Source organism: Sceloporus occidentalis, unplaced genomic scaffold (genome assembly GCF_023333645.1).
Source record: "Sceloporus occidentalis isolate IW3139 unplaced genomic scaffold, rSceOcc1.0.p SCAF_87, whole genome shotgun sequence".
Taxonomy (NCBI): Eukaryota; Metazoa; Chordata; class Lepidosauria; order Squamata; family Phrynosomatidae; genus Sceloporus; species Sceloporus occidentalis.
Genome location: NW_028317067.1, coordinates 192,993 through 263,012, shown reverse-complemented (window position 1 = coordinate 263,012; position 70,020 = coordinate 192,993). Strand labels below are relative to the sequence as shown.

Genomic DNA, 70,020 nt, shown 5'->3' with positions numbered 1-70,020 from the left:
CATTGCAACTTCTAACTCCCTTTTTTTCTGGCGTTTTATCCCTCCCTGTGACGTTATCTCCTTCCTATTGTCGGTTCATCGGTTCATGCAGCCTTTGTAGCCAGTGTTCCCTCTAAGCTGTGCGCTTGTGCTAGCATTTTTACAGAGCGCACATGTCCAAAAATTGTGCGCACAACAGTTTTTCCCAATAAAAAAAATATTTATTATTTTTTTGGATACTTTATGTGGCGCGGATATTGTGCGCACAAAATTTTGGCTCTGGGAAAATTTTTGCACAAGAGAAATTTTCTGCGCACGCCACCTAAGAAAAATTAGATGGAACATTGTTTGTAGCTCCCTACTGCTTTTTGTTGTGCTGTATGTTGGGAACCGGACCATGTTTTTTGTGATAAGTTTATAGGGGAACCGCATGGTAAACATTTTATAGCTCTGGAGGCTCATATGTGCCCGTCTTATGTGCTAAATGTGAATAGAGCCCAGGCATCTCGATCTTACAGCTCTGTATTTTTGGTCTTAGGAGGAAACTGGCCCAGTTGCAGGCGGCATACAACCAGATTTTCCAAGAATATGATAACCACATGAAGAACAGCCTACAGCTGGAGAAACGCAACAAGGTGACGGTCACGTTTAACCCTGGCAGGGGAATGGGTGCGACATTAAACAGGTCCCCATAAATTAAAAATAAAAAAAAATAAAAACGTAGAAAACCCGGTGCAACTATCGGACCGATATCACTCAGCGGTGGGAGTACTGAAGCAAATTTATAAACTTGGTAATCCGATAGACAAAGTGTCCAAAAAAAGTCTATAAAAACATCCTTGTGCAGCCAGTGTGAGGAAAATCCCCAAACGTTTCCTGGCGTTCCGTTCCAGACTGGCTGACGGCTCTCATCCATCACAAACACGCTCTGCGGATCCTCTCTCCAAGATTTCAATATTGTTTTATACACCTGATGCTTCCTGTAAGTAGCCCATTAAGGCACAGGGGCTACATTACTTATATTAAATACCGTATTTGCTCGATTATAAGACAAGTTTTTTTCCAGAGCAAATGCTCTGAAAAATACCCCTTGTCTTATAATCGGGGTCGTCTTATAATCAGACCTCAAATAGGTCTGACTATGAGACTAAGATCCAGATCCCCTGCAGCGATGGGGGACCTGGATCCTCCTGTGTATGCCGCCCCAACTTACCGGTGCTTCTGAGTCCCCGGTGATTAGTCCGGGCAGCGTGTAGAGCTCTACGCGATTCGTTTAGAGCGGAAGTTGTCGACGCTAATCGCTTAGAGCTCTACACGCTGCCCGGACTAAGCACCGGGGCACTCAGAAGCAACGGTAAGTTTGGAGAAGGGAGGGGGAGGGAGTGTTACATGGGGGGCATAAGGCATTTCTGGAAACAGAGTGCTCTGTGAAATGCCTTTTAACCCCCTTAATGCCACTCTGCCTCCAGAAATGCCTTTTAACCCTCTATACGCCACTCTGCCTCCTGAAATGCCCCATACCTCCCTATATGCCACTCTGCCCCATAATATGCTTTTTAACCCCCTAAATGCCAGTGACATATAGGGGTATAAGGCATTTCTTGAGGCAGAGTGGCACATAGGGGGTCAAAAGGCATATCATGGGGCACAGTGGCATTTAGAGGGTTAAAAGGCATATCATGGGGCACAGTGGCATTTATGGGGTATAAGGTATTTCTGGGGCAGATGTGCATAACTGGGGGGGGCAGGTTGAAAAAAAAGGAAATAAAAACAAAATATTTTTCTCAATCGTAGCTTTTATTAACCCCTTAATGACAAAGCCCGTACATGTACAGGCTCAAAATGCATTGTTTTCAATGGGTTTAGGGACCGCCCATTGTCCTTAAGGGGTTAACAAACAATTGTTCACATAGTTTACATGAATTAACATTAACTGGTAAAACTTTTTTCCCATAGGGTCGTCTTATATTCAGGCTTTTCCCTTTTTTTCATAAATTAATATTCAGATTGGGGGGGGGGGGGGGGGGTCGTCTTATAATCGAGCAAATCCGGTACTATAATATATAAGATATGAATGCAGGGAGTAGACACGGAGCGCCCTACTGGGTGTTGGTTGGAGTCTGTGGTCCCAGAGCGATGGCGTTTGAATATCAGCCGCATCTCATCTGTGCCATGATCTAAAAGGATCCAGGCAGCTTTTAATTTATTTGTTTGAACAGTGAGAATGGTTTTGGGGTTAAAAATACAGTTTAAAAACAATTTTTTTAAATCCAGGCAGTAAACGCTGCTTTAGCCCACATTCTTGGCGAAGTTGCAAAAAAAATCCAATAATCCAAAACATGTAGAGCGCTCATACGTACAGATTCTGCTTTCCATGTGAGCTACAGCGTTATTTTTACGGTTTTGTCCGGCACAGGACCTGGAGCACCAGGTGCCAGATCTGAAGCAGCAGCTCCAAGAAGCAGAGGAAGCTTTGGTAGCAAAGCAAGAACTGATTGACAAACTGAAACACGACGCGGAGGGGCTGAGAGGTCTGATTGACACTGTACAGGTGCTAAAAGCACAGGTGAGTTTAGCCAAGTACAGACACTAGCCTTTTTTCAGAATAGATCAGCAATGTGTTAGGATTTCACTACCGACCATCCTTCTAGGTGGCGATCTACCGGGACGACTTCTTAGCGGAGCGTGAGGCCCGAGAGAAGTCGCATGAAGAGAGAGAGAGACTACAACAACAACTTGAGGAACTCCAACGAGAGAGGTGGAGGAATTAGACTCAGGCCTCCGGCCGCTCTTGTTTAATCCTGGTCACCCGGACATCTGTGGTATCTAACTATGTTTGTCTTACAGGGCAATGATCGATGACATGAGGAACAGACACTCTACTAGCTGGGTTCCCAACATGCACAGTAAGTGACAGAAAAATCCTCCTCCTTCCCCAAATATCTTTTCATGCCCTACAACTATCAGAGGACTGACTCGTGCATTTCTATTTCCAGATCCGTTTCCCAGGTCCTATGCAAATCCAGCTCCTCTGGTGGCAGAACCTCATGAGTTCTGCTGCCCCAAATGTCAGTATAAAGCTCCTGATATAGACACGTTGCAAATACACGTGATGGATTGTATACAATAACTCGTTCAGATGCAGTGTACTGGCCCTCAGCTTACCCTGTTGGACAAGGACAGAATACCCCAGACATTGGTATAGAGTGATAAGCAGACAAGTCTGCCAAGCTGTGTGCTGCTTCTGTAACTGAACTACCTGCTTTCAGCACCTGGATTGAGAGCCAGACTTGCATTCCAGGCACCCCAGGACTACTAGCAACCCGTCCGCTCAACAGCAATTTAAAAGGCTTTGTAAGTACCCCTAATGGGTGCACACCTGCCCGCTATTTAAAATGTTAAGGTCCCTTCTGTGAACCAAATCTAATGTCTTCAGTAGTTTGTTTTTATCACATGTACATAGCTTTTTTAATTCTACATCTCTGAAGATAACTGTTCCCACAAAATCTATATCTAATATTGAAAATGACAATTTTGTTCCTTTTACAACACTGTAATCTATAGTCTGTCACAGAAGGGTATATATTATATATATATATATTGTACAGAGGCTTTATGGATTCTTTTGGGGATGGCTCAGTGCCTTGCCTGTTCAAAGGCGTCCAACTTTCTTGCAGATTACCCCAAGTTAACATGTGCCTTTCTGTCTAAAATAAAGTATAATGTTAATGCTACAAAGAAAAGTGGTGTTTTACTTGGTACAGGGGCATCCAACATGCGGCCCGCATAAGATCGGCAGCCAGGGCAACCGATCTTACGCGGGCCGCACCTCGAGCCCTGCTACTTACCTGTGGGAGGGTCTTTTGTACTGCACAGAGGAAGCGGAACCCAGCAGAGATCACGTGACTCTGCTCCAGTCCTGCTTCCTCTGCAGCACCAGAATACGCAGAGGGAGTCCGCGCCCCTTGCTGAAGTCTGTGCAGGTCTGTCTGAGCGGCATCGAGGAGCTGCAGTGCAGGTAAGGGGGTGGGGAGGGTGTTTGAATGAGTATATGCGTGATTGAGGGAATCTGAATGAATGAGTATATGAATGAATTAGTGTGTGATAGCATGGATGGGTAAGTGCTGGAACCTAGGCATGATGGGACTGTGATTGCTGTTAGCAATCACACTCCTATCATGCTGAAATCTGGCTAGCTGCCCCCCTTGTGATTGATGCTGCCAGCAGTATGGGGTCTGCACATCACTTACAGCCACCCTGTACCAGCATGTACTGGCTGACTTGGCATGATAGGAGTGTGATTGCCAACAGCAAGCACAGTCCCATCATGCCTAGGTACCAGCATTTACTGGTTGCCGGGGTATGATAGGAGTGTGATTGGTGTTAGCAATCACACTCCTATCATGCCAAGTCATATTGCAAAATTTTTTTTTTGGTCCAATTGTGGTGTTACCTAATTTTATTAAAAATGTGAGATTTTATTATTTTTAAAGGTGGGGGGTCATTTTCGGTTTTGGTGAACCGTGAATGTTTTGGTCCAAAATTTTCATTTTGGTGCATCCCTAGAATAAATAGAACTATTTCATTTTTACTTATCCTGAATTTGTAGTCACAGAACTTTCTAGGCCCAGAAATCAGTGAGAGGAAAAGTAAAGGTTTTGTGTCATTTACTTTATATTAATCTGCATATTTTATTAAAGGCCATATTTTCTCACAGTGAAAAATGTATATGTGCACGGGCCGCACTCAATTCTGATGAAGTGGCCCACTGCAGAAAAAACTTGGACACCCCTGACTTATCACCTGCCATTATGCCCCATGGTACTAAGAAGAAGAAAAAACACAGGTGAACAACATTTTGTTCTACACAGTATTAAGTTTATTGAAAAGGACAGGAAAGTCTGCATGGAAGGGATGGGCTGTATGTACTCTCTTCTGGAATAGCATCAGCTGCTTCTTGCCCAGTCATGGGTTTAAAAGAACACAGCTTCATCGGCAGAAGGATGGTCCATAGCAGCTCACATCCCCTCTTCCCCACCCGGACACCTCCAACTCCTGGCCCCAGCTGCTCAGGCCTGGGACTGGAGATCAGACAGGTATGAGAAACATTTACAAGTTTCCCGGGCGAGTAATAGTCTTCCTGGTGAAAATATTAATCATCGTAATTAATAAAAAGTAAAGCCTCTTTGCAGCCAGTCCCTGGAGGCTGTGGGCTCAGATTGAAGATTTACTGTATTTTCTCCCTCTTTTGTAAATGGTCACTGTTCAGACTCCCCAAAATCTTAGCCTGATCCCTCAAGGGGAATATTGCTACTGTTGTCACTGGTCCCTGCTCCCCGAGGCGACACCTCGATAATCCTCGGCTTTTCAATGATGCGTGCAGAGCGATTACCCTTCTCCACAATACCAATAATCCAGGCTTGGTGGCCTTCTCCATGCTTTGGTGACTTTATCTCGGCACAAAAGCGAGCTGCCTGCTCCCGCGGAAGACAAATCAGGAGACCACCTGTGAATCGAAACAATTCCAACATTTTATGTAAAGCCTACAGACAGCCAAATGTATCTTAAAGCATTTTACACCCCAATATTTATGGAGTTCAGAAATCATCCCTAGGTGGTAAAATATTCTGTATTTCACAGTTTCAAGCCTGCAGTTCAGAGAAAGCAGGTAATGAGGATGTCAAAGAAACAGAAAGGAATATTTCAAAAATAAACTGAATTCTGGCACATTTTTGTGTCCTCAGAAGACAACTTTAACATATAAGACGGTGACCAGAAGTACACTTATAAAATTGGTGCAATACAAGTAAAAATAAAAGGTTTGATGAGAATTTAATATATATAATATATTTGAACTTCTATGTGAAAATAAACTTGTCTCTTAAGTTGTCAGACCAGTGGCGGTTTTCACAAGATTTACCAGATGTCTCAGCGGATGTCCCTTGCAGTAGTCCAAAACGATTTCCACAGGCTTTGCTTATGGCTGCCATCTTTGCGATGATGGGCAAGTTGTGGATGACAAAGTTGACCTCGCTGTGCTGCTCCTGTGCCAGGTTCTGGGCATGGCCTAAGATGCCAAAACCAGTGATATCCGTGGCAGCATGGGCATTAAACATGTGCATCAGAGCCGCGGCTGGAGAACAGAACACAGATTGCATTCAGAAATTAAACAACCGCTGAAAAATTATATATATATCTACATACCCACCCACACTGGGGGGTTGCATTTAAAAAGATAATCAAGTCCTACTCCCACAGTAGATATGTCACTTCTTACACACCTTTGATTTATTTTATAGGAGGTATCTTTTCTTACTGCACTGTATGAAAATAAACGTTGTAATAGATTGAGCACGGCATTTAAACTTCTTTTTAACTCATAGATGAACATAAGTTGAGGTTTTTGCTCTTAGACCGACAGCTCTAGAAGAATTCCACACGTGATCATTTCCCCACAGACATTAATGTGGGAAATAAGTCTTAAAAAGAAATTTTTATATATATATATATATATATATATATATATATATATATATATATATATATAATGTAATACTATCACTGTCTAACAGTGTGTGCGTATGCGCCTCTGGGTGTATTTCACATTGCTCACCAGTGCGATTGAGAGTTGCCATATTAAACATCGCTTCCTGATAGGCCAGCTCCACATCTTCTCTGGTCACCACCAGACGGATTTTATTCCAGCGTTCAGTCTGAAAAGGGGGGGGGGGGGGGGGGGACAAAAAACCCCCCAAAACATTTGAATCATTACAGGTGACTAATTGGCTCTATGTTATGCTCTTATAACAAAAGAGATTTCAAGCTACATTTTAAAACAACTCAAGTTAACGCTTTCTTAATAATATAACTTTTTAAAAAAATGTAAAATGAGCAGCCAATCAGAAAGAGGAAGGCAGTTGCATGGTAGGATACGATAAGATGGAGACGAGGAAAGGACGGAAGCCGGTGCTACGTAACCCATTAACAGATACTTACATTGTCCAGCCACTGGTGGGCATTTACTGCGACCTGTGTCCCCAAAGGCTTGGTAAGAACAAGGACATCTCCTGGCACAGCGTTGTGTGGCCTGAGAAATAAGAGACTGTTAAAAGTACGCTGATAACGTTGGACTTCTGCACCGAAAGCAAAGTCTCCATACCTCAATATGGAACCGCTTTGGCACAGTTTACACGGGATCTTGGAACAGCCCTTATTTTGGGATTATATATCTACAGCAGACTTGCGACACGTTTTCACGTAGCTAATGTGTTTTTGGGTGAAACCGATTTCTCCCTTGACAATTCAATAGTCCTGTATATTCCCTGTTTATGCTGGAGAAGAGATATAACCCGACTAACATGATGAATTCGTTTGCCTGGCACACAACCGTGGCTACTCCTCCAATGATGATCCAGGGATTAACCACCGTTTGTCCTCCGGTCACAGAGGTGCCTCCTTCTTCAGCAGCATCTTTAAAGCCTTTGATCATTAGCGGGGTCACTTTTTCTCGTTCCTGGCGGGCATATATCAGTTATAAATTAGATACATATAAGATATAGTGTATGGTGCCGTAGAATATGACAAAGCTATATTAATAAATACCCCATTTATTGCATATGGTTAAAAATACAATCCCAGAGTCTACACACTTACAACGGAGATCCTTCACACTAAATCGGCACAAGAATAGTGAATAAATACACTAGAGAACTCTGACCTCTTCTGTCATCTTCTGGCTGACGCTTAGTAACATCAGCATGTTGTCACACTCTGTGATCCCCATGGCGTACAGGTCACTAAGCACGTTGGCACAGGCAATGCGGCCCTACGGAACGGGGACAAGCATAATGTATAAATAGAACTTTGACACGGTACCAAATACAGCTCGTATAAAAAGGAAGAGTATTCTTAAATGCGTATCCTAAACAGGTTACTTTGTAACAGGTAGATTGTCTGAACGCCGGCAACACCCGAAAAACTGCCCGCACCCGCAAGTTTTTTTGATGGGTCCCGTGGGACCCGCATCCTAATGCAGTCCTCTACACCAAAGTCACCAACTACTTTGATCTGTGAATTTATATCAATTTACCGAACACTGTTTGGCGCGCATTTTTCTCATAGTTAGTGTTAGGAAGCCTGTACACTTCAACAGTGATAACTCCGCTACAAAACCAATAGAACAGGCTCTGAGATTAAAGAAAACTCACTAAAAGGGACATTAAAGGTTTAAAACCATTGTTAGAACTTGAAGAGCCGGATCACTGAGACTGTTCATTTCAAATGCTGCTGAATCGTTAGTACAGACAACAATTCTGATTGTATCAAAGAAATGAGGATACATTTGGATTCCACAGACACTCGTTAACTCAAGTAATCAGCACAGCCCCCAATAGTTATTTCCAAGATAGAATTACAGTGCCGCTACTCTTTTGTAATTCTGCATTTGAATTGTGTCAAAACTCACAATATTGCAAGAGAGGAAATAAGTAAACAAAAAAAGAGAAAGAGGGAAGCAAAAAAAAAAAAAGAAGGAAAGAAGCCGTTTCACTGCTAGGCACCACATAGCTCATGCGTCAACTAAATTACAAACTAACTGCAAAGGTGACCCATTTAAGCCGCTTTAAATGCTGCAATTTTTTTAAACCGCAAAAAGGATTTATAAACCAATCCGTCCAGTTTTAGACGTAGCAGATATATTGCCGAAAATGGACAATCATTTATCTACGTGTTATCGGGGAAGATGCTGTAACCGCAAAATGCATTCAGCCCGTTAACAATATAAACGTATCCGAAGAGCCTTTTACACTCGACTAAAGATGTCAGGGTTTCTCCGAGTCAATACCTTTTACAGAGCCAACGTAATAAAGCTGTACAGAGGTCCTGGAGACTTACGTAAAGTTACACCTTTATTACGCTGCCCAATAAAAGGTATCCAGCTAAAGATACATTATCTCTGGAGCGAATAGGACTATATTCATTTTTCCTTATTGGAACCCTGAAATCAGATCATATTGAGGGTCCAACGAATCCAACACACCGCACAGCAATACTGTGCCGGTTCATCAAGCTGTGATACTTTACCTCTAAACCAGCCATGTTAGGTTAATCATTGATCTGTTCCTTACCAAAGAAACGCAGAGAGAGAGATTGCTTATTATATTAAAAAAAAAGTCATGTTTACAGAATTATGTTCACCACCGATTTGTTACACAGTGACATTTTTTCACACGCAGAACTGAGAGCTTACGGGAAGAAAAGCATCAGATTCTCCTTAGAAGCTAATATTGGTTGGGTTTGTGTCAAAGCATCACCTGCATGTACGGATCTTCAACCGATGGATAAAAGAAGTCCGTGGTTTGAACCAGAGACAGCCCTCTGTGCCTCAGCGGAATCACGCAGGAGTCCATCCCAATACCTGCAGAGAGACGCGGGAAACGTTTACAGTAACAGCAGCAAAAAGGACAAAGACAGGCAGGGAAACAGGTGACGTTAAGCAAAGACTCCCACCGGCCACGATGAAGGCGACGTGTGATTTCTTTAGGCAGCTGATGGGAGTTTCGCATCAACACGCTGTTTAATGCGGCCCCAGATCTCAACAAGCCTCATACACCCACCGCGCATGCAAGTCTTAAGACAAAGGTGCAGGAGGGAGGTTTTATTTCAAATGATCTATTAGAGAACTATCAGAACAAGAGCCCATGATCTAAAACCAGAGGGTCGGAGGCTTACATGTAATGCAAGGATATTTGAATTTACTGGGAGGGTGGTAGAGAAGTGGAAAGGACTTCCATCAGAAGAGGTAGAGAATACAATGAGGGGGGTTTAAACATGCATGGGACAGGCATATGGCTCCCGAATCTAAGACAAGACCAACGACTGACTAAGGTTTGAGTCTTTACAGCAAGAAAAATGGGCGACTAGACGGGCTTAAGGGGTCTGATCTGCTGTCAGATTCTGATTCTATACTGCTGTGGGCCAAGGCTCTGGCTGGCTCAGCATGCTGGGAGTTGGAATACAGTCCATAGCTTTGCTCGGTATGCCGCAGGGTGCTTGTTCTCACCTAATTTAGGGCCTCCGGTCTCCAGGTCCCCACTGCCTCCCTCCGCCTGCGCCCCTTCCTCTTCCTCCAGTCCCGTCAGGAGCCTGAGCAGCGTCTCCCGCGGGACTTTGCACCCTCAGCCCTTCATGTCCGAGAACGAAGTGAGTCGGAACCCAGCGTCCAGACCGAGAGATTCCGGGTCAAACGGACGGTACCCGGGGAAGTAGGGGGCCATTGCCGCGGGGAGCGTTCCAGCCGCCATGACTAAAGTGTGACAGCGAGACTTCCGGGGTCAAAGTCTAGCAAGTTGTCAGAAACTCTCGCGAGACAACCCGCGAGAACACTGCGGAGGCGCGGACTCGCTTCAGCCACCGTAGAAGTCAGCGATGCAGGATAGACCGCCCGTTGTCATAGAAATGCACAAAGTTGCGGCACTTTTGGGAAACCTAAGGAGTTTATAACGGACGTGCTGGTGCCATAGAGACTTAGCGGGCATTGGGCCCTGTTTGCACAGAGACCCCGGTGCTGTACTTTCAATACACACCGCAGTGATGAGCTGCCTGCCACAAGGCTCATCATTAGCCTCCCCTGTCCATGCAGCAGCAATAACAGGGGACAAGGCAGCATTGTTACGTCTGATTGGCTCAAACACAGATTTGATTGACCAGGAAGACCAATTAGGCAGGACCCCGTTGATGTACAGCGTGCTGGGCGACCGCAGAAGTTGCGCTGAAGTCCTGTTGCGTCACGGCACCCAGGTTAATCGTTCGGATAAGAGCGGGCGCACAGCGTTACACCTAGCAGCCCAAACGGGTAACCATCGCCTGCTGAAACTTCTCCTGTCTCGTAAGGCCGACTGCACGCACCGTGATTTACGCGACATCACAGCGCTCCATCTCTCCACCCGCCACCACGACACCCGCTGCCTGGCTCTGCTCCTCAAGCACACCCCGCCAGGTCAGGTAGATGCTCAGGATCAGAGAAAGCAAACAGCTCTTCACTGGAGTGCCTTCTACAACCGGCCACGGCACGTCCGGCTGTTGGTGCGACACGGGTCCAATATCGGCATTCCGGACTTGGAAGGGAAGATACCCCTGCATTGGGCAGCAGGTCACAAAGATCCAGAAGCTGCTCTGACCGTCCGATGCTTGCTGGAGGCAGCTCCCACAGAATCCCTACTCAACTGGCAGGATTACGAAGGTCGCACCCCTCTCCATCTCGCCGTAGGAGACGGTAACGAAGAAGTTGTGCGTCTTTTGACTTCGTATCGAGGTTGCAACGTGGCACCTTATGATAATTTGTTCCGTACGCCTCTCCACTGGGCAGCGCTCCTGGGTCATACTCCCATCGCACATCTTCTTCTAGAAAGAAACAATTCTCCAAATATCCCTTCCGACAGCCAAGGAGCAACCCCATTGCATTACGCTGCCCAAGGAAATTGCCCAGACACCGTACGGGTATTGCTGGCTCACCCTTCCGTAAGGGATGAGGCGGATTTGGAAGGCAGGACTGCGTTCATGTGGGCAGCGGGTAAAGGAAGCGATGAAGCGATAAAGGCGATGCTGGAGTCAGACCCTGAACTAGAGATCAATAGAACCGATAAATATGGTGGAACAGCACTCCACGCGGCCTCTCTCTCCGGCCAGATCACCACTGTGCGGATCCTGTTAGAAAATGGCGCGCAGGTGGACGCGGCTGATGTAACGAAGCACACGCCGCTGTTCAGAGCTTGCGAGATGGGACACAGAGAAGTTATTCATACACTCATCAAAGGTGGGGCAAAAGTGCAGCTTGTGGACAAAGATGGCCGTTCCCCGCTGCACTGGGCAGCATTAGGTGGCAATGCAAACGTTTGTCAGATCCTTATAGAAAACAACATCAACCCTAATGCCCAGGACTATGAAGGAAGGACTCCTCTGCAGTGTGCAGCCTACGGGGGTTACATTGGATGCATGGAAGTGCTCATTGAGAACAAGGCAGATCCTAATATCCAAGATAAGAATGGACGAACCGCCCTGCATTGGTCATGTAATAACGGTTACCTGGATGCGGTGAAACTTCTACTAAAATACAACGCGTTTCCAAACCAAATGGAAAACATTGAAGAGAGATACACACCCTTGGACTATGCTTTGCTTGGCGGACATCAAGAGGTAACACAGTTTATGTTGGAACATGGTGCCCTCTCCATTGCAGCAATCCAGGATATCGCCGCTTCAAAAATCCAAGCGGTATACAAAGGTCATAAAGTAAGGAAGGCGTTCCGCGAGAGGAAGAACCTGCTGATGAAACATGAGCAGCTGAGAAAAGGTGCTGCTGCTAAGAAGAGGGAGGGTGAGAACAAGAGAAGGACAAGAGTGGAGCAAGTAGAACATGAGAATAAGAGAGAGGACAACCAGGTAGATTCTCAAGACATTGTAAACAAGCAAGACCCGGGTCAACAGCTTCAAGCCGACTGCAAGATCATGTGCAACGAAGCAGAACAAAGAGACGAGCCAGAGAAGGAGAGAGAGAATGAGCACTGGGTTCATAATAGTACCATGCAGCAAACATCACCAAAACATAAGGATGCTAGCAAGTTACCAACAGCAACCTGCCCAAGAAATTGTCTCCATGCTCAACCTTCTCCTGCAAGCGATCATCCTAACACGCAGTACGAAGATGCTGACAACAAGCATGTGAAGAAGAAGAAAAGCCCTAGACATAAAAGGGATTCCTCGGATGTAATGATCTATACGTCCGGGGATTCCAACCATGATCAAGGTAGTAGGTCTCAAAGAGATAAGAGCATGCATAAAGGTGCTGGGTGTGATAAAACGATGTCCGGAGGGATGGATGCGGTAGACGTTGCGGGTCAGATAGAACCAGTGGATGTCCAGCTTGTTGCAGAAAGTACTAGAGCTAATCAACCTAAGAAGCAAGTAGCAGATATTGTCCAAAGGATGGAGGCTTGCACCATTTTTGAATCTGGGTGTGAAATGTCACACAGGAGAGAGAAAGCAGCTTATGATTTAGTTATCGAAAGAATGTTGGATTGTAGGAACGGAGTCATGTGTAGGGACAACGCGGACAAGCATTCCTTCCGCGTTAGGAGAAGTAACTCTTCCCAAAGCAAACAGCGGCCGGTCACCAGCAAGTATAGCCAGAACGAGGAAAGGAAGACGTCGGGAAAGGCTCGTCGGAGCGCATCTTCTTTAAAATCTTCAGCGCCTGGTCACAGTAAACAGTCGGTTGAGTGTAAAATAATTGCCGGGCACCCTCCATCTCATCATGGATTCAAAAGAACATTAACTGTCCCACAACTCAAAGAAAGTGTCCGAGGAGGGCATCTCACATTAAATTGGCAGAACTTGGATATTGAGATGATTCCACTAGAGGGACGGCTGCTGCTGGTGGAAAGGGAGAAGGCCAGAAAGCAGTTGTTCCAGCGCAAAAATCAAGCTGCTACCGTAATCCAGAAGGCTTGGAGGACATACAGGGACAGGAAAAGATGTACCAGAAAAAGGCATAATCACATCACTCACTGACATTCTGATTATTGATAATTAGAGACAGACAATCACTTTGTGTTTTGAGAAGGTGAAACATTTTGCCTTTGTAACGCTGGGAGGAAAAGGTTTTTGGGGGTGTTACAGCTCCTTTAAAGGGATCTCACACCAAAAACATAAAATAAGGAATCAGAATGGTTTGCCAAAGAGAAGTAACCAATCAGTGTTGTGCTCACATTTTCGATATACCACAACTATCCTATGCACTTTAATGCATATGATAGCCGAGGGTCACCTTATATTTACCTTTTTTTTTAGCAGATAAAAATGCTAAGTTCTTTTAATATGTATTTATTGTTGGCGAGGATGTTTGGGACTGCAGACGGTCATGTAGCCAAAATAAAAGCGGAACCATCGCAAATCCAAATGACCTATTGATGTAACTATCCCCTGCTTCTGGTGACTGTCACTAAATATATATAATATATATATATATAATATATCTAAACATTAACACAGCATAAGAGGTTTGTGTTTTATATTGCACTTACCAGCTACTTATCGCTTTCTCGGCTTCCGTTATGAGTGGTCACCTGAGCCAAGGCTCTCCTGCGTAAGGCTCTAGCGGCCCTTCGTTTAGACGTAGTTAATCCGATGTGATTTCAGCACCCACTTTAGTTAATGACCATTTTTAAATTTGGGAAAGATTTAGGTCTTTCAATAAGGCCACAGTGTTGTAATTGTTGGCTTTAGGGATTACAAACTGACTTTTCCAAAAATGTTCTGCCAAAAATATACGTTTTCCACAACGTTATCTAGTGAAGCCAAAGCGTTCAGATGCCTTTATTTCAGAACCAGCGGGACCCAGTTCTGTTGAGTCTTCCCAGTTGCCTCATGAACAATGGACTGGTCACTATGAAGCGTACTCGGAGCTCAAGTGCCTTAATGTATATTATGCATACAATCATATGTGTTGTGTTTACATGTATATAGCACTACATAAGTTATGAGCTAAACTTTTTATGGGGGAAAAAAAAATGTTTTTTATTCGTTTGCCAAGTTTAAAGAAGTGTACTTAATTTATCACAGTATTAATGTATAGCAAAATCAGCATTGAATGTAGAAGCTAGGTTTTCACATCACAGCGTTTGGAAACCCATCTGTAAATTAGACACACAGTACGTGAGGTCAGCCATTTCTCTTTTAAGGATCATATAGTATATCAGCTGTATAGCTACTACCTGGCGGACCCTGCAGTATACAGTGAATACCCCAAAATGGATTTATAGGTACATGTTCGGAAATCATGGTACGATATACAGGCTCAGTGCCTCTTGTTTGGGAAGCAATGAATCCAGTATTGTGAAACGTGCATCTAAAATAAAAGAATTAAAATCCTTTTTTTTACCCCTATTTTTGTATTTTATTACTGTTGTGACTACAGTGTAGTGTCTGTACATTGGGGGTAAGCATGTGCATCGCCGGAGACATGAATGGATTGCAGGGTTTCAGTCCAAAAAGCCAAGATCTATGGTTTCCGGCAGCTGCGGATGTAAGATTCGCGTGGCCAGCCGTTCTATGTCATCTAGACTGAGCAACGTCAAGCTCCGCTCGTAGTCCTGTGTCGGAGAGGGAGAGACAGAGAAGGGGGGTAAACTAAATCGGGGTCAATCTCTGTGCCTAATATGTTATGGGACTATTTTTACTGTAAGCTTTACATTCAGTCATCACAATATGAAAATGTGAATTAGCATGAAACAAGTTCCTTTTCAGATTTCCAAAGTAAAACCTGCCTGCCTCAGCTTGTTATGGGACAGTCATTTAAAACACCCATCAAAAGATTCTCAACATTTCTGCCTCAGTAAAAAAAAAAAAAAAAAATTATATATTTTTTCAAAATATACAAAAAGTGAAGTTCAGCACATCGATAGATTTACTATGTTCTAACTGAACTGCATTAAAAGTGCAGACACTGGCCATTCCTGATTGTTCCACAACACCAGCTATCTGACATGGCGTCAAACTGCTGTACTTCTATTTTACCTCTGGTGTTCAGGACAGGACAAAAAGATTTGAATGTCGGTAGAGCCACGGGTTAGGTGCGTAAGATATAATGCCGCAAGATATAAAAAACATGGCTGCTTGGAAGAACAGCCTCATTTCAAAGAGTGGTTCCTCCTAGCCTAATCTTTATCTTAACAGCTCCAGAAGGGTCGATGTAAGGACGGGAGCAGCAGATAAACTTTGCCCCGAATACATAAACTAATGGTGGGAACTATAAGATTGGGCAACACAGAATCAAGATGTTGAACCTGCTTTAAGTTGATATCAGATGATACCGTGTTTGCTTTACCTTCTGTACGCACTCCAGAACCCTCTCGGCGTCAGCTGGGCTGAAATGTTTCTCCAAGATGGCACGGAGGGCTTTCCAGACTGTGCTGCCACCAACCTCCTGAGTTACCCGCTCCTTCACCATTAGGTTCAGCCTTGAACCCGGTCCGATTGAGTAATAAGACAGACTATGCTCATCTGAAAATAAAAAAAAAGTGTGGTCAAGTTATTCTATATGTGCAACTGGTATGTGGTCCATGCAAATTACTTAAAAACGACACTATAGATGAGAAAACATGATCTTTTCACAGACTGAGCACCAGAGGCTGGGAGCTGCAGCTTCTGTCTAAGGTAATTTGTTAAAGGTTTGAAGAACGACCATTTGATAAATACACACAATTTTCCACGGGAATACCCGCTGTGTCTGTATGAGGCCTGACTTTTTTTTTTTAACCTAACTGTATGTTGCCGATATGTTACCATCTTCATATTATAGATGAACATCAAGAGAGCTTTACACCTAGTGCCCTATTCACTAAATGCTAAACTAGGGAGCTCATTTTCAGAAAACCCAATACATTTTGCATTAGCTACTGCAGGGCACATGGCGCCAGACAACCCTCAAACAGGGCAATCCAGGTGTCGTGGACCCAGTTGTTTACCTGACAGCGCTTTGCCTCTGTATAGTAACCGCTGCTGCGATGCCGGCACCTGCAGCTTTTCTTCTACCAGCCTTTTCACTGCGAGAATAGTGTCGCTCTCCGAGACCTGAAAAACCACGATGAAAGAAGTACAGTGAATGCTCCAGCTCTCATCACCCGCTATATAATATAGAATATATAATATAAAGGATTACTGAAGACCCCAGTTATTATAATAAAGATCAATTCCCCGGATACGGCATTAAACTTCAATGGGTCGCTTAGCCCAAGTACAAGAAGAACAGCCTCCAACAGATGGAACGCTCCTGCTCTTTGGGCCATACCATTGTCTGCTATGCCGGACTGAACCATACAGGTGACGCAGAGATGTATGAAAATTAACCTCTTATCTGCCATCAAGGTAGTAAGAGTGACCTACTGGCACAAGGCAGACAAAAGGGACATGTAGAAAATGCAGGGCTCTAAAATACCCCCCCCCCCCCATTCCATGAATGCAGACCCATAAAAATCTACATTTAACATAAAAACACTGATATACTCTATACCACTATTCATTTTCATGACTTATCATATGTGACATGCTATATGTATGGCAGCCAAAGCCCAATTCCCTATATGTTTCATTCCATTTTTCTGCACAGCCAATAGGATTCCGTGTATGTATTTGCATGCTTATAGACACAGTATTATGTATTTAGCTACACGCCCGTATTAATAATATAAACACATCCCTTTGTGGACGCCCCACCGGCTGTGTCCCGGTTTACGGTACCTGTATGTTGGTCTCTTTTCCTTTCAGCGCTTTCACCGTCAACTGCATCTCCAGGTCCAGCCGGGATCACCATAGAGTGAAATCCTCCAGAACGGAAGGAGCGTCTCTTCATTTAAAAAAAAAAAAAAAAAAAAAAAAAAAAAAGAGACCTCCAGATGTACTGGAAACTATAGAGTCTGCCAGCAGATGGCGATCCTCTCTATGGTGACTGCTTTTTTTTTATTATTATTGATGTACCCTTTGTGACAATGGCTGTTTTAACATTGTTGTGTTGCTATTTAGCTGTCAGTTTCCTCTCTCTCTTTTATATTGGGTTTTTTTCAGTACAAGAATGGCTTTCGTTGTATATAACGTGCAAAAAAAACCCAAATCATACAAATATCGGGTATTTCTAAACTCTGGACACATATTTTTGAAAATATTTTTTCAAAAAGTTTAAAAATAGCATTATGCTACTTTTTTTTCTTCACATCTGGTCATTGTACCACCATGTGCTGTTTGGGACATCTTTGAAACCGGACAATTCAACTTACTCCATCAAACCAGTGTATTTGTCTTTACTTCTTTGCACCCAGTTGTCTAGATGGGCCTTAGTTGTGGGAGTAGTAGATAGAGGGTCTTTTTTGAGTACTTTTTAATTTTACACCTCACTCCCATCACATCCGGTCATCGCACTCCAATCACACACAACCATTGCACGTTACAACTCAAGCCCGTTAAACCCACCCATCACTTATCATGCCTCACACCCATCAAACCCAGCCATCACACATCGCACCCCAGATTGAGATTATTGTATTAGGCTTTCCTTTGTAAATTATGATTTTGTTTTTATTTATTAATACATAGATAAAATTATTTTTTTTATTATTTTTTCCACAACAGAGAGCAGCAGCAGACGATTCTGTAATAGAAACAAATGAGACGACATTAGAGGATACCAGTAGAAGCCAAACCTGCAGCTCCCAGCCTGTCTCTGTCGTGATAAATATGATGAACTCTATAATCTAAAAACATCTCTCTGAGATTATTATTCTACATCGGACGATAACCCTCCCGAGAATCCAAACTGGCGACAGAAAAGCGGAGCAGCGAAAATATATCCAGCTTCTGTGTTTATGTAAGGTGTTACAACAAGGGGAAAAATATTTACCTCTTACAGCTGTTACCCTTCTCTCTGAAAGAAGAAATAAAACACGAGTCAGTTAGACTGTATTGGTTTCTTCTCTCCTCACCTTGTGATGTTGCCCTCCATCAGTCTTTTCTCCCATGTGCTGCATAATCTCACCCTGTCTACACATTCTCTTCACTATTACATACTACATGTTGTATCCTGTCCACCCATTGTACAGCGCTACGGAATTTGATGGCGCTATATAAAAAAATAAATAATAATTATAAAATATAATAATAAAATAATATTTCCATTCCTCTTCCCGGCCGCTGGCCTCCTTTAGTCAAACACCATTGTCCTTTACCCCTGTCCTGCTCTCCCATTCCTTTTCTGGATTTCTCTCCAGTATCTCCCACCCGTTTACCTCTCCCATGAATTCATTTTAGTTTTACTTACTGTTCCTCTTCCTTTTCCTCTCTATCGGACATGCAAAGACAAAAAAGGGACGTTTAGAAGATGTCTGTGGACTAAGACCTCCCTCCATCTACATTAAACACTCACCTTACTTCGCCTGCTCGCTCTTTCTTCTCTAAAAATGCAAAGAAATATGCAATTACAGTTTAATAAGAACCGGACATTTCTCTTCTCTTCTCTCTCCTTTATACATACCGATTTTCAGCTCTCCCCTAATCCCTTCTCTCTCTTTCTCCTAAAAAATGTACAAATTTAAATTGAATGTGATTCAGAGATTTTCGGGTTGTCTAAGAACATCTTTGCCCACCAGCTCTCCTACCCAACATCGTGTTATTCAACTATCATATTAACTCACTAACGACGCTAATTGGATTTTCAAACCCTCCAGCTCCTCTTTCTCCCTGTAAATTCAAACAAGAAGAAAATATTTAAAATAATATTGCATGATTAAAATCTGCGGGCAAAAATAATTGATACCCAAATAAACAAATAAATAAGTCCATAACATAAATAAAGTTTATATATAGGGTTTTAATGGAAACCGATGACTTTATTGTGATCCGCAGACCATCCGTAACACCTCAATATGTTCCGTGTCGGGGGGGTTTAATAACAGAAGCTACAATATGATGGGGGTCTTGTGTTTTATAGCAAAAAGTTATTTCAGATTATTATTATTTTCTTACATGTCATCTGACTTCCCATCACCTGAGAAACGAAACGGACATAATATGTTAAATAATATTAAATTTTAATTAACTTAAATTTAATTTGAATATATAATAAAAAAGGCTTCCAAGTTTATTCACATTTATTCAGTGCCATATCATATTTATATATTCGCAACATGTCTAGTGGAGCCGGGTTTGCTGGCGGACTCTGGGCAACCAGGAAAGGAGATTCCTCTATGGTGGGCGAGGGAGATGAAGCCCCTTCAAATAATCTAATAATAAAACCTATTAATCAGTGCTATTTGTGTCTCATTAAATACACGCCAGTTAGCTGGCATTTTACGGGTAGAGAAAGAAATAAAAAGTTTGTGAAATAATAACCCTATGGAAATACTTACACGCTTTCTTCTCTGCCTTCTGAATCTGTTAAAGAGAAAGAATAGTTAGTTAATTGTTCATCTAATAAGGTAGTATAGCACCGGCCAGAGGTTTTATATGAACTAGATTTGGGGCAACTATCAAATAACAAGCAGTGAGCTTTGCTACATCGGCCCATGAAATTATAACAATGTTATTTTTTAATTGAATATTATTATAACAGTACCTTTTCCTCCAAAATGCTCTGTTTTTCGAGCTGTTGAGATGAATTGATATGTATTCGGTCTTGGCTCATTAAACAAAAAAAGGACTAACTGGGCATAAACCGCTATACATCCCACATAGGCTCAGATTGTTTTTCTACTGACTTTTGGTAATGATCTGGGGTGGGCTTAGGGGTTTTAGGGGCTTTAAATAATATTATAAATAATATTATAATGATACAGCCCTTGTCTGCCACCCTCCACACCGACCTCCCGTCTATGTAATTCTTTTCTCCTAAAACGTACTATTTCTCAGGGGCAACTTGTCCTGGGCAATGATAGAGACCACTTACAATACTCGTAAATTCATTTATCAACACCGGAAACCGATCATCCTAAAAAGAAACATAGAACATTCCATTAGTTCCTCTATATATATTCACCTCTATAATATAACATTTTGATTATTTCCCCCAATACAGGGCTTCCCCGCTGGCGATTGTGCGACTGAAACTTCGCTGTCTTAGTCCAGGGGGATTTAAACTAATTCTATGACAATTCAATGGGTGCGGGTTTCATTTCTGTATCTACTACTAATGAATCTGTCTGTACAAGGGATGAAAATGAAGCTGTTTGTTCCCAGGTTCCCCTGATCTCGTTAGTCCGGTAATTTACTATATGGGGGGATTTAATAGAGTTTAATTAAACACACATAAGGGAGTTTATCTATAGAGTGGAACACCTACCATTTTTTAATAATCGCTTGAACTCTGAAAAAGAGACAAGAAGATGAGTTCATCACATAATGCATTGCTATTTACCATTATAGTATTAATAAATATATATTTATAATAAATATATACATAATTAAAAATTTTTATAAGAAAGAGCATATAAGCAAGTTCTTACCAGACTGCTGCTGCTCCACAGGCTCACTCAGCAGGATGCTGCCCACTGTCTCCGTGGAAACCAACTGTAACCACGCGGTGGGCGGGGGGAAGCTGCGCGCGATGTCAAAATCCCGCGGAACGGCTGAAATCCCGCGCAAAATGCAAATTTGAATATTAATTAAGAAACGGTTCTAAAAAATCCAAAGTTCGCTGAAGCGTTTCCTATTTCCCGTGTACATCATATTCCAGCGCTCAACAGCAAGCACTGGCACCGTGATAAAGCAATGCATGCCCCCCAACTGTCCCGATTTAGGCGGGACAGTCCCAATTTTGGGTCTCTGTCCCGCCTATCCCTTCCTCTGTCCCGCTTTCCAGGACAGAGTGTGTATTAGGGCAGTGTACATGTATGTATGTGTGTGTAAGGGCAGGGTATGGTGTATATGTGTGTGTAAGGGCAGTGTCTGTGTATATGTGTGTGTAAAGGCAGTGTATGTGTATATGTGTGTTTATGGGAAGGTTTGTGTAAAGGCAGAGGCTAACATTAGACTTTTTTAATTAAAAAAAAATCTCTGCTGCTGTGGACTACTCTTCCAATGATGCTCAGCCAGCATTATGGCTGAGAATCATAGGAATTTTAGTTCACAGCTAGCATCTGCAGCTTTACTGTTGCTGCACTTCCCATGACGTTCAGCGGCCGGGACATCTCCGCTACACAGGAAATCAGGCTGTATTTTGCCCCCCGTCAACAGAAGCTAGCGTTGCTGGGTTCCTGCTGACCAATCATTAGTAACGGCGCACATAATCAGGCATTTCCTTCCAGTAGATGTCACTGCTGATGTCATCCAGAAGGTCACAGGAGGAAAGGATATATCCTGCAAATCCGCTGTCGGCAAATCCGCCATCAGCGGATCAGCAATGCAAGTCAATGGAGACTTCCTTACTGATCACAGTGTGATCAGTGCAGGGGGGAAATCAATGTTTCTCTCTCCTCCCACAAAGAGAAAAAAGTGACATCACTGCCATATATAACACGTAAATGGGTCCTTAAAGGGATCTTTATCAATATTGCAAAAAATTATTTAATTAAGAAAAAAAAATACTTTTTTACATTTCACCTTTATTCTTCGATTATAACCTCTTGTTTTAACATTAGAAAAGAATTACACAAATATGGAAATTATCTGGATTTATTAACATAAGATTAATTTAAACATCAAATTATTTTTTCCCAAACAGGGAGCGGGAGCAACAGTAGAATAATCTGTAATAGAAACAAAGGAGACGACGTTAGAGGATACATAAACCCAGAAGAAGCCAAACCTGCGGCTCCCAGCCTGTCTCTGCCGTGATCAATATGATGAACTCTATAATCTAAAAACATTCCTCTGAGATTATTATTCTACGTCGGACGATAGCCCTCCCGAGAACCCAAACTGGAGACGGAAAAGCGGAGCGGCGAAAATATATCCAGCTTCTGTGTCTGCGTAACAAGTACAACAAGTGGAAAAAAATATCTACCTCTTACAGCTGTTACCTTTCTCTCTGAAAGAAGAAATAAAACACGAGTCAGTTATCTGGACCCCCCCAATGCTTCTTATTCTTATATTATTCGGCCCGGTCTTATATTATTTATAGTTTTTTCCGTCCCCGATGTTCTCTCCATCTGTCATCTCCCTTTCATCAAACTCTCTTATCTTTTACCCCTTTCTTGTTCTCTCGTTTTCTCTTCTCCTGCTCTCACACTATTATTTAAATCAGGGGCGTCCGACCTGCGGCCCTCCAGCTGCTGCAGGACTACATCTCCTATACTCCTCAGCCAGCTCCTTAGCTAAAAGAGCATTATGGGAGATGCAGCAGCTGGAGGGCCGCAGGTTGGATACCCCTGATTTATATCTTTTATCCGAGGGTTTCTCTCCACCCTCTCACCTCTCCCATGAATGAACGTTCATTTTACTTACTCTTCTTCCTCCTCTTCCTCTCTATCGGCCATGCAAAGACAAAAAAGGTACATTTATAGAAGCATAGAATTTGACGACAGATAAGAACCATTCAGCCAAGCTAGTCTGATTTAGAGACTCGGACCTTAATCAGTCCCTTTCTTGTCTTAGATTCAGGAGCCGTATGCCTATCCCATGCATGGTTAAATGCCTTCACTGTGTTAGCATCTACCATATCTGCTGGGAGACTCTTCCATTTATCTACTTCCTTCTTGGTAAAGTAAAGCTTCCTTACAATACATATAAAACTTATGATCCTTATACAAACCGTCTGTATAAATACTTACATCACTACAGCTACCGGCTGTTCTTTTCCTATAAATACAAAAGTAATAAGTCAAATGAATAGGCCGCTTGGGGTTCGTTCTTCATTGGTTCGCAACCAATTTATTTTCTATTCTTATAATTAAAGGACAAGTGGTCTTGTAGACATACCATTCTCCATAAATCCATTCATGAGTCCCTTCTCCTGAGATAAAAGAATAAAAGGTACGTTATATTATACTTGATATTTGCTGAAGTGGATTCGTTAGGAACTTCTTCGTCCTCCCAAAGCCAACGGGCTCTCCTACCCGACGTCACGTCATTCAACCATTAGATCAACTCACCAACATCTCCAGACCCTTATTTAACATCTCCAGCTCCCAGATCGCCTTCTCGCTTTAAATGCAAACAAACAAGAATTATTAAATGGATTGAATACAATAATTCCAATAATATTACATGTTTAAAACCTGTACCCCAGAAATAGCAAAAAGTCCACTAGGGGGCGCTCGTATGTTAATAGAAAATAGTGTGGCTGACAACTTCTATCGTTTTTAATGGAAACCGATGACTTTACTGCGATCTGCAGACCATCCGTAACACCTCAATATGTTCCGTGTCGGGGGGGTTTAATAACAGAAGCTACAATATTATGGGGGTTCTTGTGTATTATAGTAAAAAGTTATTTCAGAATTAACTTACATGTCATCTGACTCCCCATCACCTGAGAAACGAAACGGACATAATATCATTTTTATAATAATATCGTAAAAAGGCTTCCATGTCCACATTTATAACATTAATAACCGTACGGAATCCCTATGGCTGTTTTATTATATTACATTTATTTACTGAGCAACAGCAGATTGTGTAGCGATATTACAGCAGGTAGATGGTGAAAAAAAAATAGAATAACTTTTTACTGAAATTGACAAAATACCAATCATTTTTTAATGTTTCATCGCATTTATCAGCTATGGAAATACTTACTCATGCCGTCTTCGGCCTTCTCTGTCTGTGAATGAGATGGAATAGTTAATGCATTGTTCATCTATAAAGCTCTTGGTTCTTCTTGCACCGTCCGGAGGCTTTCTATGAACTACATTAGGGGGGACTATGAAAAAATAATAAGTAATGGACATTTCCGAGCCTTTGCTACATCAACCCGGAAAGTTCTAATGACGTTGATTTAAGTAAACATAGTAACATAGTCTATGACAACGTGTACATTAAATGATGGTACCTTATCCATCAAGATCTTCTTTCTTTCAAACTGTTGAGAAGAATTGAAATGAGTGAATTATACAGAATTCCCGATTCATCAGACAGAGAGAGAGAGAGGATTAACTGGGGGTAATCCTCCGTACACCCCCAAAGAACACCCAGAGATTTATTCGCTGAGTTATTTACTGACTTTGGAGCTTTTGGGGGTTTTAGGGGCACAGAGCGTTGTTTAACAGGGGGCTTTAAATATCTGTAACTATACAGATGATGGGAGGCTCCGCCCCTTGAGTTATCTACCAATCCGGTGCCTGTTTCACAGCCACACCTCCCATTCATTTTATTGAAGATTCACCCTTGCTCTTGGGATCCTCTATAGAGGTTACAGGGGGTGTTATGGGTCAGGTCGCTACATTTACAAACTATGTAACGATAGAGATTACTTACGATAGTCGCAATATCTCTTTGAATATCTACGTAAAGTCTCTCCTAGGAAACAAAGGTAAAACATTCCATTAGTTCCTTACGTTTCTATAATATAACATTCGCATTATTTTCCCCTCCAGTATAGGGCTTCCCCGCCGGCGATTGGGCGTTGAGTGCGGTTTGAAATCCGCTGTCTTCATCATCGATACTACGATTACGAATAAATCTGTCCGAACAAGAGATTAAAAATGAAGCCGGGTTCCCCTGATCTCTTTAATGGGTTTGGTTTTACTGGATCCACAAAGGTAATTTACTAAATAGGGCAATTTTATAGAATTTAAGTAATCCCACCCTATAAATGAACTCCCTTATGTGTAAATCCTACCATTTTCTCAAATAATCGCTGGCAGAATCAGAAAAAGAAAGGAGGAGACTATGGGTTCATCGCATGAGAAACAACGTATACGTAGTCGCTTTAATACCCCCTTCCCCATAACGATTCAATACAACGTAACAGCGAGCACGCGGTGACACTTTCTACACGTTATATCCAACTGCCAGATTTCAAATCCATTGCAGTCTAACTGCTGGATGTTTATTAATAAATTCAAAAGGTGTTTGGACAAAGTTATTAAACCTGAACTGACAGAATTATCAAGAGGAGTTACTGAATAGTTATTGGAGGAAATCATGAGAATGTTATATTATAGACAAGTTGAAGGATTTAATAAAATGCTTTTATTATTATTCATGATTTTATATAGCACCATCTTATTCTGCGGCGCTGTACAACGGGAGGTAGGGCAGAAAATCAAGCACTGCCATAGTATGTAGGGTTGTTATTTAAAGCACCCTCTGTGAAAATCCCGAGCCCAGAACGTTACACAAAGTCCGTAAATGACGTGGTGAATAAATCTCAGGGCAATCTCGGAAGCCATGTGGGGTGTATGGTCCATAGAAGCAGATAAATAAGAAACATGCGCCCCAAATCCAGGCCACCCACAAAACCAACACCATACAACCAAAGAGATTCGAGGTAGAGGTCGATCTGATCACCATAACACAGAGGTGTAATGTAAAACCCCTTCATTCCCAAGCATAAAGCCTCGTAGGACGCATGAATGAGCACAGTACAAGAGGAATAAAAGTCTGCAGTGTTTTTAAGTAGACTTTACATAATATAAAACTAAATAAGGTTCAAAGTTAGCCAGCTTGCCTTTAAAGAGGTAAGGTAACAGCACCTAAAACGTGCCTTTTGTTAAAATATTCCTTAGCAAGTTTCAAAGTCTGTTCCGAATGAATAACGGTTTAACTTCGGGGACTGCTGTCACAATGCACATAGCCTAAGAAATCAAGTGACAGATTTTTACGGTCCAATGGGATTCTATGGAACCGCGCCATGTGTATGGGCTGCTTATAACATGTCCCTCGCCTCCATCAGCAAAAGATTCAGATGACTTTCAAAATATCAATATAATGATGCGTATGAATAAACGTTATCTGAACGATTCATACAAGCCATGTATATATTAGGAAATGCCAAGTAGGAAAGCAAAAGATGTATGCACATGTGATACGTATCGTATGGGCAAGAGCTTCCCGTGTTGAGGGCCATGTTTGTGCACTCAAACGTAAGCAGCTTTGCACAGGGCAGCAATGGTCTCCTCTTGTATAATTCTTGTTTTCCCCCCAAAGGATGAAGCGCAAGTCACTCTACAAGAACAGGACAAAATCCCACCATGGGCTACTTTTAGTAAATCGGTCATAATAACGTGTGTGTTCTACAGAGCCACCAGGCCATATGCAGCAGCAAGAGCTTCAGTCAACATTTACATCAGATCCATGAACCATTCTTTAGTTAAGAGCTCAGTCAGTAGCTACATGACCTCTTACCGCTTCCACCAGCATTGTTCTTTGGAACACCAGCAGAACGGCCATGTATGTGAACATACACCAGACATACTAATAAATAAAATACACATCACAAAGCCAATACGAAAGCACAACCATTTAATTTACTTGTTTACATTCATAGAGTACTGTCAATGCGCGTGGCATCGGTAAAAATCATTATCACGGTAAGGTCCGGCATAGGCCTCTCATGAGCAACATGAAAGCGCAAGGTTGTGAACCAACGATTCCACCATGACGGTTCATTTTAAGTCCGGCATGACATGGTAGAAACAGAAAATAGTGAGATCGCTCTCTTCTCTGTATTCCAAAAACACTTGCAGGTTGTTTCTCCCAATAGTAGGGACAGGTGGAAGTGCCTTTAGAAGCCAATCTGAGTGTTCCCATGGATCACACATGGGCGAGACAGTCATGTTCATATTGGAAAAGCCTACAGAACATGGATCTTTATAGACAATGTTTTTTTTTTTGTTCATCTGATTAGTTACCAAAAAAAAAAAAAAAAAAAGAAACAAAGTACTAAAGATGTCCTCAGAAGACCCTATCAAATTCTGTTTGGTTGGTGGCAGCAGGGTTCCTTGCTTGATTGGCTGGCTGCTGTGGCATGTGGCCACCTCTCCTCCTTGGAGGTGCCAAGTACTCAAACATGGACTGGTTATGTGTTGAAAGCATGTTCTTCAGATCAGAAGGCATGGGGTCAGACCAGAAGAAGTCATGGTTGAGGGCATCGTCACTGTCTATTCTCTGAGCTGGATCCAGAACCAGAAGCTTATCTATGAGGTCCAGTGCATATGGGTCTTTCACGTAGGCCTTTAATCTGTCCTTCACTTTTCTCTTCTGGGCTTTTGGCAATTCTAGTTTCAGGTACAATTCATACTTGTCAACATTGGGCCAGACCTGCAATCAAAGGAAAGAAATCATCAAGCAGGTGGCAGCACAATTTCTACAGGAGTAAAGCATGTAAAGGCTATTCTAAAGCAAAAATGAAATGGGAACAATCAGAGTACTACTGTGGAAATACTTAAAAGTTGGGGTTATGGTTGGTTCTCATTTTGACTGTTCTTCGGAAGCCCTCAACGAGATTCATGCAGAGCATGATCCATTCCCAATATGGACCAAGAACATCAACCAATCAGCCTCATTCTGTAACCAAGCGATGCCCAATACACAGTACTAGTGTTTGGAATTCATTGTAAACAATAACTGGGAATTGCTTGATACTGAATGTCAGACAAGATTATTCTTGTATTAAGACTGATAGACTAGAACCAATCAACATGCCACGTTCGAATTTTATGGCTTCAAAATCCCTCAAGTCTTCTCGCGCAGACCCTTTGCGCTCACCTCGGGTGTGATGGAGCCACATAGCTGGCTGATGAGCGTTAGCTGATGTTGTTCAGTATTGCCCTGCATGATGGGGCTTCTTGTCCACATCTCTGCCATGATACAGCCGGCACCCCAAAGGTCAATGGGTGGTCCATAGTCACGCTCTCCTAGAAGCAGAAGACATAGAACATTAGCACCCTACCCAAATCACCCACAAAAACAGCCAAATATATTAGTTTCTCCTTCTGATCTGTGCTGATCATACCCAATATGGGAGTAAACAGACCTCCAGTAACCCTCCAGTGGGTGTCATACATCTTAAAAGGCAACAGGTTGGAATAGGGATTTACCAAAAACCGGTCTCATGCCTATGAAATACTCCTAACGGATAGTCTGCCCATACTAACTAATCTTAGAATACAGAGTCCGTCACCTTAACTTACAATCTAAATGAGCTAAACTCACAAAAAAGTTACACAGCCTTACCTAATAGGAGCTCCGGGGGCCGGTACCAGAGGGTAACCACGCGGTTTGTGTATTTATTCGGCTGGCTGTTTTTGGCGAGGCTGAATGCCCTGGCCAGTCCAAAATCAGCAAGTTTTAGGACACCATCTCTGGTGATTAGCACATTGGCTGCTTTCATGTCCCTATGCAAAATCTGCCGTTGATAGAGGTGGAAAAGAAAAAAAAGTTAATGTAAATAAAGACTCAGACAATGGAGATCACCATAAAACCACGAGGCTGGGTGGCCAGGCAGCTCACCTTGTTCCTATGGATGTAATAGAGGCCGTTGAGTAGCATCTGCATGACCTTTTTGATCTCCGATAGCGTGAACTTGACGTGTGCGTTGCTGAGCAGCCCGGCCAGGTCATGCTCACAGAAATCAAAAACCAGGAAAATGCTGCCTTTGCATCGGTTATACTGGCTGGCTGTGGGAGAAACTAGGTGGGCAAAAAAGTCTCGGAACAGCTCTTGACACAGCATAAGCGTTATACAGCACAACACGCGATTAAAACGGGGGAAGATATATGCAAACGACACAACTGCCACCAATAAATACAAATATATATTATTTTAGCCTTTTAAATGTAAACTTGGCTCACAGGTGTGATGGGGGTGATGGAGGGCCATTGGAACACGGGTGTGATGGGAGTGATAAAGGGCCATTGGAACACGGGAGTGATAAAAGGCTTCTGTACATCTAAGAAGAGATTACATTAACAATCAGCCGTTTCCAGCTACAATTGTCATAGGTTGATGGCGATTTGTTAATCATGGCTTTTTCACTTTCCCACCCAGAATAATTCAGGTGTAAAAGGGTAGAAACAAAGATCTTCATGCTTAGTGACTGCAGCTGCATTTTCACACACACTTCCCCCCAAAAGCTTACAATCTTTGCCATCTATGTCCCTTACAGCATGCATTATAGTAAACTCTTAACACCTCTGGAAGATAAACACCCTCCTTACGTAGACAATATAGTGCAAAAAGCCATGCGTTATTGGTTGGTTATTATATTAATGTGCCCGCTTCCCTGTCGTTGCCGCCAAGCACCCCAAACGTGCATCCCCCCCCCCATCACCACAAGCCGAGCATGCAGCAGACGCGGAACGTTTTATACCTTTCGTCCTGCAGATCTCGATGAGATTGACCACGTTCTCATGTTTCAGGAGCTGTAGGATCTTAATTTCTCGCAGAGCCGTGATTGGGAACTGGGGGTGAACAAGACGGGAATACGTGAGACGCTATATCTGTCATCACATACGCAAAAATATACAGGACAAAAGCTAAACTGAAAGAGGTCCGTAGAAGAGGAATCCTAGGACTCAAGAACAAAATAAATAAATAAAAATAATAAAACGGAATAAACGGTTAACTTTCCTTAGGGAGACTCAATAGCATCAACTTTGGGGGTTCAGCGAAGGCCAGGCCACTAGTAAGAGGGCACTTTGCATACTTTATAGATTAGGGTTTGACCCCAGATCGCCATGGCAACCAGAAATAACTTTCCAGCAACCTTTGTTACATGGAGCCCTGGGCTGCCAAACTGTACAACACCAGCATTGCTGAACCCCCTAGTGTAACCGAGACCCCCCTGCAGCCCCTCTGAACACAGGGATATGACATCATTCCTCAGCGCTCTGACACAATCAGCAGAAGAGAGAGGTTAGTATGCGGAGGGGGGGTGTCAAGGACAGGCTCAGAGATCTAAGCCGTGTTTGTAGACGGTTTCCTTACCCCTTCCTTCTCATTCTCCATGAGCACCTTTTTAAGCGCCACTTTCTTCCCAGTCTGACGATGCTTTGCCTTGAACACCTCCCTGCGAATCCATAGAAGGGGAGAGATCCAGATCAATCGCCAGGAGAAGTACATAGAGAAGCAGGAGGTACCCGCAGGCACATATATACATCATAAATATATATATTATATATGACACATGACAGCGGGCGAGAACCATTCAGCCCGTATAATTTGCTTCCTCTCCCTGCTGTAGAAAGTTTAACGTCCGACATCTCCCTCAAGGGCCAAAAAAGGCACACAACCACACAGCGAGTCACGCTAACCCTCAGAGTACTTTATGCCTCCAAACATAATGGCAGCTGCCCTCCACCTCTGGGGTCCGACCATTCTTGCCACCAAATGGCAGTGCTTGGCATTCATGCACAGGGGTCTAAATAGCCCACCCGCCATGCCAGCCTAGGAGCTTACTTTAGCTGGGGGGGGGGGGGTGTGGAAAGGGGCAATTCCCTCATCCATGTGCAGAAGTAACACGTGAAGAGCCCACAGCCATCATACACATTAAAGGGCATGTCATGGCAGGGCAGTCCCTTCACCTTCTTTCGCCTCTTGAAGCCCCTGACCCTGTATGTATAGATTATGGGCTCCTCGTCTAGCGTCTCCCCTCCTCTAAGGCCATTAATCGGCAGCCATCAGCGCACGGAAGCTGCCCCATACTCCCCCAGCTCTTACCCGAATGTGCCCTGCCCGATCTTGGCCAGCCGCTCGTACTTGGACACCTCATCGCAGAACGGAAACTCCACGGCGTCATAGTTCTTCGACATGGCGGAGCCCGAGGAGGAGGACGCGGGCTCGGTGCCTGCCGGACCGCGGGGATCCGATTCCGGGCACAGGCCGCCGCCTCCCGGCCTCTCCCGCTGCTGGCCCGAGGAGTTCAGGCTGCCTGCTGTAGCCAAACCGAAAAGCTCAGAGGCCTCGCACTCGAGTGGCTTCGGCTTCCGCAGCGGGCCGCAGCTTCTCAGCTAAGCCTCGGAGCGTAGTGGTTTGGATTCCAACGTTCTTGGGAACTCTTAGGCCTCGGGTGGGAGTTTCCGTGCACAGGCCTGTCAGTACCGCACAGGCCGCAAGTCCTCGGCGTGTCCCAGGCTGAGCGCAGGGGTCTGGTCACTCAGTAATGCAGGGTGTTAGATTAGGGATGGACCGGTTCGCCATTTATACATACATACTGATAAGTAGGCCCATTACAGGCAGGCTGTAGGGGGGGGGCGGAAGCCACACGGGGACAGGGAGGGACGGGGAAGGCAATGGGTGTGGCCTGAATAACAATATAAAGGCCCTTATTGCGTAATGAGGCAAATGCCAGCCATGAACCCCACAGAATCCCCCCAAACACATCCCCCATCCTCCAATACCCCGATCCCCGAGATCATACAGTTATTCTGCTTTATTTTGTTAATTTAACTACAGTTTTTCTTCCTTAGTGGAATAAAATGGGTATGTCTAGCTGCTTTTTCCGCTCGCATGCGTTTCCTCGGCGATGAAGGATGCAGAACCTCGTGGATGGTAGCTTTAGTATGAAGCTATGCCACCCCTGAGTGACATCATGGTGACAACTACCGCTGACCCTATATTTACCCTTTAATAGCCCATCGTGAAGATTCTATGTAGTGACAACCCAAGTGACTCGAATACTGATCCTCGTGAAAACCTTGACTTGCGTCACCTGCGTTCAAGCAGGGATATCAGCCATAACATACTGGGAGCAAAAAGCACCAACTGGGAGTATTAAATATGATCACAGAGGGGTAGAATAGGAAGGAATCAGCTCCAGACTGTGAGACCCTGAGAATGGGGGGAAACCCTGAAAATGTGGGAAGAACTCTGAGACTCGGGGTCAAACCCTGAGACTCGGGGTCAAACCCTGAGAATGGGGGGAAATCCTGAGACTCGGGGTCAAATCCTGAGAATGGGGGTGGTGGGGACCCTGAGTTCTCAGATATGATCATGGCGCCCACAGTAAGTTGTGACATCGTAATGCTGTATAATAAAGGTTTGGATCATCTGTTGCCTGTTGTACATCATTAGATAATGTTTGATGAATACCGTCATACTTTATCAGAAGGTCTGAACCCAAAGTTCCCTCAAGGAACGCTCGCTGTAGCCGTTGGTTTTTGGCAGAACGGCTGTGAAAGTGACGTTATTTTAGCGACGTTCCCCGGCGCTGGGCTTTTATGTGTCACAGGAAGCTGGCGCATGCTGATAAAAACGAGAAGTGATGCTCATTACCCCGCTCCCTGTCACCGACCCCAGAGGAGGCTTTATCACTATGACTGTTCACAGCTCACCTCTATGGTAAGGCCATAAACTCTATTCACAAAGGCTCACCTAGCGTCATTTGCATTACTGATGCCGTTTTGGCTTTTCCTGTGTGACCCGTAGCCCAGGGGGGCATTTTACTGAGATGAATGGGCTGGCGCTTCACACATTTGCTGAGAAAGACGCTCCGTAGTTCAGAGCTCAGCTCTGTGGTTGAAGAGCAAAGCCTCAAAAACCACATGGACTCGATCGATTGAGTAGTGGGGTGGGAAGACGAGCGAGATGCTACAAAGAAGAAGTAAACATCGGCGTTTATAGGAAGAAGGTGGGGCCACAAAGAGTCAGACACAAGCCACAGAGCTACAGAGGTGGCACATTTCCTACACAAGTAGACTTTTTTGGTCATCGCTCATAACTCAATCTTTGCGTTTCTCAATAAGGCGGAATGGGCGAGAATCCGAAGAAGCCGAGCGGCAAGAAATTCAGTGAGTATTCCTAATTAACGATTAACGGTCACGTTTTAATGAATGGGCTTTTTTTTCTGGACAACGAGGGTTGCAACATCCGGAGACATCTCTTTGGTGTTTCTTCATGCCTCTGGCAGAAGATTGGTAAACTGTGGTCTCTCCACTGGTTGGCGTTGACATTTCATTCTTCTGGAAGCTCTAGTTCTACGGTCCTCCTCTTTAGTGCCAGACATTCTATGGGGATCTACGTAGCCGTATTTACCTTATATATATTCACCAAGGTTTTTACCGTGTCCTTCAGACCAGTGGCTCATCAACTGTGGTCCATGGTCCACCAAGTGAGAGTGTTTGTTGGGTAAACACACGTAGATGGGTGGAAGGAAAGTAAATTAAAGTAGTATGTAAAACATCTCATGATAATTAGTTTTGTATAGTTTTTTTAAAGCTTTTTTGAGTACAAATGCCGGAGTTTATGGATGTGTTTGAAGGTCTAAGTTTGTTCTACCCTCGAAAGGTTTAGGCCTGCAGTTTTACAAAAGTGCCAGCAGGGGGCTCTGTATAGATTTCACAGTCAAGATAATTGACATGGCAGATAATTGCTATGATTCTTCCGTAAGAAATTAATCAAAATAACATATTTTACACAAATACAGTGTCGGAGACAATCGCCCCGTCAGTCTGTACTATGTTTCATCACCTTTGTCTCGCACGGTATAGAGATCAAAACCCGTACTCCTTAAAGTGCGTTGGCATCCGTTTCTCGTGATTGATGCTCAAACCTCCCCATCTATGAGTAAAATCATGAAATGCATGCAGCTTGAAACTTTAGCTTTTACTTACTTTAGCTTACTCTGGAGCTGCAGCTGTATTTTATATTTGATGTCTGATTTTGGGGCAGCTTCGTCTGTTTCTAACACGTCGCTATCACAGCTTTCCGTAACATAGAACTTGCTAATTGTGCGTTATTAACATTTCAATCATGCTAATTTCTCCTATGCGGTCGGCGGGGTTTATAGCATGTCAATAAGCAGCGTGCGCATTCGTCAATAATATGCAAATAGGTAAACATCGGCGCCGACAATACCCTTCTTTCTGCATACGGGGAGGAACCCATTGTTCTAAAAAAAAGTCTCGTCATCTAATAAACTTCTCATCAATCAAGTTATTACATTTGAAAGCAAAGTAACATATAATAAGGGTCCGCCGGGGGTGTGGGGGGGTTATAAAGATGTCGCTATGTGTAAATAATTTGGCGCCACGGTTTCCATAATGTGACAGTCAGAGTAGGTCTGTGTTTTCCAGGCTTATCAAGTGGTGCATTTTGGGTCTAATTGTCACGATTTTGCATAAAAAAAACCCAACTGAATTAACCTTCTCCAAAGGTGCGCAACGTAAAGGCTGCCCACCAGTGGTGTCACTGGGGGCGGGGCGAGCGCAGACCACGCTGGGTGACATGGTCAGTGATGGTGACACCCAAAGCTGCCAACCTCTGGTGACCTGTTTTTTCTTTTTGCCCCCCACACGTGCAGAGCTTGCGTTCCTCCTTCCAGGACATTGTCCCTGAAGCGGGCATGTAAGGTCTTGTGGGGGGGGGGGGCGAAAGAAATGGCGGTGGGACCAATCAGAGCCAACACAACGCAATGACGTTCACACGCCGGCACGTGGTCCATGGGGTGACACTATGAGTTACCGCACTGGGGACACCAACTCTAGTGGCGCCACTAAGAGCTGGGGGCACCACCTGCCCTGCAGACACCAACAGCCTGTACTCGGTAGCGAGGTGCGTCCTTTCGGGGCCGGGAAAGCTTTACAGGAGGAAGTGACCGCTGCCAATGCAAATCCAGATTGTGGTCTTGGGTGTTATCAGAACAAAAATCTTCATTCTCACTTCTTCATTTAAAAAAAGAACAGCTGGGAAGGGGGGATAAAAATGTTCCCACGGCAAGGAGTTGCGCAGAACGCGTTTTACAGAACTATTGGGGAAAAATACCAAGGTTTAGCGATGATAAATGCAAACCGTCTTCATGGGGCAACCAACACAGTCCATATATATAATTATTATTTTTTATTTTATTTGCTTGTTTTTTTGTAGACTTTAAAGTGAATGTGAACGCTGTTTTGGCCGGGTTCAGCCGGTCCCGGTCACTCTCCCTATTAGTATGGCAGCCTGTGATTAGGTGGCGTTAAGAAGGGCGCCTTTGTGTGGGCATTAGCGGCTTTTCAACGCGATTGCCATCCGCACAGACGGAAACGTAACCACTTAAGATTCTGCCGCCGGTTGGCAGCTCTCCCTGCAGGCTGCCGCCCGGCGGTCTTTTAAGCCGCTTTGTTCCCCCTCTTCTGCCGGGGAGCGGAGAGCCGCCTGCGAGACCATGTTTTTGGCTTTAAAGCGTTTCAATGGGAGTTAAAGGCCAGCTGTCCTGTTCAGATAGAGGAGCAATGATCCAGACTTTATTAACCCCTTCACATACCATCCTAGCTAATATGGGACCCGGGTAACCTTGTCTTAGCATGTCAGGGTAGAGTATTTATATTGTATGCTTCACATAGTATTATTAAACATTTTTTTATATAGCGCCATCATATTCCGCAGCGCTGTACAATCTATATGTATAAAAACCAAAATGTTATAAGCATGGTATCCGTTCCCTGGCGGTAACCGGGGGGGCCGGGGGCCCGTTGGCACTGCGTCCATTTGTCGTTCTCGGAAAACCCTTTAAATTCAAGGACATGACTGTCTCGTTTAAGAAATTCATGCCTTTTTGGACAACTTAGAGTCTGTCCAGTTATTATATTCCCAAAATAATATTGCTGAAATAAAATACGCTTAATATTTACTATTCGTGAAATCAAGCAGTGTTGGGCTTTTTTTCGCGTTAATGGAATATTAACTTATTTTAGTGACACTATAAAAAAATCGTAACTTTCTGACTGCTCGTTTTTATTAAGAGGGTGTGGTTGGAGGCGTGGTTAGAGGTGTGGCTAGGGGCAGGGCTTCCTTAAAACATTGATGTAACTTTATTGATTGTTGTTTGTTATTAAGTCGTTAAGAATATGAATGATGTGTTTTATTTAGGAAAAATATTTACAAATTTCCCTTTTTTTTCTATACACATTTTAGAGCCGTAGAACCCTGCGATACCCTCATACCCAGCAAACATTCTGAGCTCCCAGAAAAGAGGGGCATCCGGGGAGGAAAAATGAGTGGGCCCAAATTATTCATGCAGATGGTGCACAGTCAATCTAATACCCCACAATCTCATAACATAAAACATCCGGATAGAAAATGATTAAAAAAGGAACAAAATGTATCATATTTTGTAAAAAATAATACCAGGCAAATATGTAGCCCTTAAAAAAGGGCCACTTGGGAGGTGTACAGTCCAGAACAGGAGGTCATAATTTAAAACTTAGGGGTCAGAGGCTTAGGGGTAATGTAAGGCAGTTTTACAGAGCGAGTGGTAGATAAATGAAACAGCCTGCCAGCAGAAGTGGTAGCGGCTAATACAATAAGGGAATTTAAACATCCATGGGATAGGCATGTGGCTCCTGAACCAAGGATTGATTAAGGTTTGAGTCTTTACATCAAGAAAACACGGGCAGACTAGACGGGCCGAATGCGTCCTATCTTCCGGCATATTCTATGTTTCAATGGTGAATGCTCAAAGTCATTTGCATCTTTTAGGATTCACAAAATAAATCCCCTTCACGTACGGGTAATTCGGCCCTTTATCCGAGTTCTTCCGCTCAGGCATTGTGATAAAGCCTGGAACTGACGTGACCCCCACCGACCTTCTAATTCAGCACACATGTAAAAGATTTGGGGAAAAATGTACGTTGTGTTCCCACGGGCTGGGAAAAGCTCTGCGGGACACATCTTGTGTATACATCCTGAACCGAAAGAGCCAGGTTCTCACACTCCGGGGGCTGTAGACCCCCATACTACATGTCTCGGCCAACCAAAGCTACACCAAAATAGGCAAAATTGTGGGTTTTTTTGTCCTAATACAGGATAGGGACAACGTGATGGAGATTTTTGTATAATATTAAAATATATGACTTTCGATAAATAATGTCCTTTCTTTAAATATGGGGTCTGAGGATGGGTGGGCATTGGATGGGGAAGGAGAAGGTGGTCATTTTTAACATAAAGCATAACTAAACTAAAGATGGCGGCTCTGTATATCTCCATTGGTATATATTGCTTCGCTCCTGCTCTCTGTACATAGAGGTACAAGGTTTAAAGTTATGACATCATAGGTTCCTAGCTATGCGCAGGCTGGTAAATGCATTGGGGTGTAGTATGGCTGGGTCACCCCTGACCCTTATTGTTATACCATGGGCTACATATAACTCCAATAATACTTGTGTAAAGGACATGTTTTAATATACATTATTTGATCATTCATCTCTTTTGTTTTTGCAGAGTTCTTTAAATTAAATGTGTTTGGCAGCCTGAGCAGCCTCCCTCGTGCTTTCCGCAGAAAGGAGTCTCGAGAGGCAACCTTGCAGCAGCACCATGTGAGGTCAGAGAGCATGTTTGAGAAGACACAGGATGACCTCACAGCTATCCCCAAAAGCCCTTCCTACGCCAGGTCATCTGACATGTACAGCCACATGGGGACCTTGCCCAGATTCCACAAACATGCATTCAAATCCAAAAAGGACAAGGGGAAAAGCAATGTACCCCCAGCCACAGCGCCATCTCAAATCGACCTACTGGCCGAACACCCTGATGATATCTTGGTGGTGCCATCCCTACGAGAACCAAGGAAGTCGGGATCCCAAAAGCTCCTCAAGGGTTCTGTTACACTGGAGCGAGAAAACAAACCAGAAGAGAACCACATCAGTATCACCGTCCCAGAGACGCCTCCAAAGGTTCCACAACCAGAAGAAGACAAAGAAACACTTAAGGATAGACAGGAGGGTAGCCATGGAAGCTTTGATGACAGGTAAGAGTCATGATGAAACCTGCATAGAAATAAAATAGATAATAAAGCTCAATCTCAAAGTTAATTTAGAAGGTTTCTCTTGTAGAATTATTTAGTTCATCCCTGGTTTTGTTTGGGCCAAGGCCCCATTGACCACATTTTCCATTGGAGGAAAACGTTCAAGGTTCTCTGATTGACGCTTATATTGTCTTTTCGATCTATAAGGGCCAGCGTGTCATATACCTAAGGTTTTCTAGGTGTAGAATTCCACGTATCTTCTGTTTAAATACCTCCATGAAAGATCAAATGTCTTAAGAGGGACGTTTGTGCTTTTAAGATTTCAAGGTAGGGCGCAGGCAACCATTTGTCAACGGCTCCAAACGCCGCTCGTGTTGATTTCAAATGTAGAACAAGACCAAAGTATTTTAGTAACACAGAACCAATTTCAGATCGGTTTAATGCAGTTAGAATTCATGCTATGGGGTTTGCTGGTAATCATGCAAAATATACTGGCTTCAAGAAAGAGAGACACCAGGAATGAAGAAGCAATAGCAGGATCTGAGATGCAGAGAAGGACACGATAGTGGTATCTGGCAGTGCTCATTATGAATTTCTGTAAGAAGGAGGTTTGTATGATCTTCAGGTTCTGAATTATTTATGTTTATTTTGTATTTGACGAGGAACACATACAAATTCAGCTCTTCTCCAGAATTTATTCCTCCTTTTCCACTTGGGACAAATCTCTGCAGCATTTCACAACCAGGGCTAGAAGGATCAGAGGTCATTAGTCCTAGTTGCACGATGCCACCTTTCATCGTTATCATGTTTTGTACCGGTCCAGACTATAATCCGTGTCTCTAAATGCCTTTCTAAAAGAATGTTCTCTTGTTCCGTAACAATCCCGGGGTCTTCCACAGCCAATTGCACAGCCTAGTTGGTTCCATGATATGTTCTTGTAAAGTTTCGACTTATCCCATGAGATCTGTGCTTTACACGAGGTGGATGAGGCCCTGGGATACGAGGAGCATGCGAATGGCCTGGAATTCCATGAGTTTCCAGAGCCAAGAGGAGGCTTCCCCATGTTGCTCCGTGCATTCCATACAGGGCAGTAGGAGGGAGGGACGGCGGACGACGAGGAGGAGGGAAGCTGTAGCTGGAGTCCTGCACAGTCTTCCCCAAGTTCACAAACGGTCAGATTCCCAGCAGCAGAGACGTTTTCACTTTGGAGATGAGTTTAGATTTCAGGTCCGTGACGGATGTGGGGCGACGGTTCTACCCCATGGGCTACCGGTAAGCGGACACATTGATTTTCTAACACATTTTGTACCCATCAAACATGAGAAACAGTGAAATGTTACTGAACTAGTGCTCAGAGTTACATGAATTGGACTTGTATACCGTTTCTCAGACATGGATAGCGTCCGAAACGTTGCGTCCCGACAGGGTAAAGGCAGTGCGTTAGTATAAAAAAAGTTTTAGTAGCCTACAAATTGTGTCGTAGAGGAGCCTCAAACAACCTGATGGCTTTAAACAAGTTGGCTTCATTTGAATAAATGGAGTTAATATCTCAGATGCTTTTTAATTGACATCATATTGTCTTCTATATGCTGGGGTCAGGGCTGTTGTGTGGGGTTATTCTCATTCTGCTGAGACAGCGATTTATTCCAGGCACAAAAAAAGGGGACGATTGATATAATACGGACGAAACAAAGAAAGCTTTCTGGCTCAAGTACTACAGGTTATACTTGGGGAACCTTTCAAGCGCTAACCTCGCATGCCCTCCGCAGTTTAACCCTCTACCTCCCGGAGAGATCATCAGCACATTGACGCAGTCATGAAACTGTTAATGTAGACGAATAGAAATCGTTTACCTATCTCGAATGGTGCTATCATACAATCTTATAGCAGTTTTGCCCTGTTTTGTCCTTTTCCGAAGGCTTTTAAAGCCCACCACTTGTGTATCGTGCTTTGCAGCCTCTGCATCTTTAATTCTCTTCCCCCCCCCCCCCCCCCCCCCGAGGTTGTCTGGCATTCTTTGTTACCCATACTTTGCCTTCCCCAAGTCTTCCGATATCATCTGCTTACAATTAGGATTCATGTTATTTATATAGAGGTCACCCCCCCTCCTGGGAGAGTGGTCTGTAGCTGTATGACCTCACCCTCTCCCCCCCCCCAAGCCCCCTTTTCTCATAGCCAGGCCTGTTACATGTGGGTTGTGATTTATTGTGTGTCGGGACAGCACCAAAGGGCTCTTTCCATTATCTCACGGCAGAGGTTAGGAACTTTCAAATCTATATCTCTCATTTCTAGCACATTAGGACTATTTTTACAGCTGCGTACAGAGGCCAAGGGGTATCAAAAGTAGCTACCAAAGGGTATTAAAGTTATCTCGTCCGGCATTCTTTCTTGTAATTATAATACTATTGTATTATTATTATTATTATTATTATTTATTGTTTTATATAGCGCCAGCAAATTCCAATGTTCTTCAGAATGTTTTACGGCATCGTCTAGATACAATTTGTCTACATGTGATACAGAAGTAGCACAATTGTATCAATATTTAGTCCGCAGAAAAATGAACAACGTTGCAGCTCGATTACACAGTGTGTCACAAAATTGTGGGGGTTTTAAAGATTTAAAGATCCTGTGTATAGAGTGCTTGTTAATCAAGCAAGGGCAATACTAAGACCCTTTATATATATATATATATATATATATATATATATATATATATATATCTTTTTATTATGTGATATTTTTGAGATTTAATGTGTTATATATTCACGGATTCCTTTGGTTTGAAGAACATGATCAGTAATTCTTTTCTTGCAATACCACACATGGCCACATGGGGCATCCATAATACAATGTACCTAAGATCACCAATGGATCCTTTTTGTGCATCTTCTACGGTCTATGTGTGGGATCAATGTTAATCTGGGTTGGACAAGACCCGCCATTGTGCGGTAGCCATTTGATTGGCCATGTTGAGTTTATGATCTTCGCGCTGCCAGTAGACTATTAAACTAAACGTACAGGATAAGAATTATAGGGCCATGCGACTACAGCTCCATGAACCAAATGTAATCATCCAAGCTAACGTTTGCTCCCCAGCACACATGAGATCTTAGTGCACACTCATGGGGCCCGAGAGATCAAGTGGGGAACCGTACATTAAGAGATGTTGAGTAATAGACCAAGATTAGGTGTTAAATCAGGAATGATATCGGAAAGAGGCAAACGGTTGTAACAGAGCGGAAATAGTGTAACATTTCCCCGGCTCTCCATTGTTTTTCATATCTTGAGTCATATGAAAAAAACTAATGTGGAATATAGACCAAGGTTAATTTATTCTGGCCTCTCTGACTGGCTTCAATTGTGAGTCAGACAAGAGTCAGACAAGACATGGGTAAATGTGCGTGTGCGGATACACACGCTTTCCCCTCCTCGCCATAAGAGGATGTAAGGAGAGGTGAAAGGAAGCCTTGCATTGTCCAGATTGAAGGATACGACGGGCTGTTTCCTGCGGCAGTCGCACCCTGCCACTTGACCCCTTTAGTCCTTCATTGATTCTCCCGGTCAGGAAACCTGTTAGAGAACACGGTGTCCTGTCCCACGCAGAACAGAGAGATTCAAAAACTGGAGCTCACCGAGCAACACATGGAATATCGGAACGTTTCCTACGCCGGGGTCACAAATAACCAGCTGTCCAACCGCAATTTCGTTTATAGGTGATGTGTGATTCTTGGGTCCAGTGCAACCTGATGTTCCAAGAAGAAGATAAATTATTTTTTGAGAGGTTGCTTGATGTCACCTTCGGTACAAGAATCCTCAGTCAGAAGGCGATTGACCATGTCACCTACTCCGCTTTGAGACTATCCAAAAAGGAGGATTTGAGTTTGGGAAGTCCTCGTTGGGATTAAGAGAGTCGGACTGAGTGAAGCAGGAGTGGAAACATGTTGGTACAGTTTCTGAGCTGATTTAAATGCCAACATACAGAATATCTATAAAAGTCAGGCACAGGTAGCTCCTAGAGGCCAGGTTTTGAAGGCTTCACAGGTCTGGTGTGGACTCCTTTGATTATAGTCCAGATCCTCTCTAACTCTGCCTTTGCTCTCTTGCAGTACCTGTAGCAGCCTGGATCCGGGGAGCGATTACGTGAAGGTAAGACACACTTCGTCCGCTCTGTGATTGTGTGGCCATGATGAGTGATCACAGCAGTTTCAAAGCTCTGCAGATGCCTTCTTCCATCAGACAACTGAGGCAGAACTAATGGCAACCCGACCTCTGCTCTGGCTCATACCTCAATGCTATGATATATTGACCCTTTTTTGAAAATATGACACTGTCGGTCTTAAAACGCGTATAAGAGAGTTTGTGATAGACATTGATTCCCTTATGGTGTCTGTAGCACTAAGTGTCCTGTTACGTTAGACCTGTAGAATGCAATAATGTTGATATAAGCATATCTGGTAAATATGATACCAAATAATAACTTCATTGCCTAATGAAATAATATTAGATTGCAAGCTTTGGCAACTGCGCTATGGAATATGATGGCGCTATGTAAAAATATATAAGGGTTCTAAGGATTTCATTGTATCCATGCGGATGGTGTAGAAACGTGGAGAGGAGCATCAAGCGCCGCTAGAACTCGATTCGTCACTCCGTCCGATAATAAAGAAAGAGGAATGGGTATTTAGATTCGTGGCGGGGCTGTTGGGGGTATATTAGTTTGTGATGGAATCGGCGCTTTGAGGCTACCAGTGCTTCTGTTGGCTGTTCTAGGCTATTGTATAGGCATTGTTTGCATTGTTAAAATGTTGTGAATGAGCCTTACTTATGCAACAGGACCTCTGTCACCAAAACAGCGTCCGCTTTGTGGCTGCAGGATATTTATATGGTAATTAGAATAGTTCAGAAGGAACGGGCACGTGTATTAATATGTATGGATATTTTAGAGGGGCTGATATTTGGCTAGGGTTTGGGATATCTGCAAGCCATATAGAGATTGGAACAAGATCATCGGCATGTATCAGTCCGTAGCGAGCATAGGGCGTCAGAGCGCAACCGAGGGACTTAAGCCTTCGCAGTGAAGGTGATAACATATTCGTAGGAACGTGGGATTTAACGGCAGATAAGAACCTTTCGGCCCATTTAGCCCTGCTGTAAAAAACCTCAAACCGTAATCTACCAGCGGGTTTGTCTTAGATTATGCCTATGCCATGTATATTTACATTTCTTCACTGTATAAAGCTGAACCACTTTTACTGGAAGGCTGTTCCACTTATCCACTACCCTCTCAGTGAATCAGAGGAGGGTAGTACTCATGGTCTCAGGAAAGCCAAAGGTTAGTACATTGGGGTTAACAGAACTTGGATAGAGCACCAAGAACTCAGGGGGCCGACTTGGACACATGGGCATGCTACGCAAATTGCACCCACACCCCAAATTGCCCCGAAATGACCCGCTCTCCTGCATGTCGCACCACAACAGTCCCAAATATGAGACAGAACACAACGGTGGGATTACAACAGACAGTCTCATTGCCCTTGTAGATTAAAAGCCAAGAAGACACACCAAGCATCATCATATAAAGCACTGTACAACGCTGCGGAATATGATGGCGCTATATAAAATGATAAATAACAATAACGTGAACATTTTAATTTAACCCTTCTTCTTCATATTAACCTCTCAAGCTTTTAATTGTTGCTGTATAATTTTAGATCATGAAAATATTTAACCCTTAAGGAGCGGCTTTCCCACCTGAACCCCCCCCTTAGACACGCGTGTCGGGTTCTTCCAGTGACCGGGCGTCCCTTCCCTGCCCCCACCCCACCACCAGCAAGGACTCCTCATTCATACAGAGACAGAACATCCCTCCTTCCCTGCGTAAATGTACCGAGAGGGGGGGGAGGTGGGAGCCTTAAGAGGCAGGGATGGAGGGGGGGGAGAGAGATAAGAATATGGAGGGTGGAGGCGAGGGGGAGGTATTGGGGTGGGGAGCGGAGGCTTTGCGATGGGGCATTTTCTATGGGCTCCTCCCATGATGTTCCCCTGACAAGGGATGAGGTAATGCATGAAGCATCAGCCCGCAATCCACCAGCAGCATCAGCACCAGCAGCTCGCATCAGCTGCACCGGCTCCTACCCCAAAGCATAGCTCTGCGCACGAGACAGGAGGCGACCCGGGGCAGGCAAGAGAAGGGGACGCTCTTATTTGGTTTTTTTTGCCCCGTTTGTTTCTGCAATTGAATGGAGGATATCTTTCTACCATGACGGAACGATGCAGTTTGTGGAGTGCCCTCTCAGCAGCTGCGTGCTGCTTCTACCGAGGCTCCTTCATGCAGGTGCAGGTAAGCAGACGTTCCCGACGGGCATAACCGGCAGGAACTGCGTTCCATTGTTTGTGTTACGATCACCCGTTCAGATCTTTAGGTTAAGGCGAGGAAGGTTTAGGTTGTCAGCTCCTGGTGTCCCCTTTTTTTGGGCTGTACCTGTAATAGCTACGCTATGATTAGTGAATACGTGCTGACTGTGATTCTGGAGTGGCTTTATCCGGATCACCTTACTATAGAATTTTTATATAAGCGGTCTTCTATATTGTGCATTCTGTAGGTTTATGGGAGGAACTTCCCAGGGTGAGATTCTGTTGGTGTGACCCAGTAGGCAAGCACTGGTTGCACCGCGGCCAGCTGTATGTTCAAGCGTACGGAGAGAGCACGTCTATTCTAGAGCCAGACTTTGCCACATTAACACGTGTATTTCTAGACAGGACGTAAGGCACTTAATGATTCTAAACCTGCTATCTCTGTAATGGAGCCCTGGTTGGATATTTGTAGAGGAGAGGATATTTAGGGGACAGTCTTTATAGAAGCTGGTACTACCACCAAGGGTAGGATGAATTATTGGGTAAACTCTATGACTATTAGTCATGGTCCATGTGTTTGGTTTGCAAAGCATGGCGATCCCACCATCTATATCTGAAGAGTCCATCATATGTATCAGAAGTGTACATCATATGTATGAGAAGAGTCCACCATATGTATAAGAAGAGTCCATCATATGTCTTAGAAGAGTCCACCATATGTATCAGAAGAGTCCACCATATGTATCAGAAGAGTCCACCATATGTCTTAGAAGAGTCCACCATATGAAGAATTGTCATTTCTGATCATGGTCAGACTCTGGATATTAGTAGATATAGTATTCCGAGACTGTAAGCTCTGGAGGACATGAAGGTTTTGATTCTGTGGATATTAACCCGTTGGTGGACCTTCTAGCACTTGAGAAGAAAAATGATCCAGACGAAGTGCTAGAACGTGTGATCGGTAGGGAGGATTTGTAGTGTCCTGGTACGTTAAGGGTTACATAGGATGAGTATTGGGCATATATATGAATGACTGGGTGTTGCTGTGGTGACGGCAGCATCTCTGCACCTCTGCCAATAACAACCCACCTAGCTCTGGAACCATGACATCATTTCTATCCAATAGCAGCTCAGAGAGAATATGCAGCGCCCATACCAGGGCGGAAGAGGGGGGGGCAGAGAGCCCCAAAATTAAATGCCAGATCTTTAAATATTAAAATCAAACAAGCATCAGTAGTGGAGGAAATTTAAAGAAAAAAAACATAAAAAATAATCTTACTTGCCATAAATCTCCATTTTTTTCTTACAATAACGTTAGCGTCCCTTGCAGGAAAAAAGGGCTAATGACCGGCACTGGGTCATTTGTCATTCATAAAAGAAATAAACCGAAAACCTGCTTGTGTCATCTGTTTGCGGGGCGTGCGTTGCCTGTCGGGGTGTGAAATTGTTCAGTAACAGGCCGGCTCACACATTCAGAGCTCCCCGCAGCCACAGGGACTCTGTGCCCCGAGGCTTGGCAGGGAACTGAAGTGGCATTTAGTGTGAAATGATACAGAAAAAAACACAATCTGGGCAATTTTCTCTTTTTTTTATTACAAGTACAACTGTTTTATTCATTTAATAACCAGAAATAAAATAAAAAATAAAATTGCATTTATTTTCTGGTTTGCCACAACAGAAGCTCATATAAATATTAATCAGAAAACACATTTTCTAAAATAAGGGAAAAGTATGGATGTTTGCGAACTAATATGGCGTTTCTGTGACATGTTGAATCCTAGATGCCCTTTTGCATTGTGGGTATATTGGTAAGGTTACTAGTCAAGTATTCCATAATCAATAAAGTGGCCATGGGCCGATAAGGTATTTTTTGCGTTGGATGGTTTGTGGGTAGTAGCCAAGCCATGCCGGAGAACGAGGCAAGATACTCATAGACAGAAATCATGGTTTTCTCACCGATCATTGAATTTTGGGTGAGTTAAGGTGAAAAGGGACATTTCATTGTATGGACAAGGCCCCATCGACATTTCTGGGGGGTGACCCTTCGTAATGCATATGTGGATCAGTTAAATTAAATATATTTCATGTTAACTATTACGCCATTCAGAGTTTGACCCGAACAGTCTTAAATTCACACTAATACCATGACAGCCAAATATATATGAAAGAAAATGTATCTGATTAGAAGTGTTCTCGTTTGGAACACTTGACAACCAATGAGAAACAAGCAGGGCAGAGATCGTCCAATGATTGCTTGAAGAGTGGCAAAGCATTCTTGGCATTGTATATTATACACATTTATTGTATAGCATCAAACTCAACAAGTCCAGATGGATGACCATCTCAATGGTGGAGTCATCTGCTAGTGGATATAAATCTATGTGCGGATCCAAGACCCTCCATGAAATCGCCAATAGCGATGACGTATATATATATATATATATATATATATATATATATATATAATATTATATATATATATATATATGAATCCAGTAAAATCAATGCATGGATTCTGCAAGCTTTGGTGGAAGGAGCCGATATCACAGGCAAGTTGTCAGACCACGCTGCAGACAGGGAGCTTTAATAGAGAAAGGTTGGCATGGCAACAGCATCTACTTAAGCCTGGGTCTCTCTAGGGGATATTTAGGCTGAGTGTCCCCACCAGTAATTAGGATGCCCCCCACCCCATCTATCTCCACAGATCCATAGCCTGCTTTAGAAATCCACAGTAATTATGCTTAGGTTTGCGGAATGTTTTTCCCCCCCCTGGTTTGGGATTTTACTGGAACAGGAAATATATATATGTATTTAGATGATGTCATCATAAAACAGATTGGTATTTTATTTCAGATAAAGCTGCTCCATCCCCCCCCCCCCCCCGGTGTTGTCCCCAGCTGTGGTACAGGGACATCTTGATTAATTCAGACATTCGTCTGACAAGCCTGAAAAGGGTGGTGGCGGGCTGAGCCGGGACGTTAATCTTTAAACTCAATGTTTTTCACTTCGGTGCCGACCTCTCATTCAGGAAGAACAATCAGCCCTGTAATTACATGGTTATGCTGATTTTTGGAGGCCACCAAACCATCGGAGACGGAGAAGAAGAAAAACGCTCCGTTTTAAGGGTTTGGTTTAGATCAGATATGTTACAACGTTAACATACATAGAGTCACGCTTACATCATGGCGTAATATTAAACATGGGGGTCAGTGTCTATTACCAAAGGAAAATGAACGCAAGTAACTGAATATCTATCGCTTTACAGATTGCAGCGTAAAATAACTAAGAACAAAAATTCAAGTATTATAATCTAACTCCAGATCGCAAATGACATCACAACGGGATCCGAGTTACATCATAAAGCCGTCTTCATATTTATGCACAATTCTGAAGGTGGCGTGTTAATAATAATAATAATAATAAAAGTGAATTTATTTCTACATGTATCCAGCAATACAGGGATTTCACACGGCCCTCGACATACGGCCACGTTAACACGCCTAGGATATTTTCTATTGCGCATTTTTCCCAGATGGAAATGGGAAATAATTTGATTTATGGGGAGTTTAAACACCGCCAACAGTCTTTAATCTGCTTATCACAGAGGGGCAGAAGGGATGTAGCCAGCAGATAGGGAAATTAGCAGGTGGGTGAGTCCATGGGGGGCTTACATGATAGAAAAAGATGGTCTCTTTTGGGATCTCAGAGGTCTCTTCTTCGGACATAATCAAAAAAAGAGACTGCTCTTCCATGGAGAGCAGAGAAATGAGACTGTACGGGTGAACGCGGCTCGTAGAGACGTACTGGAGGGATCCAGCTGAATCAGAGCATTACCTCATCCCTTATAGTGTAAGGAACGGGGGGCCGTGCGAGAGCCATCAGCTCAGGTGATTCCACGTCCCCGAAATCTCATTACCACGCGGCGGCCAGAAAGCCCTAAACTGCCCGTATTATCCCCAAACGCTGTCCGGCTTTAATGGGATTTCGTGCAGAAGGGGATTATCTGGGACCGGAGCGGAGAAAGGACAGGGGTTCCATACGCAGCCACCTGGAACGGCGGGGCTTAAATACATTCCCGGTTACTTAAAACCAGAGCAGACGTCTTTCAGATCCTGATCCGTCTCGGTCTGGGAGAAGGGATCCCCGGCCAGGTTTAAAGGGATAAAGATGATCCTGTTAAAAGGGGGGGCAGACAGAGACAGGGAAAGAACAAAAAACATGAATCAGCTGAGGGGGCCACGGTCGGCTGTCAGTGTAATGTGGACTCCGCAAGGTTTAGCTTCAGCCCAGCGGGTGCCATCCATCACAGGCTCATCAAACATCAGACGAACCCATGACACGTTCCTCAATAAGGAAGATGGCGGCAAATCCCAGCGGAAATGCACAATATATACTGGATACCGGTAGCTATCAAAGGCATTGAACGAGAGACGAGCTACTGAACCGGTCTGAAGCGCCATTTCCTAGACAGTGTAATGGACGGCGTGCTTAGCCGGCAGATCCCAGCGGGGTTCACACATACCGCAATGTCTCCTGTCTGCTATATAAAACAAATGGCCTTTCGAGAATCAATTGGGGCACCAGAAGTCTGGTATTTTCTTACCCCCTTTAACCCTTTGAGAGCTTGGGGGGGTTTGCTTTGTCACCACAAATCAGACAGGACCAGATGTAACGTGCCCTGCTTGCTTAGTGATACCCCACGCTCACCAAGGTCCAACCCATACTTGGGTCGCAAGGAAAGACGCTGTTGTCCTTCAAGTGCAACCCTTGCCGTGTCATCTCTGAAAGTAGATGTGCCCGTGCTGATCACTGGAGCCATAATATATTAAACTGGTGATGTAATACAGAAGAGCAGAGGCAGCCAACTGACTAATCTCCAGCTGTTCTCGGACTACACCTGCCATAATCCTCAGCCGGCACTCGTGGTAGTTATACTTCACCAACAGCTGCCCTTGCTTTTGTTTTGGGGCCAATTGGACCCGCACTTCAACTCTTAAGTAAAATAATAGGATAGCATTTTTTCCCGTACCCAGATGTCTCTATGTAATATTTTTAACACATGTACCTTATCACCCTCCAGTTTTCAAAGGAGAAATACATCCTGGACACGCCACCTGAGAAGCTTCACAAAGAATTGGAGGAGGAATTAAAGCTTAACAGCTCCGACCTGCGCAGCCATGCCTGGTACCACGGCCGCATACCACGAGAGGTCAGTTGGGTTGCAATCTCCAGCCACGCAAGACCACTGTAGACAACACAAGTTAGCGATGCCCGACCTGCGGCTCTCTACGTGATGTTGAGCTACAACTCACCTTAAGTCCTATTTTATTTATTTATTTAACCCGTGACAGTCAGAAGGTTAATGCATCTGCTCAGACCCCACCAAACATGGATGTAGTTACCATGTTCAATAAGGACTGTGTGTTAAGTCAGACCGTGCCTCGTTGTAACCCATGTGTTTGAATTTTCCCAATGACTCAGGTATCCGAGACCCTGGTCCAGAGAAATGGAGACTTCCTTATCCGGGACTCGTTGACCAGCCTCGGGGACTATGTGCTGACCTGCCGATGGAAGAATGAATCGCTGCACTTCAAGATCAACAAGGTGATGATAAAGACCAGCGACAGTTACACACGCATACAATACCTGTTCGAGCAGGAGAGCTTCGACAACATTCCCTCGCTGGTGCGCTTCTACGTGGGCAGCCGGCGGGTGGTGTCGGAGCACAGCGGCGCCCTCATCTATTGCCCCATCAACAGAACGTTTCCACTGCGATATCTGGAGGCCAGTTATGGGCTCTCCCCGACTAGGCAAGCCGGCTCTCGCAGCCCACAAAAGGGACACATGAAGAGAAGGAGCATCACCATGACAGACGGTCTCACCGCAGATAAGATTACCAAAGACAACGGGTGTCCAAACAGGTATGAACGTCGTCGTTGCATTTATAAATAGAACTTTAAGGACATAATGAGAAGTATTTTGGATTTGCAGTAGACATCTTAGGGCTGCAAGAGTCCTTGTCCTATAGACCCTTCCAGCCATCAGATATAGGGGTAAATGCACTATAATGGGCTAGTAAATGCTTTCTAATGATGAATAAAACATATAAAGCATTGTACTTGTGGGAGATGTGTGTTTATGTATTATAAATGCATTGCACTAGAGTAAGAACATCAATGCCGCAGCGCAGTTAATGGACCTGGTTATTTGATATCCTACTAGAGATCTCTAGGGTGGCCTGACATCGGTGGAAATGGCTCGCAAAGGACAGTAAAATATCTTTGCCAATAGTTCATATAGTTCTTTTTTTTTTTACCAGCACCTCCTCCCCACATCACAGAGATGTGATCAGAAACTGCGCCGTCAGCGTAGACCAAATCCAGGACCTCCATGCCCCCATGTCTCCCATTTCTGAGACTCCGGGATCCCCTGCTTACAGCACAGGTAACGGCCGCAGCAAAGATGGGGTTATGGGGCTTAGAAAGTAGCATTTAGCAATACGGAGCTGGGCTTTAGGATCTAGTCTTCATTAACGGGAACCCGGCACAGTCACTGAACTCACAGTGAGTCCCAGATTCCCTCTTCGTGCTGATTGAAGTCCGTGATATGCTAGAGACTTTGTAAATGATTTCGGCTTGAGTGAACTTGGACTGCATGGACTTTTAGGGATAAGAAGAACATTATTGAACCTTTATGTATGGTGTTAGATGCCAGCGATTAGGTTTTGGCCTGTATTGTTTTTGACTGCTTCTTCTGCTCATATTCTTGTTTCTGCCTTTCTACAGTTGTCAGGGTGAAGCCCCAGGGACCTCCAGCTTCCCCAGTGCTGAGAAGGTCCAGCGAGCCCCACTTGTGCCCTGCAAACAACAAGGCTGCGCTAAATATGGCCGATGCCTCCTATTGTACACCAACCTATGGATACCCACACATCTCACCCTCACCCTCCATAAACAGCTACACGGACCCTGACAATGGACACTACTGCCAGCTGCGCCCAGCCTCACCAACACAAGACTCTCCCTACAAAACACTCCCTCCCAAGAGCTACGTGGAAAGGTTAAAGGTGGACGAAGGCGCCAGGGTAGGGGGCAACTGTGGGGTGGAAGAGGCAGAGAGAGACAAAGGGTGCTTCATCATCCCAACCATGGAAGTTAAATCCTCCTTCAACCCTTCCAGCTTCAGGTCCATGCTGATCCCAGTGGACAACAAGCCACTGGAGATGAGCATCCTTAAAAAAGTCAAGGAGCTGTTTTCAGAAGTTGATGCCAAAACCATAGCCAAGCACATTACTAAAGTAGATTGCGAGGTAAGAGAATCACTCAGGGCCACCAACAATTGGGGAGAGGGGGAAAGGAAATTGGGACAAGCCACTGATTTAACCCTTTGACACAGCAGCACCTTAGGGAGGGTTTGGGTACCATGATTATTCTGCGATGCATTGTATCATTGTATAACCCCATCTATTTCTGCTTATTAACTCTATGAGTGCCGGTGCCTGATACTGAGATAGTTAAAGGTTTCGCCGCTCAGTGTACATAATGAACTAATAGCATCTTATCAGTGACAGGCGAGCGATGCGGACAAGCAAGTGACTCATTTAAATCCTGGCAAAAAAATGTTGTAATTAGCAGCTGGATTAGTAATTAGATAACATGTCTCATCACTTATACGCTTGATTTCATTAAATGGCTGTGTCTGTTGTTGGGAAAAAAGACACACATCTCAATGGTTTTTCCGACCAGGCAGGACTCCAGCGATAGGGAAGGTTTCCCTCGTCATGCTCCATGTTGCCCCGAGACATAAGTCGTCACTGCTTCAATCTGCCAATTGAGCTACTGAATCAGCCGCTCGGGTCGCTGTAGTGTGCGTGGTCTTGCAATAGCGTTGACAGTGGGATTCCCTGTGAGTCTGTGTGGTGGCTTCTTCACGGTGGCTTCTTGGAGGACACCATTTATTGACGTGGACTTCCACGCGGCAGGGCAGTGCTGGTTCCCTGGGCAGACCAAGTAGAGACGTCTGATGGGATAATCACAACAGGCAGCCTGTATCAAAGCCATTATTATAACCCTTACGGGGACCCATCACGCAAATTCAGCCTTCTGGGTGGGAACTCCAGACATTTTTTGACTGTCCGTCCGTGTGATGGACACCTGGACTTGTTCTCAGGCGGTTCCACTCCATGCCTGGGGCCGTCCGTGATTAAAGCAATTAGCCGCGTTGACTTTCATTGTGCAGAATGTGTATAATACGATAAACCTCGAAACTATAAGTATCTGTTTAATGTGACCAGAGGTTTGTGAATCTGCCTACACACAGCTGAGACGCCGTTGAGTACAGATAATATTATTATATCAGATATTATATATATCAGAACATATTTAATAAGAGTGAATGCTAAATGCATCTGTATAAAGTAACACCTTCCATTGGCTGCTTTGCCAAGCTTCATTACATCATCGATTATTTTTAGTATCGCCACTGATGTCATAATCATGTCATTAACCTGGAAAAACGTGTAAGCGTTTCCACCCCAGACCTTTGCCTGCGAAGGTTTAGAATAACTTCCATTGATGTGTTGACGATTAGAATCCCCTTCGGGGCGACTTTCTGCGTTATCAGCTGCAATCTATTTCCAATTAGGAGAGATTAATCTGAATCTCTGCATCGTTCCCAGGTTGCCAGGATACTCGGCGTTACCAAGGAGATGCAGCGGACCATGGGGGTGAGCTCAGGCATGGAACTACTGACGCTGCCACATGGGCGCCAACTGCGACTTGACCTTCTGGAAAGGTGCGTGGAGAGAGCAGCTCCGCTCCGTGGCTCTATTGTTCCCGTGAGACGTGGCGCTGGGAGGGCACAAAGGCCACGTTATTAAATTTAAACCCGGGCCCTGCTAGGCAAAGAATGAAAACCAACCAAAAATTAATTAAATGGCAAAACATCATTGATCTTCACGAGGTCATCAAAAAAAAAAAGAGGACACGGTTCTCCTGCGCGACCACACATCCTAACCCCGGCACAGTAACCCATGAAACGATTCTTCTTCCTCCTTGCAGGTTTCACACCATGTCCATCATGATGGCCGTGGATATTTTGGGGTGCACCGGAAGCACGGAGGAGAGAGCTGCCCTGCTGCATAAGACCATCCAGCTGGCGGCAGAGCTGAAAGGCACCATGGGGAACATGTTTAGCTTTGCCGCTGTGATGAGCGCCCTGGAGATGTCACAGGTAAGGAGCAATTACCCAACAGGGTGGACATTTCAACCTTGTTCCTCGTTGGTTGTGGCCCCAGGGGATAACCCCCTTTGGACGTGGATTTCTTTCTTGGTTAGACCACAAAAACAACAATAAATTTGATTTATATACCCAGGCAACACAAAGTTAATATGGCGGCAGTTTTTCATTTGGTTGCCTGCTGTCACATTTGTAAGGGGATGGGGGGGGGGGGGTGATCATTAAGCTCCATGAGACCCCCTGCATGATCCATTACAGCCCAGTAGGGATAGTTAGTCTAACACAGCCGGATTAATGCATCATCACCGCCTGCCTATCCCTCGCTCTTAGATCTCCAGACTTGAGCAGACGTGGATCAGCCTGAGGCAGAGACACACAGAAGGAGCCATCCTGTATGAGAAGAAGCTGAAACCATTCCTGAAGAGCATGAATGAAGGAAAAGGTGAGGGTCCAGATTTACGCACAACAGAGTTTTCTCGCAGGAAAACTTTAGTGCGTAACTCCAGGAAAAAAAGTATTGGATGAAACGATTACTATGTCGTTCTAAAATTCCGTCCTAATGTGTGCCCTGTGCAGAGAGCCTTCCGCTGAGTAACACCACATTCCCGCACATCATCCCTCTCATCACCCTCCTGGAACGGGACGCTCCTCTGCTGGACGGCGGGGAGCCCTGGGACAGCATTGATAACGGAGTAGAAGTGGTCATGGCACATCTGGAGGCTGCCCGGATGGTGGCGCATCACGGTGGACTTTACCGAACCAATGCAGAGATGAGGCTCCAAGGTAAGCACCAGGAAACCAAGAACCTTCTTAGTCTTTAATTCATAAAACCTCAGATGTAATGTGTCATTCAGTCCTGGGGATCTGAGCCGCGCATGGATGGAAAAGAGCCGATAACCTTTAAAATAAATGATTGATGTTATTTTAAAACGTCTTTTGGAATCTTGGGAAAAAAAAACTTTTTTGATACTAATTTAGGATAGATCAAATGGGTTCTGTTAGCAATGAGCCAACTGTCTGGGCCACGTGAAGACCGTGAGGTTCTTCTATGATTCCGAGCATGGATCTCATCCTACTGTACCGGGTTTCAATCCCCAGTGCCAGATAACGTCACGCTGTCCCTGTGGAACGGAAGAGAATACGGTTATAGCTAATCTGTTTATCACAGCAGGGTGACTCAGGATTACTATTATCAACAATCACAGTAGTGATAGCTCCACGGCTTGGGTATTTTAAGACTCAGCTTGTAGTAAACTTCAGGGGCTAAACCACCAAACGAGTAGTTTTTCATACTTAAGAACAAAGGTAGGTTTTAACCTAAAGTAACTTTGGAAGAAACTAAAGATCAACGGTTCACGTTCCCTCTTTGTGTACTGTGTGCATGAGCTTTGAAAGTTTGAAACTTGTGTGAAGTCCATCCAGCTTAAACACAGTTGGAAGTGCAGTACAAGCTGGAGTTGCTCCTGTAACTGTCCCTGCTCTTCTGGTCCCCGAGTCCTCAAAGTCTCCTGTTTTGCAGGTCTCCAGCCCAGATCCGATCTCCTGGAGGTGTCCAGCACCGAGTTCCAAATGCGGATGCTGTGGGGCGGCCGTGGGGCGGCTGGAAGCCAATCGGAGAGATTTGACAAGTTCGAAAAAGTGCTCACTGCTCTGTCACACAAATTGGAACCCTCGGTGCGCTTCAGTGAATTATAACAAAGCGTGTCACACGATGGCAATCTGGGACCGGCGGGGACAATGAGGGAAACACAAAGGATACACCGGGGGCCCAAAGCAGTGCATCACAAACATAATCTGGGGGTCCTGCTGGATTAATCTGACATTGTTCCATTGAAACGACTGCTGCAAGAAGGATCCGCAACACACATGGAGGGGGGGAATATTATTTCTACAAGTATCATTGGGACTGCATGTAGAGAATAAACCATACACCGGGGAATAGAAATTGGTTAGAGAGCTTAACCCTGTGAGTTCCTGAAGGATCCGTTCGCTAGACCTCAAATGGTTAACACATTCAGGTTTGGACCACTAGTCAGAAGCAAAAGTTAAGGGGGTTATCTAACTGCCCCCGAAAGCAGACTCCTGGGGCTTTTATTGAGCCAGAATTGCACAAAAATATAGATTACAAGAGCCATCTAGTGGCAATAACTGGAATAGCAGCCAGGCAACAATATTACCGCTGCAGATCACAGCTCACTGTCACTTATTAAACTATAAGCGGCAATGACGTCATCTCTGCACATGTTTGTCCATTATGAAGGTGGGCCTTGATTAATGATTATTTACATCAGTGATATAATTGGCATATATGTTAACTATGCATTTCACAGGGCCATCTCAGCTTTTTTTTTTTATTGGCTGGCCTTCCACAATGCATTGTGCTAATGCAGACTGGAAAGGTTTAAAGGAACTGCTCCTAATGGTGTAAAACTGAAGTCCTCTTGGCCTCTCCACGGCCCACAGTGTTTCTTTATGAAACCTTCTGCAGGTCCCCTAGGCCATGCCTGTGTAGATGGCCCGACAGTGCTGCCTGCCAGGTGATGGCAAGCAGCTGCCGGGAAAGCGAACAAGCAGTGTGTTTATAAAGCGAACAAGCAGTGTGTTTGTAAAGCAAGCACTTCTTGATTGTAACTGAAAGTAAAAGTGAAGCAAGCGCTGTCTGCTTCACTGACTCCCGTGGGGGAAATGAGCATAAATGTCTATTTGGTGAAAAAATATTTGCACAAATGTATATACTTTGCATTCCAACGTTGTTAAACTTACTGGCGTCGCTGAATGACTGTGAAGAATTTCTGTTTAAAACATTAAATAATACATTTTACACAAAAGAACTGAATAGCCGGAGGCAGACTCCTGATTCATGGCTGGAATAAAAACCCCTTTCAGGGTTGTAAAAAAACTGAACGTTTCTTTGTACATATGACTTCATTCCTCTCCGTGATGTACAGCATCCCAGCCACTCATTGCACATCGCCACGTCTTACTGATTTCTCTGTAAATAAATGTATTGATGTAAATAATAATTCAGTTTTGTACGTTTTTATTATATCTTATATTATATTATATATGATTATCCCACAAGCAGGGCTGGCTGGTGATGGCCAGGCGACCCCGTCGCTTTATGGCTTGCGGCCACGAGGACGTCGGTGTCCCTGTCTTGGAGAGGCAGGACTTTTTTGGGACCCAAATCTATCTGTCACTCGTACCTCTCCCAATGCCCTTCTTTTTCTCTCTAGTATGTTAAGCAAATAAAGAGATCTGTCATTTTATACTTATATGGCAACAGCCTATCAGTACCAGCTTTGTGTCACATGACATTTAAGCGCTCCCTGCAAAAATTCCAAGTCAAACATTTACATGATGAAGATAATTTGGTTACAAATGCAAAAAGAGTACATGGACCAGCACCGTATTCAAATCACTGCATTCGGACATGCATTTGGGGGGACGACGACGACACAACCTTAACGTAAAGTAATGAAAATTACACAGGGAGGAAGTATTGTCCCGTTTCCCCTACCAACATGGCTGCCGAGCCAGGTCAGCCTTTGATCATGTGACTACCCGCCGCCGGCTGGTCGTCGTTTCTTAAACGTCATTGTGCGCGCTCTAGGGGACAGACTACATTACCCGGCATGCCTTGGGCCGGTTGAGTATGGCTGCCGGCTGGTGGCTGGCGCTGGCGGTTGTTGTCCTGTCAGGTACCGGGACCCCCTGGGATCTGCCCGCTCTTCAATGCAGCTTTTTCGACTTTTGTGAATGCGACTTCCGGCCCCAACTGAGCGGTAAGCGCAGCTTTAACCTTTTAACCACCGCTTCCCTGCTGAATGAACCCCCTCGGTATACAGGGTATACAGGGGACAGACCTCACAGACCCATTGAGGAAGGTGTGGGGCATTAAAAGAGCTTAGCTGGGGTAACACCGGTGTTGTGAGGGGCAAGCAAGTCTATTACGTATTGTTGTATGTCCAATACCAGTTTAAATAAAATGAGATTACGAAGCAATAGGCAGAGCTGTAACTGTTTTATATAGCACCCACATATTCTGTAGCGCTGTACAGCGGGTAAACCGTACATAACAAGTAGTCTATAGCATTGGCAACGGGTAAGGAGAGCCGTGCCGAAACGAGCTGATAGAATGTATAGATAGATATACGCAGTGTGTGTAATATATATATATATATATATATATATATATATATATATAATCCTAATTATGGTGCGGATTCTGTATTATATGGATGGCGGTTACTTTAAGGGAAAATGTCGCGGTCGCAGCATTCAACCTAACTTTCAAGGGCCGTCTACTGCCCCGGGCACCTGCGCCCAGCATGAATAAATATTAAGGGGTGCAGCCAATCAATGTGCAGGAAAGCGCTCCCGGTCCTGAGGAAGCTAAGATCCATTTCCCCGCAGAATACGTATTAGGCAGGACTTTAGATTATATTTTATAATTTATTTTCATTTGGAAGGTTAAAGCATGGATTGAAGATCTGCTTTAAGATCGCGGCCGCGGTGTCTGATCGCATCTGCAGTATCTACTATGCAGAGTGCGGGGCACTTATTTTAATATTGGGCACCAATGCCTGTGGATGATGCCAGCTGCACGTCTCCCCCGTGCCAGTCTCGGCCTGTGTACCTGTTTATTTTTAACCCTTTACTTTTTTCTGTGCCCAGCCTTGGAGTGCGATCTTGCGCGCAACGTGTTTGGGCAGCACTTGGCACGAGAGCTCGTGGTTAAAGCCGTGAAGGAGTTCGTGGAAAGCGACAGTCCGAGGAAGCCGTTGGTTTTATCCTTCCACGGCTGGAGTGGCACCGGGAAAACCTTCATGAGTTCTGTGCTGCTGAAGCATCTGTATAAGGAGGGCAGTCTCAGCCGCTTTGTGCATCATTTCTCGCCGGTGCTGCACTTCCCTCACGCGCACAGCTTGGAGCAGTACAAGGTTAGCAGGAGAACGAGTTCCCTCACTGTGTCAGCCTCTACCGCTTCTGCTGGGAGGCTGTCCCACTTATCTAACTTAGTCTGTTGCGAATATCGGTAGAACATAAGATCATACGGCTGAAAAATAATTCAGCTCGGCAAGCAGAGAGTCCTGTGGATTATGGAAGCTGTACCAACGTATTTATTGGGGAATGCGCAGTAGAGGCATGTTCTCTTCCCTGCCAGCGATGGGTCTGGATCTTTCTTGTTGTAAGCTCACCTTGTCTAATAGATGCTCTTATTGTCCAGGAGGATCTGAGACGATGGATCCAGGGAAACCTCACCTCTTGCGGCCGCTCGGTCTTTGTCTTTGAGGAAATGGATAAGATGCATCCGGGGATAATCGACGTTATCACCCCTTTCCTTGGTCCTTCGTGGGTGGTGTACGGATCAAACTACAGGAAGGCGATATTCATCTTCATAAGGTAAGTTAACAATATCTGACTCGCTCCTACGGAGACAGCTGGCCAACTATCCTACTTGACGCGTTAGATGCAATTCTGGTGCTAAACGCCGGGCAATGGGCCCCCCCTAAACAGGGGACATCAAAAGTGATACCCTTTTGATGTTCAGAAGTCCTACTTTGAGCCTGTTTTTTTTTTTTTTTTTTATTTATCTTTTCTAATGTAGAGTAATCGCAGTTGTGTATCAGAGTTCCGATGGCCAGTGACATTTGTACTGACGTTATATCTGCAGCCAATAAAATTAAAATGCTATTAGAATATAGACAGGGCAAGTTATGACCATCTATTGAAAATGACAAATTGTGTTTGTTTTCAGCAACGCTGGGGGCGAGGAGATCAACCAGGTAGTGTTAGATTTTTGGAGGGATCGCAAAGACAGGGAAGAAGTTCAGCTGAGCGACCTGGAATCTGCCGTCTCAAAGGCGGTGATGTCCAATCCGGAACGTAAGTCTCCTGTACGGGGAACGAGCCGCCCAACAGGCAGAGCAGCTCATCGGAACGGTGGGGTAATGCCGGGGCAGATGTTATGACCTAACTGCTGTAACATTAACACAGCTTTGGGTTCTGTATGCTGTGAGGATTCATGTCGTTGCCCCCCTTAAGGTTACGGCTGTACAGTAATATCGCTGACCGAGAGGCTCTGTTTGTTTCAGACGGATTCTGGAAGTCGCAGATAATGAATCAGAGCCTCATCGACGTTATTGTCCCGTTTCTTCCGCTGCGTAAGAATCACATCCGCCAGTGTGTGCTGAACGAGATGCAGCAGCAGGGCATGGAACCCGACGAGGTCCTGGTCCGCTCGGTGGTAGACAGCCTCGTATACTTCCCAGACGGCGACAAGGTTTTCTCGCTGACGGGCTGCAAGACCGTGGCATCCCGTATTAATTTCTTCTTCTGACCGATTTTAAAAGGAGAACAATAATCAAAATGCACTTTCTTCCTACAAGGGATGTTTTCTAAGATTTATCGGGACTGGAGAAACCTGATTACCGGGGCCATATCACAGGGCGACAGATCTGGTCTGGATGTCTGCCTTGTGTTTTCTGGGTACAAAGGACAGATGAGGTGGCTTTATTAGGGCACGGCGTTATCTCGCAAGGCTTTGGCTGTCCGGTAGCGGGATACGGAGAGGAATAAGAAAGGATCTGTACTCTGGACCTGCCACTGACTGTTTACTGAATAATACTGTGATTCTGGTAGCCATTGCTTGGTATTCTCATAAACTGGGAATTGCTACTTTTTAAAAACTTAACCCAAACTGTTTTTCGGGACCAACACAGACCCACAAATGAGTGATTAATAAAACAGGATATTTTTTTAAACCCTCTGAATGTTGCTATGAAATGAGTCTTACATCCCGTTGCTACTTAATTGGTGCAGTTTTAATGCGTCTCGTTTCAAGTGCGATACAAAACGCTGCTGTTGTAGCCAATAAGCTGCTTTTTAGTTTAATGCGTAAAGCGATGTATTTCTGAAGTCAGGAACATGAAGCTGATGGTTTCAAGCCTACAGCGAAGGTTTTTGGGGCAAATGCTTCTTGCTTGGGTCGTGCTGCGTTGTCTGTATGTAGAGCTTTAACCTGCGACTGCCTTCTTCTGTTTGATGCTGTCTGGATCTCTGTATTCATCTAAAACAACCAGAAAAATAAACGTTATTTCAATGGGAAACGTATTATCCCCAATATTTCCCTCACCTGATGAAGTGTCTTCTGCAATCTCCCTTTTTCACAAGCTGGGTATAGATGCCGGTGCTTTCCCATAACATTATTTAGACAATGTACAAACAAACTCTTTATGGCAACAACCTACTACAGGCAGCTTTTAAATCACATGACAATTACGCATTCCCTGAAAATTCTGAATATAAAAGAAAGAAAAAAGGTATGGTTAAACAATTAGTATTGTAAACGGCCCGGCCATTCAGCAGTACTATTGTTATTATCTTTCATTTATATAATGATCATTAATAGAGAGTTGGTGGAACTGCATCTTTACTAGTGGGATTCCTCTGTCGGTGGCTTTTTGAAATGTCCTCTGTATAAATCTGCCGATCCAAACCCTTCTGAGGGCTGCGTACTTCAGATAACGTCTCAGTTACTTGAGACACCATGGCCACGGGAGACACGTTTATAAGCGGGTAACGCTCCAGGCGTACCCTGCAAACTAACGCATCATAGAGAGTAGCGATAAAGCCCCCTCGACGCGTGTGTTTCGGGGTTAACCTTCCCACGGCCGTGGATCAGGTCCGTTATCGCCTGCTGTTCCGTCGTGCATACACTAAAGCCCTCTGTTTCTTCTACAGTGGGTTCTTTTACCTGTTCATACAAGTAATTTCTGCAACGGAAAATATGTAGATGGATGGTAGACAAGTGGAACGACCACCCAGCAAGAGTGGTAGAGGCTGATACAGTAAGGGAATTTGGACGTTCATAGGATAGATATAAAGCTATTCTGACTAGAAACATTACCGAGATCTCACAGGTACCTACAGCATCAATGTATCCCCCCCCCCCCCCCACTACGGTACAGCGCATATATACTTGGCAGGCCTGTTATACCCATAACAGATCAGTAACGGTATTATGGACCCCTTTCTGCCCTGGGTCTGTGTTGTAGGTAATTTAATTACCTGCTGTCTTTCCAGTTACCCTGAAGATCTCGCAGGCTCTCTTCTAGAACGCTGTGAGCCGCCTGGGCCAGTTTGCTGCTGGTTATCTCCTCCAGGGTTTTACCAGGGAAGAAATTCATCAATGCAGGAGTTACCTGTTAACAACCAAGCAGCATTCACGAGATGCCCCCAAAACCACTATGCCTAGTATACTTCTGCAATTAGAGAAATAGCGGAGATTATTAGAACTTGGTCTACCTCACCACCGTGTGGGGTCAGCATGACGGAGATAACTGCGTCTTGTTGGGCGCCCGTCGTGTTCTGTAGGTATCGTCGCACCTGAGCCCGGTGCTGGTACAGCTGGGGCAACAGAGGCTGTTTCTTGATGGCTTCAGAGAAGTGGCTTTCGGCCTGCTGATACTGCCTGTAAGAAGACAAGGTTGACTGGTAATCTCCCAAAAATCCCCTGTGAATGTTTGCGGTGCCCAATACTCCCCGGGACTCTGCCCACCTCGTCTGCTGAGCCTGCAGTCCCATCTCGTCTAGAAGTCTGGCCAAACGGGTCCGTACGCCCCAGTCCGTGGCATCCAACTCGAAAGCCTGCTCGTAGTCGGCCAAGGCGAAGGACATCTCCCCCAACTGGAAGAAGCAGTCTGTGTGATAAAACATGGTGATCTAAAGAGCTTATTGGTGGCATCAACACCTTGTACAATTAAACAATATCTCTAGAACCGCAGGGACTTTCATTGGGAAATGAATTTGAATCAAGAAGTACAATCCTTTCCCGTTCCACCTTCACTCACCTCCCCGGTTAACATAAAGCTCCTTCTTGTTCCTCTCGCCCCTCAGAGCCTTGTTTAGCAGCTGCACCCCTTCCTGGTAGAACCCTTTCGCGTAGCACTGTACAGCAAAGTCATTGTAAGTCAGAAGAAGTTGGTTCTCTGCCTGGGCAAGTAACTCCATTCCCGGACCTCCTGCCTCCGCATCTCCGCTACAAAGCTGCGTTGCCATCACAAAGTCCTCTACGGCTGCAGTGAAGTCTTTTAGCCGCTTGTACACTGTCCCCCTGCCAAAGATCAGATACACAACACACATTCATCCTGGTTGTCAGATCTTACTGTCCAGTATGTGTTATTCACTAAATCTAAAACACAAACCCAGAATCAGACCTTGGTCCGCTGGTTTCCCATTTTTGTTTTTTTTTTATTGGGATGGTGTCTCTTTGGAATCTTTTTTTTCTCCCCTCATGCCCCCCTTTACTGTAAGCTCAGTATATTTGCAGGGTATGGGTTTATCACATAGATACACAACAATACAACCACTGTGCGTTCAAATTGTGAAAACACATAGATCGGGAACACCACGGATGACTTAGACACCCTAAAGGAGTTGGCATATAAAAAAACACTGATGAGTTAGGAATAGACATTAATGGTTAATTTGACCTCCAAAAAACAGCAATTTTCATTTTTTGTAGGAAAGCCCCACTTTGTATTCCAACACGGGTTTATTTTTCTACTGGTAATCATTTCACACACAATAATAATGATAGTTGACAAAGTAGGAAACCATCATGCTAGTTCATGGTGGACCTCATTTGGAGACTGCTAGATATGGAGCTCCTGTTGGTAGTGGACTACATTCTGACAGTCCGGTGTTGTTATCTCACCTTCCAAAGGCTTATGGGAGTTGTAGTTCACTACCAGCTTGGGAGCCAAAATCCAGTACCCCTAATCTACAGCAAAAGTCAGCGGTTAAAGTACCTCGTTCTGGAGTAAGGATCCTTTTTACCTGAATATATGGTACTCTGCAGAGGACGGGTTATTCTCTATGGCAAAGCAGATCTTCTTCAGCGCCTCCTGGAGCCGGCCCTGGACAGCATAACTGATGGCTTTCTCCTTGGCCTCTTCTGCCTTTGCCTTGAGTTTCTCCCGCAAGGCTATGGCTTCTGTATGGTCCGGTTTGATCGACAGAGCAGTCTGCAAATCCAGATAGCTTAGCGTAGCCTGGTGGTCAGCAGAAGGACAGGATTCATTATTACTATTATTATACTTTTTTTAAACGGCAAAGGAATCGGAGCACTTGGTCTCAAATTTTATATTTAATAGAAAATCGTTAGAATACTCATTCCCCTCCCTGGAGTTACGAGGGGGATTCCTAACGCGCTTACCTGGTTTAGACGATCGCACAGCCTGGCACGCAGCACATATAAATCAGGGTTACTGTCTTCCATCTCTAGATGTTTATTGATCAATTGGATGCATTCTCCATACCGTTCCAGAGCCGCGAGGCACGAAATGCTACCGGGAAACATAAAGAGATCACTTTATAAATTGCATTTTAAGCCAATATGAAAACTGCTAGCTTCGCAAAATTCATAGAAAATGTATTTTATTCTCTCTCTCAGTTTTCGCTGCTCGGTTTAGTACGATACGTGAATGTTTCATATCACCTGGTTCATAAATCCATTTACAATTTATCTCTTTCATCACCGGCATAAGTTAGACAGTCGAAACAGATCTGAACAGGTTTGACCCTCACAGGCATCCTGAAAATGCTGCAACTTATTTTAGTTCTTTAAATAAGTCAATTTCTCCAAGTCAACTGTTACAACATAAAGCACTTTATTAAAGATGATGTCAAAACATCTGTGTATGTGACGATATACTACTATTTTAAACTGATTGGGATATGCTAGTATCCTCCGGGATGGTGTGCTTGATCTGTTCTATCATTCACTTAGTATGTTCTGGCGCTGCTCCTCATCGTGTAAAATCGCTACTCACCTCCGCATCTGGTAGTGAAAATTCTTGGGTAGTAGCTCGGCAGCCCGGGTGAAGGACTCCAGCGCCTCCATGTAGCTTTCCTGCTCAAACAGAGTCTGCCCCTGAAACAAATGCCCATTCAGGATAATCCTGGGTTATTCCAGTCCGTACGAGAGGAACTCGCAGAGGTCCAAGTACACAAAATGTATTTCTTATACCCCCACTGGCATTTGTGGCAAAAAATAAACTTTACGATGTGACACAAAAAAACCCAAGTTTTTTGCAGAATTCCAGCTTTCTCAGCATTCTCCTGTCTCTAGAACCTGTCTGTCCTTCGAAACCACATACCGGGGTTTAATATCCATGAAAACAGAACACGCGCATCATGTGATTTACTGTAAGAGCAGTAAACATGTAGAATTTACATAAAAACATAGCATGGGGGCACACATATCCAAAATGTTGTAGTTTTAAACCCAATTCTCAAGCACCTCCTAGTACATAACATATATTTATCTAGATTGCAAGCTCTTTTGAGCAGGGCTCTCCATACCTGTTGTTTACCTATTGTACATTGTTACGGAATATGATGGCGCTATATTAACAATAATAATAACTTGCACAACACCAATCAAACGGTTCAGGAACGATTTCTTTTCCGGTGCGTGGGGCAGGGATTGTGCGAAGAACGAAGAGATTTACTGAGCACGTTTCATGGCTGATTTCTTATAAGATTATTTTAATCGGAGGAAGATTCCCATTGGTCGCATGGGCTGCAGTTACCTTCACCTCACCTGCAGGTAATAGGTTAATGCCAGCAGCTCGACAGTCTCCTTGCAGGGATGAGACACGCAGCAGGCTTTTTGTAGGTTCAGGGCGGCCGACTGGAAATCGCAGAGCTGGAGAAACGCCTCTGCCCTTTTAACGTACAGATCCATCTGCCAAGGGACAGAGGCTTTTATTCATTTACCATTAACGTGACCCCCAAAAAAACTCGGGACTTAAAAAGAAGCATAGTATCCTCAGTGTGATCAACACACACTACCATTATAAAGTTTGGGGTCAAACGGGACTTTTTGTCCATTAAATAACATGAAATGGATGAGAAATCCAGCGCAGACGGGGTTAATGTTGTAAATGACAATTGTAGCTGGAAATGGCTGATTTGTAATGGAATCTCTTCACAGGCGCACAGAGGTCTTTATCACTCCCATCACTCCGGTGTTCCAATGGCCCTTTATCACTCCCATCACTCCTGTGTTCCAATGGCCCCTTATCACTCCCATCACTCCTGTGTTCCAATGGCCCCTTATCACTCCCATCACTCCTGTGTTCCAATGGCCCTTTATCACTCCCATCACTCCTGTGTTCCAATGGCCCTTTATCACTCCCATCACTCCTGTGTCCCAATGGCACGTTGTGTTCGCTGATCCAAGTTGAAAAGGCTAATTGATGGTTAGAAAACCCTTTTGCAATTATGTTACAGCCAGAAATGTCCTTGTTTTACATGAAAATTCCTAAGTGACCCCAAACTTTTGAACAGTTGTGTGTGTCGGGTTTTTTTAAACAATTTTCCTAATAGTAACAGATCATCAGTAGCTGATTATCACCCATAAATTCTACTGTCTGCTACAAAGCAGCACGATAAGAACTTCATGCATTTCTCCTGTTGAATAGACTTTGTATTTTGTGACAACGATCACTCCTTTAAAACAGGGAATGACATCATATTTTTAAAGCTGCGTTTTTAGATGACACTCGTAATAAAACTACAACTATGCTGGGAGTTCAGCTTTAAGTCGAGTTCTAAATGGTTAACTCTTATATGTTCATCTTGCCCCGGTGATGCATGTGCTAAGCGTGTGGACTGACACGCAGATTCTAAACTCAAAAAAGTTATTAAGCCCCCTTCATACCTTTTCAGGGTCCAGATTGATTGCTTTGGAAAATGAAATAACGGCTTCTTCCCATCTCTCCTGGCGCATGGATCTCAGACCGCGCTCGGAACTACCAGAAAACACAAAAACCATTAAGAATCGTATAAGAAACAACCCTTAATGACCTAAAAAGGCAGGTCCTTCATTAATAATGGGCTCTGGGGCAGCCCCTCCTAGTGGGCCCTCAGCCCAGTGATACCTGCTGTGGGGAGATGATGGTGGAGATCTGGGCAGCTGCTGGGACAGACGTCTCCACTAGCAGTTCCTCTGCTTGGGTATGATGTCATACCGCTGTGATATGATACATCAGTTAGCACTCAGACCACGAAAGAGTGATCGCTAGCGAAGAGGTCTGTGCCAACAGCTTCACAGCCCCCCACCAGAGCCATGACATGCCTCTTACATCTGTTTAGGGGGCCCAAAAGACAGCTTCCATGGGCCCCTAAGGCAGTTCTGCGTTACAGATGGCCCAAGGGGGTAACTGCAGAGTCCATTAGACGTCAATAGACTACCGAGCACAGAGGCAAGATGTCTAAAACCCTGACGGCTGCATCACAGAAGGTTTTCTTACTGCTCGGTGACCTTGGCTTGCACTATATCGTTAAATGTGCTCGGTTGGCGTGGGTGAAGTTTGTTGTCCGTCTGTAAGAACACTTGGCTGAACCCAAAGATCCTCTGCAGAGACTTCTTCCTGGCCTCCTGGACCTTCTCTTCACTCACTGCAGTGGAGAGCAGCTCGGCTGTCACCTGGGACAGAGGACAGAGAACCAGATGTCATACAAAGAGCGGAGGTAACGAGAGATCGCAGACTAAAAGGGAATCTTACCTCCTCCGGGGCTTTGCATTCTGCCGCCGGCTCTCTCTCCACCATCATGAACACCGGGTGATAAGTGAGTCGAGAAGTAACATCCGGTACGCAACAGATCAGAACCTGAAAACACCACGACAGCGAAGACAAAATAAGTGAAAATAACCCGTATAAATTCTGGAGGAAAAAAAAACCACTTTCCATCTGTCCTGGGGGCCATTGGCGCTTACAGAACGTGTTACAGAACAACATTGGAGTTGTAGTCCACCAACTGGAGTGCGCCTTCCAGGCTCTGATCTGTCTAGGAATGTGTATAGAGATGGCACGGTGTGTATAGAGATGGCACGGTGTGTATAGAGATGGCACGGTGTGTATAGAGATGGCACGGTGTGTATAGAGATGGTACTGTGTGTATAGAGATGGCACGGTGTGTATAGCGATGGCACGGTGTGTATAGCGATGGCACGGTGTGTATAGCGATGGCACGGTGTGTATAGAGATGACACCGTGTGTATAGAGATGGCACGGTGTGTATATAGATGGCACGGTGTGTATAGAGATGGCACGGTGTGTATAGAGATGGCACGGTGTGTATAGACATGGCACGGTGTGTATAGACATGGCACGGTGTGTATAGAGATGGCACGGTGTGTATATATAGAGGGCACTGTGTGTATATATAGAGGGCACTGTGTGTATATAGAGATGGCATGGTGTGTTTATAGAGATGGCACGGTGTGTATATATATATCACGGTGTGTATATAGAGGGCACTGTGTGTATAGAGATGGTACTGTGTGTATATAGATGGCACGGTGTGTATATAGATGGCACGGTGTGTATGTAGACGGCACGGTGTGTATGTAGATGGCACGGTGTGTATGTAGATGGCACGGTGTGTATGTAGATGGCACGGTGTGTATGTAGATGGCACGGTGTGTATGTAGATGGCACGGTGTGTATATAGATGGCACAGTGTGTATATAGATGGCACGGTGTGTATATAGATGGCACGGTGTGTATATAGATATCACTGTGTGTATATAGATTGCACTGTGTGTATAGAGATGGCACGGTGTGTATAGAGATGGCACGGTGTGTATAGAGATGGCACGGTGTGTATAGAGATGGCGCGGTGTGTATGTAGACGGCACGGTGTGTATGTAGACGGCACGGTGTGTATGTAGACGGCACGGTGTGTATGTAGACGGCACGGTGTGTATGTAGACGGCACGGTGTGTATGTAGACGGCACGGTGTGTATGTAGATGGCACGGTGTGTATGTAGATGGCACGGTGTGTATAGAGATGGCACGGTGTGTATAGAGATGGCACGGTGTGTATGTAGATGGCACGGTGTGTATATAGATGGCACGGTGTGTATATAGATGGCACGGTGTGTATAGAGATGGCACGGTGTGTATAGAGATGGCACGGTGTGTATAGAGATGGCACGGTGTGTATAGAGATGGTACTGTGTGTATAGAGATGGCACGGTGTGTATAGCGATGGCACGGTGTGTATATAGATGGCACGGTGTGTATAGAGATGACACCGTGTGTATAGAGATGGCACGGTGTGTATAGAGATGGCACGGTGTGTATAGACATGGCACGGTGTGTATAGACATGGCACGGTGTGTATAGAGATGGCACGGTGTGTATATATAGAGGGCACTGTGTGTATATATAGAGGGCACTGTGTGTATATAGAGATGGCATGGTGTGTTTATAGAGATGGCACGGTGTGTATATAGATATCACGGTGTGTATAGAGATGGCACGGTGTGTATATAGATGGCACGGTGTGTATAGAGATGGCACGGTGTGTATAGAGATGGCACGGTGTGTATAGACATGGCACGGTGTGTATAGACATGGCACGGTGTGTATAGAGATGGCACGGTGTGTATATATAGAGGGCACTGTGTGTATATATAGAGGGCACTGTGTGTATATAGAGATGGCATGGTGTGTTTATAGAGATGGCACGGTGTGTATATATATATCACGGTGTGTATATAGAGGGCACTGTGTGTATAGAGATGGTACTGTGTGTATATAGATGGCACGGTGTGTATATAGACGGCACGGTGTGTATGTAGACGGCACGGTGTGTATGTAGATGGCACGGTGTGTATGTAGATGGCACGGTGTGTATGTAGATGGCACGGTGTGTATGTAGATGGCACGGTGTGTATGTAGATGGCACGGTGTGTATATAGATGGCACGGTGTGTATATAGATGGCACGGTGTGTATATAGATATCACTGTGTGTATATAGATTGCACTGTGTGTATAGAGATGGCACGGTGTGTATAGAGATGGCACGGTGTGTATAGAGATGGCACGGTGTGTATGTAGACGGCACGGTGTGTATGTAGACGGCACGGTGTGTATGTAGACGGCACGGTGTGTATGTAGACGGCACGGTGTGTATGTAGACGGCACGGTGTGTATGTAGATGGCACGGTGTGTATATAGATGGCACGGTGTGTATATAGATATCACTGTGTGTATATAGATTGCACTGTGTGTATAGAGATGGCACGGTGTGTATAGAGACGGCACGGTGTGTATGTAGATGGCACGGTGTGTATGTAGATGGCACGGTGTGTATATAGATTGCACTGTGTGTATAGAGATGGCACGGTGTGTATGTAGATGGCACGGTGTGTATGTAGATGGCACGGTGTGTATATAGATTGCACTGTGTGTATAGAGATGGCACGGTGTGTATGTAGATGGCACG

General features: G+C 44.4%; 8 protein-coding genes across 9 annotated transcripts in view; 4 read left to right on the top strand and 4 right to left on the bottom strand.

The window, feature by feature from the left end:
* LOC149284835 (NF-kappa-B essential modulator-like) overlaps positions 1 to 2,750 on the top strand; it is a 6,791-nt gene extending 4,041 nt beyond the window's left edge. Inside the window, exons 4-6 of the mRNA XM_089496012.1 lie at positions 518 to 614; positions 2,396 to 2,545; positions 2,631 to 2,750. Of these exons, the coding sequence (XP_089352138.1) occupies positions 518 to 614; positions 2,396 to 2,545; positions 2,631 to 2,750 (367 nt within the window). The remainder of the gene's footprint in view (positions 1 to 517; positions 615 to 2,395; positions 2,546 to 2,630) is intronic.
* A 2,511-nt stretch (positions 2,751 to 5,261) lies between these two features.
* Positions 5,262 to 10,253, bottom strand: LOC149284834 (selenide, water dikinase 2-like). Its single transcript, XM_089496010.1, has 8 exons — positions 10,040 to 10,253; positions 9,291 to 9,394; positions 7,697 to 7,804; positions 7,338 to 7,492; positions 6,976 to 7,066; positions 6,584 to 6,692; positions 5,900 to 6,112; positions 5,262 to 5,485 (listed from the first exon to the last, which is right to left on the bottom strand). The coding sequence occupies exons 1-8, from the start codon at positions 10,251 to 10,253 to the stop codon at positions 5,262 to 5,264; spliced, it is 1,218 nt and encodes a 405-aa protein (XP_089352136.1).
* A 316-nt stretch (positions 10,254 to 10,569) lies between these two features.
* On the top strand, positions 10,570 to 13,545 carry LOC149284833 (inversin-B-like). Its single transcript, XM_089496009.1, has one exon. It carries the CDS (start codon positions 10,570 to 10,572, stop codon positions 13,543 to 13,545), a length of 2,976 nt encoding a protein of 991 aa, XP_089352135.1.
* Positions 13,546 to 15,014: 1,469 nt separating this feature from the next.
* LOC149284832 (ubiquitin-like protein 4A) lies at positions 15,015 to 17,319 on the bottom strand. Its single transcript, XM_089496174.1, has 4 exons — positions 17,272 to 17,319; positions 16,500 to 16,605; positions 15,860 to 16,035; positions 15,015 to 15,125 (listed from the first exon to the last, which is right to left on the bottom strand). Exons 1-4 carry the CDS (start codon positions 17,317 to 17,319, stop codon positions 15,015 to 15,017), a joined length of 441 nt encoding a protein of 146 aa, XP_089352300.1.
* A 10,032-nt stretch (positions 17,320 to 27,351) lies between these two features.
* Positions 27,352 to 31,217, bottom strand: LOC149284831 (cyclin-dependent kinase 9). The gene is made up of 7 exons (XM_089496123.1): positions 31,117 to 31,217; positions 30,385 to 30,466; positions 29,768 to 29,858; positions 28,909 to 29,075; positions 28,633 to 28,804; positions 28,165 to 28,313; positions 27,352 to 27,717 (listed from the first exon to the last, which is right to left on the bottom strand). The coding sequence occupies exons 1-7, from the start codon at positions 31,206 to 31,208 to the stop codon at positions 27,352 to 27,354; spliced, it is 1,119 nt and encodes a 372-aa protein (XP_089352249.1). The 5' UTR covers positions 31,209 to 31,217.
* Positions 31,218 to 44,378: 13,161 nt separating this feature from the next.
* LOC149284830 (SH2 domain-containing protein 3C-like) lies at positions 44,379 to 55,402 on the top strand. 2 transcript variants are annotated; one of them, XM_089496071.1, is made up of 10 exons: positions 44,379 to 44,453; positions 49,554 to 49,682; positions 49,955 to 50,394; positions 50,793 to 50,917; positions 51,259 to 51,779; positions 53,148 to 53,263; positions 53,530 to 53,701; positions 54,038 to 54,149; positions 54,284 to 54,490; positions 55,227 to 55,402. In XM_089496071.1, the coding sequence occupies exons 1-10, from the start codon at positions 44,379 to 44,381 to the stop codon at positions 55,400 to 55,402; spliced, it is 2,073 nt and encodes a 690-aa protein (XP_089352197.1). The 2 variants fall into 2 exon arrangements, with proteins under 2 accessions (XP_089352197.1, XP_089352196.1); XM_089496070.1 differs by having other exon boundaries at positions 44,379 to 44,459.
* A 1,960-nt stretch (positions 55,403 to 57,362) lies between these two features.
* LOC149284829 (torsin-2A-like) lies at positions 57,363 to 60,050 on the top strand. The gene is made up of 5 exons (XM_089496008.1): positions 57,363 to 57,492; positions 58,385 to 58,650; positions 58,938 to 59,113; positions 59,469 to 59,596; positions 59,806 to 60,050. Exons 1-5 carry the CDS (start codon positions 57,363 to 57,365, stop codon positions 60,048 to 60,050), a joined length of 945 nt encoding a protein of 314 aa, XP_089352134.1.
* Positions 60,051 to 60,629: 579 nt separating this feature from the next.
* On the bottom strand, positions 60,630 to 67,332 carry LOC149284828 (tetratricopeptide repeat protein 16-like). The gene is made up of 13 exons (XM_089496007.1): positions 67,288 to 67,332; positions 67,033 to 67,208; positions 66,441 to 66,531; positions 65,319 to 65,462; positions 64,546 to 64,646; positions 63,930 to 64,059; positions 63,551 to 63,765; positions 62,563 to 62,825; positions 62,271 to 62,412; positions 62,018 to 62,183; positions 61,781 to 61,914; positions 61,374 to 61,485; positions 60,630 to 60,779 (listed from the first exon to the last, which is right to left on the bottom strand). Exons 1-13 carry the CDS (start codon positions 67,330 to 67,332, stop codon positions 60,630 to 60,632), a joined length of 1,869 nt encoding a protein of 622 aa, XP_089352133.1.
* Positions 67,333 to 70,020: the final 2,688 nt, after the last annotated feature.

Bases quoted from the DNA above. Each gene is read 5' to 3' on its own strand.
- LOC149284833 (XM_089496009.1), top strand. From the start codon at position 10,570: ATGAGCTGCCTGCCACAAGGCTCATCATTAGCCTCCCCTGTCCATGCA.
- LOC149284831 (XM_089496123.1), bottom strand. From the start codon at position 31,208: ATGTCGAAGAACTATGACGCCGTGGAGTTTCCGTTCTGCGATGAGGTG. The intron at 30,467-31,116 runs GTAAGAGCTGGG...ATGGATTCGCAG, and splicing joins ATCGGGCAGGGCACATTCGG to GGAGGTGTTCAAGGCAAAGC. The intron at 28,314-28,632 runs GTAAGGCTGTGT...TTCTGCTTCTAG, and splicing joins GCCCCCGGAGCTCCTATTAG to GAGAGCGTGACTATGGACCA.
- LOC149284830 (XM_089496070.1), top strand. From the start codon at position 44,379: ATGACGGAACGATGCAGTTTGTGGAGTGCCCTCTCAGCAGCTGCGTGC. The intron at 51,780-53,147 runs GTAAGAGAATCA...CATCGTTCCCAG, and splicing joins TTACTAAAGTAGATTGCGAG to GTTGCCAGGATACTCGGCGT. The intron at 54,491-55,226 runs GTAAGCACCAGG...CCTGTTTTGCAG, and splicing joins TGCAGAGATGAGGCTCCAAG to GTCTCCAGCCCAGATCCGAT.
- LOC149284828 (XM_089496007.1), bottom strand. From the start codon at position 67,332: ATGGTGGAGAGAGAGCCGGCGGCAGAATGCAAAGCCCCGGAGGAG. The intron at 65,463-66,440 runs GTATGAAGGGGG...GTCCCTTGGCAG, and splicing joins TCAATCTGGACCCTGAAAAG to ATGGATCTGTACGTTAAAAG. The intron at 63,766-63,929 runs GTAAGCGCGTTA...GCTGACCACCAG, and splicing joins TGTGCGATCGTCTAAACCAG to GCTACGCTAAGCTATCTGGA.
- LOC149284832 (XM_089496174.1), bottom strand. From the start codon at position 17,319: ATGCAGTTGACGGTGAAAGCGCTGAAAGGAAAAGAGACCAACATACAG. The intron at 16,036-16,499 runs GTAAACAACTGG...TTTTATTTTCAG, and splicing joins CAGAGGCAAAGCGCTGTCAG to ATGAGCATAGTCTGTCTTAT. The intron at 15,126-15,859 runs GTAAAGCAAACA...TCTCCGACACAG, and splicing joins TTCTGGAGTGCGTACAGAAG to GACTACGAGCGGAGCTTGAC.
- LOC149284829 (XM_089496008.1), top strand. From the start codon at position 57,363: ATGGCTGCCGGCTGGTGGCTGGCGCTGGCGGTTGTTGTCCTGTCAGGT. The intron at 58,651-58,937 runs GTTAGCAGGAGA...CTTATTGTCCAG, and splicing joins ACAGCTTGGAGCAGTACAAG to GAGGATCTGAGACGATGGAT. The intron at 59,114-59,468 runs GTAAGTTAACAA...GTTTGTTTTCAG, and splicing joins GCGATATTCATCTTCATAAG to CAACGCTGGGGGCGAGGAGA.